General features: G+C 39.8%; 1 protein-coding gene across 2 annotated transcripts; it reads left to right on the top strand.

The window, feature by feature from the left end:
• The first annotated feature begins 2,342 nt into the window (after positions 1-2,342).
• On the top strand, positions 2,343-42,923 carry palm3 (paralemmin 3). Of its 2 annotated transcripts, none has more exons than XM_022193841.2 (8): positions 2,343-2,925; positions 26,077-26,129; positions 26,685-26,765; positions 32,564-32,691; positions 33,286-33,358; positions 35,775-35,802; positions 36,377-36,424; positions 37,502-42,923. In XM_022193841.2, exons 2-8 carry the CDS (start codon positions 26,085-26,087, stop codon positions 38,485-38,487), a joined length of 1,389 nt encoding a protein of 462 aa, XP_022049533.2. In that variant the 5' UTR covers positions 2,343-2,925; positions 26,077-26,084; the 3' UTR covers positions 38,488-42,923. The 2 variants fall into 2 exon arrangements, with proteins under 2 accessions (XP_022049533.2, XP_022049532.2); XM_022193840.2 differs by having other exon boundaries at positions 2,344-2,925; positions 35,772-35,802.
• Positions 42,924-52,881: the final 9,958 nt, after the last annotated feature.

The raw sequence follows: 52,881 nt of genomic DNA, 5'->3' as shown, positions 1-52,881 counted from the left end.
GATCTTTAAAGTATAACTAACACTCCACAAAAACCTAACATGACACGTAACTGAAAAATGGCACCGGAAACTTTGGAATTTGCTTCTTTGAAGTCAACAGCAGCTGCCAACTTACATTTACAATCGTTCCACTGGATTCCCAAAGTAGTCCTGTTTTACAGTGAAAAAAAATATGAAAATACCCTCAAGTTGTATGCATGAATATGCCAAATTATCACACTCAAGAGCAGGTCGTATAATGGCTCAAAAGTTGGACTCCATAAGCTAACCGCTGAGGGCTGCACTGTGAGCAAGGGTTGACATAGCCAGGTTTTATTTGTATTAGCTGGCTAAACAAAACCTAAAATGTAAGCAGAGATAATATGCATCACCATCATGGTTATCAATTTTCTTTGTTAAAGCTGTTTTTTGTATCAGGCTTTGTACTCACTCACACAGAAGGCATAGTGAACTGATGGCGTGTCGCCCACTTCAGTCAAGACAAACAGGTTGTAATAATGGAGAGCTTTGAGGAACAGAAATGAAGGATACTTGGAAATCACAAAAAGTGAATAGTACTGATCCGTATTCTCTGTGAAATAAAAACCAATAGGCTGATTCATTTTCTAATCTGAGTTCTATTAGCTATGATACTAGTGGTACAGAACAAAATGACCAGAAAATCAGGTGCTGAATGTATGTAGGTTCCCCCAGCAACACAACACATACAGTAGCTGCACAGCTTTGTTTAGAAGCACTACTCATTTTCAGCTGAACAGACTAGTAGCTGAGAATCTACATCGGTCATAAAGAATCTAATCAGGAAAAGAGTTGATGAAATGGTGCCGCATCTGACAGGCAATGTAAATCCTGGCTGGTTGGTTAGTTGTGCAGCAACAGTTACCATGGTGTTCTAGCCACCTTTGCAACATTGAAAACGTTTTAGGTTCAGCATACCTCAGTATCCCACTTCATAGGAGGCCCCTCAGGTAGCTAGATGGCTTGCTTCAACTCCAAGAGTCAACCCCTGGCTTCCACCTAGCATAAAGAAATACACTCATTAATGCAGCTATGGGCAGCTATAATCTACATTACAGTCACCTGTGAAGGCTATCCAATATATAACACTCATTTGTTAGCCTAATAGGTCCACCTGAAGCTAAGACTTATATAAATGTTGTGGTAAAAAAATAATACAAACACCTGACAATACCAGCATACAGTTCTACAGCAACACAGCCTCGAAGATAATCATCAAGCTGAATTAAAGGCATCTAACCTATGCATCAGTTGGCCAGTATTACCAACAATCATTGGCCTTTCACACATATGTTGGTATTGGTACTTATGTTGTCAAATACGCGCCACTCTGTTTTACTGAACATAATACAGAGAAAGATTCTTGTGCAGCTCTGACTCCACAGTTTGCAATACAACTTACAATAAAACCTACATCTTACGATGTGCAGCACATGTAGCAGAGCAGAGAGTGGTGTGGAGTCGAGCTTTATCTTCATGTCAACTACTTTGTGAATTACTTTACTGAAAAGTAAATAAACAATAGCTTCATAAGTTTGCTTTTCAAAATAACACAATACCAGTTGATACACAGACACAATGCTGGAACTTCTACATTCTAAAACTGGTATATGCCCCCCAAAAAATCCATTATTGTTTAGGCTCTACTACTAACCTGGACTTGCTGTAGTTTCACTGCACTGTCCTCTAAAGAGTGGTCTTTGTTTTTCAGCTTTTATATTAGTTTAATACTCCATTTTCCATGAAAAAATATAAAAGGTGACCTTATTATTCTTGCCATTGAGTAAAATGATTATTTTTAAGAGAGCAAACCAGAACAAAACATGACCGTATCATCAAAAATGGAGTTCAGTCTTTTTACACCCATAGTCTAAAGCTGACAGACAGGATGTGGAATCCAACATTTGGGCTGGAAGGGATTTTACACTTTCCAGGCAGCCCTTTCATACAGAGAAACATTTTACATCGCACATTATACTTTTACGCATTAAAATAGTTAAGACTTTCATTTATTGAGAAGTACCTTTTCTTTTTGCACAGATGCCTCATTTAATCAGAATCTGATAAAATGACATGGCCTTGAGCACTTGCAGGAAACAAAGACATTAAAATGAAATGTAATGCTTTAGTGATCATCAAATCATTTCTACATGGGACTTGCTTGAGCACATTAGACTGCGATGATATCATTATTAGAATAATACGATTTTTAAATGCAAAAAACGCGCTGGATCTTTTCAGCTGTGTGTGTGTGTGTGTGTGTGTGTGGGGGGGGGGGGTTGACTGTGTTCCAATGACTGTTAATTTCCAATGTGGCTGCAGATAGCTGGTGGTATCAGTAGTTAGAAGGAAGCAGAAAGCATCTCAACCTGTTGCTTTTGAGGAAAGCTGTTTATGTGCTCTGCAGCCATCCAGAGAGACAATAACAGGAAACATGAGGCTTCTGCTGCTGCTGCTGCTGCTGCTGTTGTGTGGAGGGCTGGCCTCACCGTAATGACTGGAGTCAGGTAACCACCGGACAGACCGACTCTATTCCTCCTCTCAGACGGGGTTTCAGACGCGAAGGGGAGGCGGGGAGACGCAGGACTGCTTCACCTTTTTTCCACCGATGCTGCCACTTTCAGTTTGCAGCAAAGTTTGTACAGCTTGAAAAAGTTTGATCGGTTCGGCGACGCGTCGTCTGCCGTTCATGCGACGACCGAGTCTTTTTGGACTCAACTCGGCGCGCAGGAGACTCAGGTGTTCCGTGTGCGTCGTGTGTTACTCCTCGTGCCATAGAAGTAACTGAGCTGGAAAGAGGACTGCTCTTTTTTCGCTTTTTGTGTGTCACTTGTCCTTTCTTTTTCAAACTTTTTATTTATTTTTACTCCTTCGCTTTATTGGACTTTATTGGCCAAGTTTGAGCAGGTAAGAGCATTTTGGATCATTACGCGCGACATTTTCTGCTTGAATTTGAGCACAAGTTTGGCTTACGTGGTGGGTTGACACCTTTTGAGTCTGGGCCAAGAGGTGGAAATGAGCCCAGCCAGAGCTGGACAGCCCCAGCAGCTGTTGACTTGTCTGACCTCTTTAAAGCATTGCAAACTAATGAGTTATACATTCATTAGAGCCTCTTTAAATATTATTTGGCTGTTCAAAAGTCACTTTAGTTACTATATAACCACCTTTGCTTCCTTAAACCCAGGCAAAAATTCACAGGGAATAAATTTTGCACTTAGACAAGAACTTAAAAGGCACAATGTGTGAACCTTATCATAGAGCTGCCATATTGTGTGTATAGTAATCTAAGTGTTTTAGGTTTTTCTTCTCTTGCAGAATATAATACTAACATTTTCTGTTTTCTCCAATTTTTCTGTCTGCCTGTGACTTTTATGAGTAATTAAGTCCAAAAGCCTGAACTCTTCAAAGTATTTACAGCAATTTTCTGGTGCAGTGGTTTCAGATAGTGGCTCTGTCCTCTGACACTTCTGTAGCTTCTGTTGCAGCTGCATCTAACCTCCAGCACACATAAACATCCCACACACACCAAGAGCACATCAAGATTTCGAGTCATGCCTATCAGATCAACCACACGTCTGTTTCTCTCACTCCCATGTATGACTCACCTACGTACTGCAAAACGTACGGCTGCTTTATCACTTTTTAGCCACAGTCACGCTAGATCTGTGTTGCTTTAAAAAGAAGCCAGTTTCGAACTTGCGACCCATCACACAAGCACTGCTTAGCATGCAGCTGAGCATACTGACTACAAGCAGAGATCCCAGCAGGGGCTCCTGACATGGTTCATCTTCTGTCAGGCTGAAGAACTGAGGGCCTCCAGGCCATATCCAGCGGGTGTTACTCACCCCTGGCTTAATTTGGCTGTCTGGGAAGAGTTATTTTCTTGAAGGTTTTGTTAACAAGCGTGCTTACGGCTTAGGTTTCAAAGAGAAGTTGCACATTAAAGATGTCTGTACGGGATATACAGAAATGTAGGTGTCACCTCAGGCAAAGAAACCAGCTGATTAGGGATCAGCACTGCTGTTTTATGGCACGGTAAAAAAGGAATCCTGATTTAGACAATTTCTGCTTTGGGAAATAGTGAATTTAACTTTAGCTTGTGTCTCCCTCTTTCAGACCTTCCTATTACAGGATGTTTAACACTTAACAGTGCTGCCATGACACACTAATATGCTGCAAATCATCTGCGCTTCTGCAATTGATCTGGACAGTTTTATCGGAAGATTTATTCTTGATGTCTGAACGTGCCTGGTGTTGTTAAAGCAGAACTAGATTTAGACTAAAATGTCAGCAAGACCAAGTTTCACTCTGTTATGTTGCTGTCATATTTCCAGCCGTGTGTTGTTCACTTCTTGTATATTTACACTTGTCTGTTCTAATTACCAGAATCGCTAATGTCTTCTTTGATTTGCCAGATAGCACATCTGTCTGCTGTAGACTTTTATCTTCCAGCTGTTTCACAATGTGTGATCAGACGGTATATAAAGCAAACATGAAATGCATTTTTGACTTCAGCCTTTGGCAGTTGTGTTGAACTATTTGTGGCATTTTGGCTGTCACTGAAGAATGCCATGAAGTATAACGTGTAGCTTTGTGGTCACGATTCCTCTTGTGCAGTAATCATACAAAATAGTCCATGTGTATACAAAGTCTCTATTTCTTTGTGAACGGGAAACAAATGGAAGTTCTGTGTGACTAAAAGTGATTTCCTCTGGTAGCCTGTTTGTTAGTGTTCAGCTGAAAAGTTTTTTGTCTTTGAGGCAGAAAAAAATAAAGCGTGGAGCCCAGGTCGATGGGCTTGTCTCTTGCAAAGCAGTTTAGTTTTGACAAGAATCTGCAGAAATCTACCCAAATGTATAAAGAAGGAGATAGAGGGGTAGAGTGGGCGAGACAGCAGCTAAAGACAGATAAAAGGGCAGCAGAAACTGTGTGGTCGTCAGCACCACCAATCAGCGGGAGTTTTATCTTTTCAAATCGTGTTGAAAAGAGCAGGAGAGAGTCAGACTCTGACAAGGCAGAGGGAGATTAAAAAACAGAAAGATAAAGGGGAGGAGACAAAAGAGTAGCTGGGAGTGATGAAACCCACCATTTCTTTGCTTGGCAAACTGGGTGATGGATGAATTTTCAACAGGAGGGAAATTCCTCACTGTCATATTGCCTAAAGCATATATCTGTCTGTCTGTCTGTCTGTCCTCAGTTTAAGTGGTAGTGGGTTTATACAGCTCTTTGCCCCTTACTGTAGTACTGTAATGAAGAAATATTTTCAGATTTCGACCGAGCATTTTACAAGGGTTTTGGTTTTCCCATTTAATGGTCTGTTCCAACTGCAGGTGTCACGAAGAATCAGATGAATAATGTCTCCTCACAGTTGTAGCGCTCTGACATTTTTCACGCTGAAGGTGTTGCATAAAAACACAGTTTGATTAAGTCATTTTCAGTCGCACAAAAACCTGATTAAAATGGACAGTTCAGCCACAATCAGCACCACCTCCAGCGATAATGAAGTTTTAGGTGGCAAAAAAGCTCCAGTTGTTGTTCTGCTGTATACTGAGTTTAGATTCTGGCATCATGATGACGTTACTGCTTTATCACCGAGAAGTGTCATTAAATTTCATGTTGTTAACAAAGAGGACAAATCCCAGATTTTGATGTTACAAGTTACACGTGTCCAACAGGAACCGTCTCAGTGGTTGCTTCAGTGTTTGATGTGCCCATGTTTATACTTGACCTTAAAGTGCTTATTGTGGAGCATTTCTGATTACAGATCCCCGCCTGCACATTGCGCTATAATATCAGACTTCTACCTTCCACTCTCTGTCTTAATGTGATGTTGCCACTGCTCTGTCTGTGTCTGTGCACAGAATGAACAAACACAACGCTCTTCACACTGTTATTATTATGGCTAAACAGAAAATTAGACTCAGATGGGCGGGTATGCACAAAGATGATTCACCTGGAAACAACAAATCAGTACACCGCTGACCACGTAAAGTTATATTTCTTTCTCTTATAAAGGTAGAGAGACCTCATCATTCATGTTTGTTTCCAAGGAAACGAATGCTGAGGAGAATTCCAATCATTATCCTTGGTAATGCATCTAAAATTGCAAAGTCCTGCAGCTCTGCTCTGCCTGTTCCCTTGATGACTTTCTTCTGGCATCGTCATTAGAGGGGATCCTACTTAAAATGCAGTTTCAATACTCTTCCAATTAAGTGTTGTACTTGTGAAGGGAGATTTATAAAACTGCTTAACATACATCATTGGCAGAAACATCCTGACTTTCACTCCATAGCTTGTTTCAAGCTTCAAAAATATACTTAATATCTGCTTTCATTAGATCCTCCCTGCTTGGTAAATGCCCACACTTTTCAAACCTGGCTCTAACACTGGCTTTCTGTTAAACAAAAGTCTGAGGACAACCGTCGTGGGTTCCCTGAAGTATTTTTTCTGACTATTAAAAGCTTCACTGAAGTCACTAAAGAAATTATTACAAGAGTTTCCCCTCCTCATCTTGAGGAAGCCAATATAGCGAGATGTGTAAAATGGGAGGAGTGTGTTTTTTAAGCAGGTTAATCTCAAAGTGTTACAGTTGGTGTTAGAATAATGTGTGTTGGGCTGATTTTCTATGTTAGGAGATACAGAAATAGAGACATGAGCTAAATTGGTCCCCAGTGAGCTCATTTAACCTTCGGCATGTTTCTGCATTATGTCACCGTGTCAGTCCAGACATGCCGGAGATACCGGCCACGCCCTGAAATTCAACTGTGAACTATAGTATGGATTTCACCTTTTTACCTTGTAGGTACAGAAGGCAGTTTTCAGACGTTTGAATCATTCTTCTGATGTGTCTGTGTGTGTGGTATTGCTTTCTTTTGAATTAATCTGTTGATTTAATGTTTGAAAGTCTTAGCTGACACTTGGTAAGGATAGAGAAACCTTTTCTATCTTTAGTTTGTTCTATTTGCACATTACACAATCTGTCTTTTGTCACCATCAACAATGTATTAATCAAGCGGACGAGGATTAGACGGTTAAGTAATGTGTTGTGTTTGTAAAGGTAATGGTCTGAGGAGATAACTTTAAAAAGACCTGAGCCGTCTGACAGGATAATATTTTAGCTTCTTAACTTCCAAGCATTCGTGAGCATCCTCCTCAATCATTTCTTTTTAAAGTCTAGTCTAAGATTGCATTAAGCTGTTCCATGTTCATTAGTCCTTTTTAAATATTACATGCCAAAAGTTAAAGAAAACTTGATTAAAAGGGTTATAATTTATACATCCTATATATTATACAAAACACATTTTAGAAAATCATCATAACGTAGTCTGGCTTTTCTGATGGAAGTCCAGCAGAAATGATTAATCAGCAACAAAATAGTCTGCTGCTTCTGCTAAACTATTAATCATTTAATAAGTACATTTCCATGCCTTCTCTGATTCCAGTTTCTCAGTTGTGAAGATTTGCTTCTTTTAATGTATTTATGTCACAGTAAGCCAAGGAACAAAACGAGCTATTGAAAGCTGAAAACTGGGCTTTTTAATATTGTGAGGGGCAATAAGCACCATTTTCTGACTTTTATTAGACCAAATCTAACACTAAATTGAAAACAATAATATAGTGGCATTAAGCGATAGTGAAAGCAATCTTTAGCTGCAGTCAGAATGCAGAAACTAGGATGCTTTGGTGTTTCTTTTTATGTGCAAATTAAACACTTGATAAATAATGCAGCGTCAAGATGTCAAGGAAAACCATATATGCATGGCTGTGGTTACTAGGTTACACTGTCAGTGGTAGAAGAATCTCACTGCTATATACTATCAGTAGCAAGTACCCCCAAAGATGTTTAAGTGAAGTGTGGGTATGTGTGCTTCACTAGAAAATCACAGGCACGTATTTAGTATTGGGAGATGTTTTAGGTTACACGCACAGAACTGAATGAACACAACGAAGCATTAATGGACACAGAACAAGGCCTACATTTTTTTTGTTTGGTGTGGGTGAAATTGAAGCTTTCTCACAGTTTAGCGATGCCAACAAGCTGTCTAATGTTGCACTTCCTTCCAAAGCTGCAGCTAATGTGTGATGTTGTTGTCTCATCTCTTATTTGATAAAATGCGCCTCGTGGCTGCCAATTCACAACAAATTTGGAAAAACCCACACCTGTTGCTACATCGCACAAAATGCCCATGGCAGATCTACTGTACGTCCCACACTCGGATGAAAATGACTTTCCAAGCTTTTTTTTTTTTTTTTTTAGAGTTTTGGTGCCTGTGGTTTCGTTCTGTGTCCTGGCACAAGTGCATGCCACATATACACTAGAAATATTGCTTTTCATCAGCGGAGGAGGCTTTGCATTTCCTGGTTTGCTGCTTTCAGGCGTACTTTTGTTGTGCGCGCAATTAAACTAAATATTCCTCCTTTTGTTGCAGTTTTTAATACTAGCTCTGTCAGTCCCACTTCCTAATTAATGAATTTGCCGACCAGACGGTAAAGGCAGGAAAGAGCAGTGGTCAACATGTGGAAACCTTTCCATCTTACAATGTGTCAGACTAACTGAGGATTGCAGGATTTCACACTAATTAAGGAACAGCATGATGTTTTAAGTTGCCATCACCCCGTTTTTCTACGTTTAACATTGTCCCTGACATATTGGAGTTTTTTTATGAACCATTTTTGTAGGTTTGTGCATCATTCTTACGGTTTTCTTGACGTGTGTTCTGTTTAATATTTGTATTGCCACTTTTTTCCCCTATGAATAAGGATAACTAAGCATACAGTTTGTGCCACAGACTTTTAACTATCTCTCCACCAGAGAATTAGTCTTGATGTCAGAGTGATTCTGCATATGTGATGAAGCAAAACCTCCTTTTTTTCCTAACCTTTTTCAATGGTGGGCAGCTCATATTATTTGCCTGCTCAGGACAAGAGTTACACACGTGGACAAAATTGTTGGTACCCCTCAGTTAAAGAAGGAAAAACCCACAATTCTCACTGAAATCACTTGAAACTCACAAAAGTAACAATAAATAAAAATTTATTGAAAATTAAATAATCAAAAACAGCCATTACTTTTGAATTGTTGATTAACATAATTATTAAAAAAAAACAAACTAATGAAACAGGCCTGGACAAAAATGATGGTACCTCTATAAAAGATTGAAAACTATTTGACCAGAGTGACATGATTAACTCAGGTGTGTCATTTAATTGACATCACAGGTGTTTCCAAACTCATAATCAGTCAGTCTGCCTATTTAAAGGGAGACAAGTAGTCACCCTGCTGTTTGGTGAAAAGGTGTGTACCACACTGAACATGGACAACAGAAAGCGAAGGAGAGAATTGTCCCAGGACATCCGAAAAAAAATTATAGACAAACATCTTAAAGGTAAAGGCTATAAGACCATCTCTAAACAGCTTGAAGTTCCTGTGACAACAGTGGCTCATATTATTCAGAAGTTCAAGACCCACGGGACAGTAGCCAACCTCCCTGGACGTGGCCGCAAGAGGAAAATTGATGACAAATTGAAGAGACGGATCGTTGGAATTGTATCCAAAGAGCCCAGAGCAACCTCCAAAGAAATTAAAGGTGAACTCCAAGGCCAAGGTACATCAGTGTCAGATCGCACCATTCGTCGTTGTTTGAGCCAAAGTGGACTTCATGGGAGACGACCAAGGAGGACACCACTGCTGAAAAAAACTCATAAAAAAGCCAGACTGGAATTTGCAAAAATGCATGTTGACAAGCCACAAAGCTTCTGGGAGAATGTCCTTTGGACAGATGAGACCAAACTGGAGCTTTTTGGTAAGGCACATCAACTCTATGTTCATAGACTCAAAAACCAAGCATACGAAGAAAAGAACACTGTCCCTACGGTGAAACATGGAGGAGGCTCAGTAATGTTTTGGGGCTGCTTTGCTGCATCTGGCACAGGGTGTCTTGAAAGTGTGCAAGGTACGATGAAATCTGAAGACTATCAAGGCATTCTGGAGAGAAATGTGCTGCCTAGTGTCAGAAAGCTTGGTCTCAGTCGCAGGTCATGGGTCTTCCAACAGGACAACGATCCAAAACACACAGCCAAAAACACCCAAGAATGGCTGAGAGAAAAGCGTTGGACTATTCTAAAGTGGCCTTCTATGAGCCCAGATCTGAATCCCATTGAACATATGTGGAAGGAGCTGAAACATGCCATTTGGAGAAGACACCCATCAAACCTGAGACAACTGGAGCTGTTTGCTCATGAAGAGTGGGCCAAAATACCTGTTGACAGCTGCAGAACGCTCATTGACAAATACAGAAATCGTTTAATTGCAGTGATTGCCTCAAAAGGTTGTGCAACAAAATATTAAGTTATGGGTACCATCATTTTTGTCCAGCCCTATTTCATTAGTTTGTTTTTTTTAAATAATTATGTTAATCAACAATTCAAAAGTGATGGCTGATTTTGATTATTTAATTTTCAATAAATTTTTATTTATTGTTACTTTTGTGAGTTTCAAGTGATTTCAGTGAGAATTGTGGGTTTTTCCTTCTTTAACTGAGGGGTACCAACAATTTTGTCCACGTGTGTATGACGTTGGTGTGTGGACTGACACGCACAGAACACAATATGTTGCCGTAGAGAGAGGAGGCATTCCACTGCACCAGCCTGTTGATCCACGGTTCAGACTGTGGCGGTAGGTGAAGTGCTGTTGACAGAGTTGTTATTGAAATATACACACGTGGACAAAATTGTTGGTACCCCTCAGTTAAAGAAGGAAAAACCCACAATTCTCACTGAAATCACTTGAAACTCACAAAAGTAACAATAAATAAAAATTTATTGAAAATTAAATAATCAAAATCAGCCATCACTTTTGAATTGTTGATTAACATAATTATTTAAAAAAACAAACTAATGAAATAGGGCTGGACAAAAATGATGGTACCCATAACTTAATATTTTGTTGCACAACCTTTTGAGGCAATCACTGCAATTAAACGATTTCTGTATTTGTCAATGAGCGTTCTGCAGCTGTCAACAGGTATTTTGGCCCACTCCTCATGAGCAAACAGCTCCAGTTGTCTCAGGTTTGATGGGTGTCTTCTCCAAATGGCATGTTTCAGCTCCTTCCACATATGTTCAATGGGATTCAGATCTGGGCTCATAGAAGGCCACTTTAGAATAGTCCAACGCTTTTCTCTCAGCCATTCTTGGGTGTTTTTGGCTGTGTGTTTTGGATCGTTGTCCTGTTGGAAGACCCATGACCTGCGACTGAGACCAAGCTTTCTGACACTAGGCAGCACATTTCTCTCCAGAATGCCTTGATAGTCTTCAGATTTCATCGTACCTTGCACACTTTCAAGACACCCTGTGCCAGATGCAGCAAAGCAGCCCCAAAACATTACTGAGCCTCCTCCATGTTTCACCGTAGGGACAGTGTTCTTTTCTTCCTATGCTTGGTTTTTGAGTCTATGAACATAGAGTTGATGTGCCTTACCAAAAAGCTCCAGTTTGGTCTCATCTGTCCAAAGGACATTCTCCCAGAAGCTTTGTGGCTTGTCAACATGCATTTTTGCAAATTCCAGTCTGGCTTTTTTATGAGTTTTTTTCAGCAGTGGTGTCCTCCTTGGTCGTCTCCCATGAAGTCCACTTTGGCTCAAACAACGACGAATGGTGCGATCTGACACTGATGTACCTTGGCCTTGGAGTTCACCTTTAATTTCTTTGGAGGTTGCTCTGGGCTCTTTGGATACAATTCCAACGATCCGTCTCTTCAATTTGTCATCAATTTTCCTCTTGCGGCCACGTCCAGGGAGGTTGGCTACTGTCCCGTGGGTCTTGAACTTCTGAATAATATGAGCCACTGTTGTCACAGGAACTTCAAGCTGTTTAGAGATGGTCTTATAGCCTTTACCTTTAAGATGTTTGTCTATAATTTTTTTTCGGATGTCCTGGGACAATTCTCTCCTTCGCTTTCTGTTGTCCATGTTCAGTGTGGTACACACCTTTTCACCAAACAGCAGGGTGACTACTTGTCTCCCTTTAAATAGGCAGACTGACTGATTATGAGTTTGGAAACACCTGTGATGTCAATTAAATGACACACCTGAGTTAATCATGTCACTCTGGTCAAATAGTTTTCAATCTTTTATAGAGGTACCATCATTTTTGTCCAGGCCTGTTTCATTAGTTTGTTTTTTTTTAATAATTATGTTAATCAACAATTCAAAAGTAATGGCTGTTTTTGATTATTTAATTTTCAATAAATTTTTATTTATTGTTACTTTTGTGAGTTTCAAGTGATTTCAGTGAGAATTGTGGGTTTTTCCTTCTTTAACTGAGGGGTACCAACAATTTTGTCCACGTGTGTACCTATATTCAAAGTTGCCAGATACTAAACATACTAAACAGAATTTTCAGCTCTCATTGATTTTTCTGAAGCCTTGGGGATTTTAAGTAGAAAACAGTTTAATTTGTTTATATGGCACTTTTTAAAATCAGGAGTACTCAACAGTTTCCTGATTTAACCTCCATGTGGAGACTGTTTCATAATCTAGAAGTAAGGACAGAAAATATTTGGTCGCTATTAATCTTGAACTTTGATCAAGGCATATCCAGGAGTCCTCCTTCTGATGACCTTGGTGGTCTAGTGCGCCTATCAAGGTTCAGCAACTCACTGGTATATAGTGGTGGTAAATTGTATAAAACTGTGAAAGTGATAAGAAGGGTGAAATAAAGCCCAGCACTGGAGTGATATGAGCAAACTACTGAGTTTTTGTTAGTAAAAGTGCAGTGACATTTTGGTCTAGTTTTAAACCTGTTAGAGCATCTCCTCGTGAAGACACAAAGTGATAGAACAGACTAAGAGGATGATTTCTTCTAGCTGTTTGATAAAGTGGGATGTAGTTTGGCTATGTTTCTTCTGCAAAATAGTTGGAATAACTGACTAAAAATTACTTAGAAATTTCTGGGCGCAAACATTCAAAAACTGTGTGCTTTTAGAAAAGACTTAAGGACTGGTCCCAGGATAGATCCTTGAGGAACTCCGGAGGTTGATGACGAGGTGAATCCAGCATTTGTGTGTCAATAAATACAAGAAATTCCTTTTTGTTTAATAGGAGAAGAACTATTTGAGTTGCGTGTTGGATATCCCAACCCACTTCTTCAATGTGGTAAAATAACAGTGCTGACATCAAGCCAGCTGAGACTGCATCTGATTATACCGATATTATGTTGGTATGAATAAGGCATTGATTGTGGCAAGTAAGTTACCAATTTACTGCAAATTATCTGCACAAAAAACTGGTGCAATTAGTATTTCTTTCATTTATGTTTTACAAATCCTTTGATGTGGCTTCTTCCTTCGTCATGTTGAAATCTGTAACTTCAGAGAGTGTTGACAGCTCTGTTGTCTTTAATGATTGATTGGAATTTTGTTTGTTCACAATGATAATGAGTAAGGAGGGAAGTTAAACATTACGTTGCATGGATCTAGACAGTTGCAAGGTGACTGAACGCCCTTGCAGACTAGATTTAAACAAACAGTGTAGTTTGACATTGCAAGGTCAGCTGGACAGCTGGTAGTGAATAAGTTGTTGTTTCTCAAAGTTAAGACAGAGCAGAATAAAAAAATAGGTGTAAAGAGAATCTGTTGAGACTTGGTTTTACTGCACATGCAGATAGTTTTTTGTGATGGTGTAATGTGGTGTCCCCGTGTTGTTTAAATATGATTTAGGCTGCAGTGTGTGAGAATGTGTGTATAATCGTGACTGAGCTGTGGGGCCCAGCGACACACAGGCCTACAGGCTTTTGACTCCATGACAATAGTGAAAATGAACCAAGACCGGATTACACCAGTCCTGCATTCCTCTCCAAACCTGTTTGACACACATACACACACTAATCCTGCACACACACACAGATCATTGAAGCAGGCCAGTACATGTCTTACACACTCTTGTTTCAAGTGTGAAGACAACATGTGCCAACAAGAACAGCGTCTGCATGTGTGCATATGGAGAGTCATAAAATGCATTTGTAGAAAATTCTAAAATAACGCTTAACAGAAAGAGGCCACATCATTAGTGAGTCATAATAGGAGTGACTTTCACTCTGGTTCATCAGTTCAGCTGCAGCACTATTGTGTGGTAACTTGTGATTAAATGAAGCTGTGAGGCATTCTGCCAAACAACACGGTTTTAAATTGATTGGTATTTAATCCAGATTCAGCTCACAGCTTTTACTTATTGTATTCCGTTGCACTGTGGGAATGTCACCTGTCAAAACCTGCTTTCCATTAACACAGTTGAACGTCCTCCTAATGCGCAGTGTGGTGAGTGTTCAAACCGCAGAGCAAACGGATAACCTGTAGCCGGCAGTATTAATGAAGATCCACACTGACAGCGTGCATCAGAGAGCAGAGGAGGCAGGGCCAGTTTGTTTGGGTTAAAAAAAGGTCATTCTGCCTTTATTTTGGTGGTGCTTTGTCAGTGCACAGATTTGCTGATGCCTCCCTGTCACACTGGCCCTGCGGCGAGCAAATGATTTGTCAGTTGTTTTTGTGCTTAATCAATGAATGAGCCCCACAGAAAATGTTAAATATCTTTGTTTAATTACTTGAATTACTCAGTCTTCAAATCTGTCAATTTTCTGTTGATTGAATCCTTTAGAGGTGAATAATTTAAGCATGGCAAAAAGACAACATTACATATGCATTTTTAAAGTTAACTAATTTAAACCAGTCTTTATTTTAACCAGTTTTTTAGTACAGTAATTACTATAATGAACTTGACATGATTCTGAATTCCCGAAATGTGAAAATCATTGTTTTTCTGTTAGAAAAAGTGTTCCAATTTTCTTGCAGGTGCACTACGGCAGATACAGTTACTGTCATACATCTGTGCATGTGTCTGCACATGTCCTGAGACTTGGTTTTGACAAAATGTCGAGGGAACCATTGAAAGGTGTGCCACTGTGAGCTTGATGTGTGCAGGTAGAATGTCTGTAGTGTCACAGCCTCGAGTGTCTTGTCAGGATTTGTCAGAACACGTCTCAAACTCTGATCCCTGTCTTCACATCACTTCCTTGAGTTCCTGTTCTTTCACTGATTTTAAACTCTCTGGTTCCCTGACAGATTTTCATTTATATTATGTCTGTGTCTTGTTCATATCTTTCATTGTGTCCTTTCATTTTTGATTGATGAGGCTGTCACCCTGCTTCTCATGATTTGTTAACTGTGAAGTAGATAAGACAGATTAAGAGGACTGAGATATTTTAAAATTACAGGTTCACGCACACAGCTTGAGGCGTTTTATATGATATAGTACTGGAGTATACACCAATCAGTCACAAAATGAAAACCACTAAAGACACCTGCCTGTGGTATGTAGATCTCCTTCGTGCCACCAAAACACAGCACTTCTGAGTGTCGTGGTGGAGTACCTGGCACTACAATATTGGACGCTGATTCTTTGGCTTTTGTGGGATGCGACCTCCATGGATCAAACTTGTTCTGGCTCATCCTTTTGATGCCTCATATGATCAGGGGAGTTTGCGACCTGGATCACTGTCTTGGGTTCTTGGTCGTGTTTCTCGAACTGTTCCTGAGTGGTTTTCTGCATTGTGAAGGGATGCATTGTACTGCTCCTAGAAGGAGGCTGCTGCCCGTGCTGTTGCCATGGAGGATGTGCTTGGTTTGCAGCGGTGTTGTACCGGCCAAAGTAACATCCACATGAATGCCAGGACCCAAGATTTCAGAGGAGAACATTGCATTGTAATGAGATGGTCAATGTTCTACACTAAACCTGTCAGTGGTTTAATGTTGTGCATGTATTAAACAACACTGACACTGTGCACCAAATTCAAATATGCTGTTAAACATTCAGAAGCTTTTGCTACCCTATAGTCTTCACTCATCTGCAGAGTGTCGTGTCACAAAATCCTCATGGGTTAAAAACTGACGTTTCCCCTCTGATCTCCTGAACATGAGCACTAATATATGCCTCAGCTGTCTGTCTGCACAATGTTTTAGGAGATAAAGCTGTAGATGGAAGGAATCTGTGAATACCAAAACACTGAAAGGACAGTGATTAACTGACTTAAGGTGTAAGGGCAACAGTTGATAAGCCATTGTCTCCTGTGCTGTAGTTATGCAAGGTCATGACTGAGTGTACAAGTAAACACAAGAGAGAGCAGTAAACCAGCTATTAGCTGGTGCTTTCATGGTGGTAGGTTGTAATGTACAAGCATTCTCCACATGCTTTTAAGAGATTTCACAGAGGTCTGTGAAATATGGTTGATATATATAAGTTCAAAGTAATTTTCAAGCTACCTTGTTATATTAATTATATTAAATCAAGCTATTTATATGTGTAAAGTGAGAGCTTTAACAGCCAGCTATGATTAATTTTAATTGCAGCTAAATCGCAGACCTGAATGTGATTATAATCAATGACTGAAAATGATAAATGATGTGATGTGATATAATGAAAATCTTGAAGATTAGAACTTATATAGGACTGTGGAAAGCAAATTTGTAGAATAATAAATGCTGACATTGGAGCATATCATGACGGTATGATTTTGTTCAACTGCACCTTCCCCTTAGAAATGTAAAATATAACTCTTCAGAAGATTATATGTAAGAATGTAATAAGTCATTGGTTTTAGTTTACAAAGCCCAAAGTGATAGATTAGTCTCTGATGTCTGTGAAATCAATATAACATACAACATCATCTATTCTTATTCATTCTCATTCATATCCACACTGACTGTGTGTATTTGCATAGAATATGTGTGAACATACTAAATACATTTATTCATCTCTTGTTTAATTTTATTTTTCTTTAATATTCCAGCTTGGTGCATATAAACCTTTGGAACAACTTAACTGATCTCAAAGCTGTTATGCCTCAGCTGATTATCACTTTTAAAACTGAACCGTTCTGTGTACAGCTGGACCAGTGTAACAATCTGACTTCTTCACTTTGGGATTAAACAGATAATCCTGCATGTTAATCACACACAGCGAGCCAAGATGACTCACCAGAGCTGCATAGCGCGTTATTCCTCATCCTCACCATGCATATGTATGCTCCAGATGACCGTGTTAATCTCTGCCACCCCTCTGATGATTTGATGAGTGGATGACAAGGTTTTTACAAAAGCTTCCCCATGCTTTTGCTTTTGATCTGTTGCTCAGCTTAATGGTGGTGGAACTAATTTTCTTAACCCAAATCCTTCCAGACTTAATATTTAAAATGTGTGTGGCAGATGGTGATTTTGACATGACGGGCAATCAGAAGCTCGCCTATATTGGGAGCCACTTGGAGGGCAATGCCATGCAGTATATGCAGCCATATACAGTAATTCGACTTATTTCAGACATCTGTGTGTTCGGCTGGAGACATAATGGCTGCGCAAACTGTGGTTGACAGCATAGAAAATGTCAGTATGCACCGTAAGGCAAATTTGGTAGATAATTATGAAAGATACAAAGGAAAATGTGTTTCCACTTCAGTCCAGTTGCAGGTTTGACTAGAAATGTCCATAATCAGTAACTGCCGCCCTTTCCGAGCTTTTGTGCCACGAGTGGAGAAAAACACATTGTTGGTGAATGCAGCCTGACTTTTGTGGACCCATGTAACAAGGACGTTGGATGACAGTCGGATAAACTGACCAGTGTTATCTGTCAGTCCATGCGCCCTAATGTTTGCAGCTTTTGGTTTTGGATTGTCTGTAATTTTAGCAGAGTGAATACAAATCTGGAAAATAACCAAGCATAGCCAAACTGTCTGCCTGGGTTCAGACTGAATGAACCGAACTGCAGGTTGGCAAAAGAAAATCCCTAAAGACTCTAGCTAAACCTAGAAACATCCACGCCACATTACTTTCTGGATCTGCCCAAACAGAGATCAGATGGAGTGCTACGGGTGCGTATTTTGTGCATTAAGTATTCCTGCAGTTGAAAACTGTGGGCAGAGCAAGTGAAGGCAAAGACCAGCCTACCTCCTGCTGAACAGAGACTCTATTGTGTATACGTGTGTGCGTGTGCGTGCATGTGTGTACGTGCGGTACCTGACAGAACACCATTGATCCCCCTCAATCCTTTTTTTGGCTGTATGACTTAAGAGACAAAATGAGAGCAAAGAGAATTTGCTCCTTTGAGGTGGTATTGTTTCATCGTTGTCTTCTTCCTCAGCTCTGTTTAGTCAGATTGTCAGTGCATTAAACTTGCTTTAGTCTAACCACTGAACACCGGGACCGTTGGAAGATTTCTTTTGATTTTCCCTTGCAGTGATGCCTTTGATGCTTTCAAGCGAATGTGCTCCCTTGTGATCATTTGTGCGTACATAGCTGCAAAGTTAATACACTGATAAATATGGGACTGGTAGGTTGATGACTTCTGCTGTGCTATTAAGTGCACACATTATTTGAGCCTCTGCGTTACTTAGATGTGAGGCGGCGGTCGGACTGTTGTGAGCGGGGTTAAAAGCTTCAAGGTAACTCTGTGATGCATGTCGTTGATTTTGACAATCCTCGGATCCAAAGTCTATTACACTGTTAGCTCTGTGACGTAGAGACACACACAGATCGCACATTAACCTTCCTTTTTTTTCTCTCAGATGCACACACACACACACACACAGCAGTGGAATGCAGTGTTTTCATTCTCCTGACCTGGACTGTCAATCAAAGGAATTTGGCTGTGTGCTGTTGCAGGAGCACCATCCAAGCTACACAGATTCCACCCATACCACCCACACATGTACAGTACACACACGCGCACAGACACGTGCACGTAGACATTACGCACGGTACACACACAAACGCACCCTGCCATCGTGTGTCAGTTTTATTTCTGTCGAGATACGCTGTATATCCATCTCCAATAATGCAATTTCTGCTGCAGAGTCTGTAAAGCAGCTGAAAATCAATAGCTGATGAAAAAGCACTTTACAACAATTCCCTCTGTCCATCTCTCAACCTGGAGAGTGATTGCCTCTTTGATTGCCCCGTCTCTGATTGAAGTTCAATCTAGGAATTTGTCTTAGAGTTAGTTTGCTGAGTGTTTAGGTCGGGCTCTTCCTGAGCAAGGGCCGGTGACGAGAGCAGAGGATGTGCAGGTTCAGAGGTCAGGGTCGGTGCGATTGCGTGTTCTGATGCTAATCGTCTGGAGGAAGGTGTTTGTGCTCTTCCTGTCCCTAAACACAAAGGTGGAAGGATATTTCCAGCTTGCAGTGGCCTTGGAGTACTTTCTCTCTGTCTCTGTCAATGTTTTCACACTAGAGAATAAATGTGAAACCATCCAGATTGGACTTTTAAAACCTTTAGTCTCGGTCTAAATAGCATGCATTTTTGGAAAAAAAAAAAGCTTCTATCTTCTTTGACTCTATTCAGTTCTGCGGCTTAAATGCTACTCTCAACTGCTCCATTCCCTGAGACTAAAAAGAACTCCAGCAATTTTGAACAGAAGCAACCAGAAGTGGCGCGTAGAAGCAACATTGTAAATGAGCCTGAAGCAGATGAACTACAGATGAACAGAGCTGATTCCAGTGTAGCATCACTAATACAGGTATTGTAAATTAATAAAGCTATTAATGTTGGTACTCAGATGTGCTTACAGTGTGTAATCCAGAGCACACAATCTGATAGTATAACACTACCTGCTTCTCACTCTCACCTCCGTCACCTTCATCCCTCCCATTTCTCCAACAAATGGAGCAGAATCCTCGGTGTGCAGAGAAGTCGGGTGGCCAGCGGTCTAACAGCAGCATAATTGCATCTTCACACGAAAACAAAATGTCACCGGGTGGCCTTTTGGTGACTCCTTCTGCTCCTCCTCCAGCGCCTTCATACCTTGAGGTTATTTTAGCAGCTTACCATGCGATGTTTATTCAGCGGCCAGTCTGTTACTTGTAGAACACTTTGCATGTCTTCCTGATGTAAAGAACATCTTAGTTTTTTAGTCAAAGCCATGCCGCATTCTAGCCATGTGTCTTTTGTCGTAGATCTTTTATTCTGTTATATTTATGTGATGACTACAATGTTTAAGTCATCAGAGAAGTGTGGTTAATATTTTATCTCAGTCTAGTGAGGACAAAGAGCTGCCCCGTGTCACAGTCTTGTTAGAGTCCCATGACCCAACGTTCAGTTTTCATGCTCCACTGCAGCTCATGTCCATCCCTGTGAAGTCCCAGTCAGTGACCCTGTACTCTCACCTGTCTGCCACATCCATGTTTTAGTCAAATATTATGCTTGAATAGGCAAGTTTCAAACCCTGAAAACACGTGCATGAGCAGCTTATCTACATTACATCTCTTGGATCTACTGTGCGCCACCACTGACCCTACATACTGCAAGCAAGTCGACAGAGAGCAGCAGGAGACATCAGAGGAATGTAAGTGCTGCCTATCAGCGAGCACTGATTGTGCTGATTGTCTCTCCTGCAGTCTATTCAGCGAACCTTCTTTTTAGACCCTCGGAAAATTAAATGCTAATGCTTCGGCTTTTGTGGTGTTTGCTCAGACTGAGAATAATGATGACTTTTCTTTACATATGCGCTGTGATTTGGATTCAGCTGAACACAAAATAGTTTCTGAAAGAAGTTCTTCCGGCCTTCTGATTAAAAAAAACACAGCAACGTCTTGTCTTGTGGAAATGGCAACACAGCTTAAGTTCCTAATTTTGCATTCATTTATGCAGTCAATTGTGCACTGCCTATGAGTGTATGTCAGAGAAAGCCGTGAGATGTGATAATAAACGATTCTTAGGGTTTTCATTCCAGACACCCTACTGTGTTTCCATCTGTTCCCACAGAGCTAATGTCGCTACACCAGCGCTTGGCATATAGACTCCATGACACCCCACTAGGCAAATATACATTGTTATATAAACATGCACACATACGCTGAAGGTAAATATACACCACATTCTTTTGCACCATGCCTGGAGGAAAGAAAGAAAGCCTGGTGGTGGTTTGCAGTTAGACTGAGTGACTGAGAGGCAGCTGGACTTCTTGGCCTTCCAGTTAAAGGTCAATAATCCCTAAAAGCAACAGGGATGGTAGTTATTATTTTTACTTAATGTAGTATTTTTTGTGATCCTCAACTTTAACACTGAACTAGTTAATCAAATAATTACTAGTAATTAGTGAATCAACTGAAAATGAATTGGCAGTTATTTTAATAGTTTGAGTAATTTATCAAACAACAATGCAACTTTAAGGGTTAGCTGATTTTCACTATGGAATTTTAAACTAAATTTACATTTTTTTGAAGAACTACAGATCTACAGCGTGTCACATCTGCAGATAAAACCACTGATGGAATAACCAAGTCATCTCAAGTCACTCTTATTTTTTTTAAATTATCTTGATCCTCCTGCTTTTCCAATAGAGAATATAGACCAACTTTACAGATTAGCTTTGCAAGTTTAAATATTGCAATTTAGACTTCGGATATCTCAATCTCAGATCATGACAAATTTGAACCGATCGATGTTCACATAAGCCTAAATCTGATCATTTACTACCACTATATGATGCAGGCTCAAGGGCTGCTGATTCATATGTCACTGGGATGTCGAAATGTCAGCCTAAGAGATCACAAGTTCACATAATGTGTGCTTCATGCTCGTTAAATGTCACACAAGACTTTGTCATGTTGCCCTTTATGAGATAAACTCCCACTATGCTCTCTGCTGGCCACCACACTACTGCTTACCTCCTCTGGTTGCTACAGTACTGAGCACTAACTGGTGGAACAACCAGACACTACAACTAATATACAATACTGTGTAAGTCTGTATTATCAAAGAAAATAGCATTGGATCTCGGACAATACTAAAATGAAATGGATTAGATTAGGGGGGAAAACTTGATTGGGCCATTCTTAGTTAATCTGACAATATTAAATATAATACAAATTTATTTGGTCAGCTTACTTTGGTAACCTTAAGAAGCTACAGTGTTATTATTACTATTCAAAATTATACAGAAAACCCAAATCCAAATATTCCCTTTTGAACAAACACTTTGCCACATCATTGCTGAATTAAAAATGATTAGTTAGTAATGAGAGTATTTGTTGATTTCAATCACAAATCAGATTATGGGGGCGGCATGGCTCAGTGGGTAGAGTGGCCGTCTTGCAACCGGAGGATTGCCGGTTCGATCCTTGGCCCGTTGTGCTCATGTCGAGGTGTCCCTGAGCAAGACACCTAACCCCTAATTGCTCCTGATGGGTCGTGGTCAGCACCTTGCATGGCAGCTTCCGCCATCAGTGTGTGAATGTGTGTGTGAATGGGTGAATGTGACATATCTTGTAAAGCGCTTTGGGTACCTTGCAGGTATAGTAAAGCGCTATATAAATACAGACCATTTACCATAAATCAAATGATTAAGCTCTGAAATGGCTGAAAAAGCCCATCATTCCTGAAGGCCAAAGTGACTGTTGTTACTCGAATAAAAATTGAAAGAGTTCCAGTTTCTTCTCTCTTTACAATGGCAGAATGTCACTGATGTTCTCATATTGTGCAAGCGGACTCTGTCACACCACCATCGTTTATTGGGACACTTTATGAAAGTGAGAGGCATGGCAACAAGTTTAGAACCATCTGTGTGTGTGTTTTTTTTTTTTTACTATGACAAATCAAAAATGTCAACCGTGCAAATGGCATTTTGAGTAATCAGTAAATTAACTGACCGCTGTAGTACTAATGTCCAGCAGAGCTTTCCACAAGTGCCAAACAGCCACCTACTGGTTTAAGTACAGCCAAATATTTATTATATTCATTTTTAATTTTACTAAAATGCTTTTGAACAAGGTGCAGTTCACTTGGTGTGTACATTTACAACCATTAGCCTCTGCTTCAAAACAGTGCTCACTCCCACATGCCCCAGTTAGAATCAGTGTAGTGACATTAAAATGTGCCAGAGGACAATTCGAACTTCTATGCCCATTTTTTATGCTTTGGGTGGGTGTGTGTCTGTGAAGCCCCCCTAGCTGGCTGCTCTTTCCCGCTGACTGACTCCTCCACATCCTTGTGGAAAGCTCAGATAAAATGTGCTTCTTTCCTCCATCTGGACTACCATTCCTGTAGCCTCAGCTCTTTTGTGTCTTTCGCTGTTTTGCCATCGGTCCATTTTGTGACAAAGTGTGAATGAGGTATTTGGAGGGTAAGAGAGGCCAACTGGGAGATGTAAAGTGGCAGAGACTGTGTGGGGGGGTCATGCCGCTGAGATCAGGCAGCCTACATGCTCAACTGGCAACCATTTGCAGAGAACCCAAATTGCTGCCTTCAAACCAGACTGCTTTTATTGGAACTGATCCTCGCTGGTCTCCAACAGGTGTTTCAAGTGAATCTGTTATTAAATAAAGTAGCAGCTGAGCTATGTTCATGCTCATGTGCCATGCTGGGTTTTAACTACTGCGGTTGAGATATATTAGATATAGTGTGAATTTACAGAGGCAAAGGTGCAGTGCAGATTTTGAGTCGCACAGCACATTTGTGCGTTGCTGTGCTTTCTAAATACAACAAGATGATTGTGGGAGTTGTGTGAAAATTCACAGTTGAGGTGCAAAGATTTGTGTTTAAAATACATATTTCACATTACTAAAACATCAAATTAGTTTTCAAAGGGTGGACACTGGCCAATAAAGAATATACATTATTTATAGGGAATCTTGAATGATTTATAGTATCTACAAAGCTCTCATCCTGATTTTCAAATAATGTCATTTTATGTTATGCACATCGATTACATTTCTCTCCTCTTTTATCGGCCACATTACATAGGTGTTTGGAGGGAGTTTCTTCTGAATTCAGGACATATATTGTGTACAGTAGTGGTTTGTGGTTTGGGGCTGCATTAATGAAATGATCTGTAGAGCTGCAGTATAGTGTCACAGGTCATTCACACTTCGTTGATATTAGGAGGTCTGAATCCCAAACCAGTCGCTGCAACTCATGTCACCTTGTCCCCTCTCAATTTATTTTTCTGCCTGTCTCCGTTCCAAACATCTTGACTTTCTCTGTCTCTCAACTTTTTGACTTTGTCAGCCTTCCCTTCTCCACCCTTCTGTATCGTGTCTAATTATCGAAGTCAGTGTGTGTCTATAGGGAGCTCCTCAGTACCTCCTCATCAAAGCCTCTGTTTGTGTTTGCTTGTTTATCTCTAGCTGCTATTCTAGGCGCTCTCCTGGAGCCCTGATGAGACACAAGCCTCTGCTCCCTACGGAGGCTTATACTGTAAGCTGTCACTGCACCTCCAGTCATTCAAAACCCTGCAACAATATGATTTTGTCTCTGTCTACCTCTGTTGCTCTTGAAGGGTGCATTCTCTCTTGTCTTTCAATCTCTCTATATATTATTTATATATATTCTCATACCTCTTTCTGTTAAAGCTTCCTCTGTGTCTCCTTGAGTTTTTTTTTTAAAGATCTACAGTGGAATGAAAGGCATGCTAGAGGTTGTTTCCCCATCAGAATGTTTTCCCTTCACTCTTCCTCTTTCATCCTCGTCTGTTTTCCCCTCCATACAAAGTGCACCTGCATTTTCTCATATTGTTTCATATGGGACTTTTTCCCCTGTGACCCCCCAAGAGCGACCCCACACCTGAAGCGTGCCAAAAGGAATCCCTCAGGTGTTGGTAAGATAAAGTTTCTCGCTATGATAACTGAGAACCCCTTAAAGCTTTAAAAGATCTACTATATTGGTGGAGCAACGATAGCATAAGCTCTACCGAGTTGCCTTCTGGGGAGAAATGAGAGCTCTCATTTGTAGAGCGTGCCTGTCAGCATGTGGAGGGTGTTTTTTTTGGGAGAGGTAATGTGGCCGAGGGTAGATATGTTTAAGCGTATTCAGGAAGTTTATTATATTTTATTGAATTGTAAGTGTTAGTGTCTAGTTTTACCCTGAAATCTAGCGTCACCATTTAAATTTTATGTTGCTTTCAGCGTCCTGAGGAATTTTCTGTTCGGGAGGTTTTGCAGGTTATCGTCTGGAAAGTGTTTTGTGTGTGCATGGTGGCACATATTTTGCGCTTCAAAGCCCTGTGATGGCGATTAGCGACAATAGCTGTGACAGCGTGGCATTTGGAACAGAAATGGGGCCCTGTATTACTCAGATCTCTCCCAGTGTGACATCTCGGTTGCTGTGATGGATAAATGCTTTTTGGTGTAGGACAGAAGTCTTTATACATCACACAGGATTGTTGGTGATTGGAAGATTGTTGCTGCAAAAACTCCCATCTTCTGTAACACTATAATTATTTTTCTATCATTTGAAGCCTTTTTTTTAAACAAAACCCACCTAGTGCAGAATGACATGGGCCAAAAATAGGTGTTGTTTTCTCCTGAGAAGTTTACTTGTATTTTTAAGATGGAAGGTTTGCCTCTAAAAGCAGAGGTATGGCTTGTGATAGCAGGAACTCACTAATGACTGAGTTGCCATGAGCTGGTTGCTATGTATGGCTCTGCTCTATGCTCTGTCATGTTCTGTGTTTTGGGAGCTCAAATATTGTCCCATTTAATGTCAGCTGCAGGGAAAAACAAATATTGCCAATGCTTATTTTCTTAGAGATGCCTGAGGTTGTGTCATGACAAACCCAAAAAGCAGAGTGGAGGTATAGGAGAGACATTTTTGTGAGGATTGTGGGTCATTGTGGCTTTGAAGATGATGCCACTTGCTAAATTGCAAAGGCTGTCTGTGATCTTATTACCACTCATCAGCTGCCTCTATGCTCTCTGATGTAGCAGAGATGAGACTCCTGGAGTTTGACACAGAAATGCTGTTTGATTCTCTGCTTGGTACACCCGTTCGACCCCAGACAGCTTTTGCACCTGCAAGGACAAAATAACAGACTAAAAAGGACCCAAAATGGACAACTCAGCAACAGATAGATTTAATAGGAATTTTAACAAAGTCCAGAGAGTCCATCTGAAATAATAGCTTGAGCATCTTCCATCAAACCAGTGAACACGACAAACTCTGGGAATAAATGAACCCAGCTGACTTGTCTCGTTTTTGTTTAACCTGTGATCTCCAACCTTCGATCCTGTCTTGTTGTGTCACAGGTGCCGAGATGGATGAGGCGGAGAAGTACAAACAGCGACTGGAGGCCATTGCTGTGAGTCTACACACACACACACACACACACACACACACACACACACACACACACACACACACACACACACACACACACACACACACACACAGAGAGAGAGACGTTTATCTGTATACACAGAGAAAGAGAGGGTGAAGAGACTAAGCTGTGCTCTTGGAGCGGTCCATAGCTCTTAAATAATTTATTGAGTGTGCAGTGTGGTGAGCCAGGGTGTCCCTGGTCCCACGAAAACAACACCAGTTTGCCATGAGGACAGCTGCTTTGAGCATTTTGGGAAATAGAGTAGAGCTAATGTCTATGGTGGCAGTGTCCTTATGGCAGATGGCTGACCAGGTGTCCTAATTTTACTTATTCACAGTCATGTCTTATTCTCTGATGTCTCTTCACTTTCTTTGTTACTGTTTATCTACCTCAGCCCGTTCACATGTTCTTTGGTCTGCCTTTTCTCTTTATTTGAATAAATTACTCCTCCAGCTCCCACTCCCTGTCTACTAAACTCTCAATACATCTATGTTCACTGTCTTTGTTTGCACTTGCTTCTCTTTCCTTTTCCAGGAGAAGCGTCGCCTGCAGGAAGAGCAGGACAAAGCCAGAAGAGAGATGGAGGATGAGAAGCTCAGACTACAGCAGCTCAAGGTCTGACACATATTCGAGAGGATCTAACCTGTCTCATTCATTTACACGCATCCTCACTCACGCACACATGCAGCCTTAATTTCACTCAGCTAAAATCCTCTGTAGACTCATTCTGGCTTGTTAGCAAGCAGATTGAATCCAAATTTATTTCCTTTTAGCACACAGTCACACACACACACACACATATACACAGTTGAACTGTAAGTACAGCCTTCCACATTTCCTGGTTCTGCCAGTTTCTCACAAGGTTAGAGGCGAGCCTTCCTTTGCTGAAATCAGATTTTATGTGAGTGTTTACACGCTCTGCAAGTCACAGAGCTGCTCTATTGTTTTCACATCATTTCCAGACTGGCGTTCCCACTTCCTACTCCACTGTGTTATGCAGTCCCTGAGGCACATTCCTCAAATTGTGTGAAATTTGTGCAGCAAAGGTTTCAGTGCATACTGGTATGCATGCATGTGTCAGTGTGGTCATGCAAGAGAATGGTTTGCATGTGAGTTTGTGCGCAGCTGTCCAAACATGAGTCGCATTTTTGAGTGCAAAATCAATTTGCCACAGGCTTCACAGATTAATCTTAAATGGTTATTCTGATACTTGCTCTCTCATGAGGAAAAAATCATCTCAGCTTTTATATATTCATTAGCTTTGACATTGACTTTAACCCCGGGGTAGATTCAAGGATGTGATAGCACGGAGCGGCAGCTTATACGCACCTCCTGACCTGCAGGGAAGTTTAGAGAGGGCTGAGTCCAGCTAGCTACAGGCAACGAGAGGGAACAGAGCCAGGCTTGTTCTGCACTGTGTTAGGAAACAGAGGTGGTATTGTGACGCTTATAGTTAAGTAGGTAGCTGCTGGCTAACAGTTGCCAAATTTTGGAAACATTAGCCCATAAGCTGGAAGGGAGCATTATATTTGATGTTTATATACATCGTTTTACTTTATACAGTAGAAAGAAAGTGTAGCTGTTGTGAGTTCGTGGTACTGGACTTTATGCATTGGACAGATATGATTAATTTTTTTTTTTACTGCAATCAATCAATCAATCTTTATTTATAAAGCCCTTTTCATGCCAGGGAGCAGCTCAAAGTGCTTTACATAAAAACAATACAACAATTAAAAGCACTTAATACAAGAGATATAAAAACAAACATAGGCACACACATACACCTACACATAAACACACACTCGCACAAACTCGGGAATTAAGAACACTTGAGGAAACGCTATCTCACACAGTGGGGAAACAACAGAGAATGAGGTATAGATTAAAATAGAAAAAATAGGATTTAGAAATAAAAGCAATAAAAAATTAAGATAACTAGGTAAAAGGATATATAAATAAAAATAAATAGGATATATAAATAAAAGCAATAAGAGCAATAAAAAAATTAAGATAAATAAATACAAGGAATATAAGACTTCAGACCGGACTGAAGCTGACGTAAAAAATAAAAATAAAAACACAATAAATAATAAAATAACACAAGTAGCTAAAACCAGACTAATAATAAACAAATAAATAAATATAATTTAATCAAAAGCCAAGCTAAAAGGTAGGTCTTGAGTTTGCTTTAAAAAATGTCCAAATTCTCTGTTTTCCTCAGGTCCTCAGGCAGACTGTTCCACAAACGTGGGCCGTAATGGCAGAAAGAGGCCTCACCATATGTTTTAGTTAAAACTTGAGGAACAGTTAGAAGAGCGCTGCCTGAAGACCTGAGGGTTCTAAAAGGCACATATTTCAAAAGCAGATCAGATAAATAATTTGGACCAAGACCATTAAGAGCTTTAAAAACCATTAAAAGAATCTTAAAGTCGATTCTGAAGCAGACGGGTAACCAGTGCAGAGACTTTAAAATTGGTGTAATGTGTGCTCTCTTTCTGGTCAGCTGAGTTCTGAAGATGCTGTAGTGGGATAATACTTTTTTTTAGAGAGACCAGAAAGAACAGCGTTACAGTAATCTATTCTGCAGGTAATAAAAGCATGCATTAGTGCTTCAGTGTTGGCTTGAGATAAAAATGGCCGTACCCTGGAAATGTTCTTGAGATGATAAAAACCGCTCCTAACTATGCTTTTAATGTGAGCATTAAAATTTAATTTAAAATCTAGAATAACGCCAAGGTTTATTACTCGATCAGATGTGTTAAAATCCAGGGCTTTGAGTCGTAAGTTAAGCTTTTCCCTGTGTGCTTCAGGACCGATAACAAGTACTTCTGTTTTGTTCTGGTTGAGCTGTAAGAAGTTACCTGCCATCCATAACTTAATATCTGAAATACAATTTAAAAGTGCATCTATTGGCCTGGTGCATTTAATTCAGTAAGAGTTCCCTGAAAATTTTTTCCCCTCGTCAGGGTCAGCTCCAGACCAGCTAAGGTGTAGAGTTTACTGTCTGGCTCTGGGGGACTTTACCAGCACAGATGCTTGCTGATACAAGCACTTCAACCAAGGTCATTTAGTTGCAACACGGCTGTCATACCGACTAAGTAACCCTGCAGCCACTCTTTTTAGTCCTGACATTCAACCACAATTTGAAAAGCAAAATTCTGAGCACATATTACTGTGTCAGTGTAGCATAGCTGAAAACATTACAATTTGTTAAGTGACGGTTTTTATTAGTCTTGAAGAGGTTCTAAACAAAGAAAGAAATTAAACTGCATTCGTGGAATAAATGGTTGCTCGCTTGGTTTGATAACCCTGACAAATACTGTTACCACAATTATCTTAGCAGATTGTGCAGTGATATTTCACCATATTTGTTTGTTTTGACATGTGGATGAAGCAGAAAATCTCTCCATCTTTAGCTGATATCAAAACTTTTGACTTTCAAACTTTTCACGTGAGATTTTTTTAAAATACTAGGAAATAGATTTACTTACAACAAAGTTTACAAAAGTCTGTATAAAATATGTTATGTGCTTGAAACAAAAGCTTTCAACAGGTGGTGATTTAAGGGTGCTGTATACCATTATGAAGTCTCTGATAGCAGTATTTACAGTACCTTACAGCACATTTGACATCCCTAGATTGTACATATTGTTTTACTTGTTCAGCTCAAAGCTAAATAACTATGTCAGTGACGACTGCATTCTTGAAGGGGCAGGGTTATGTCACATCCATATAACTATTACTTATTAGTACAGGTTTATAGAATCATTTTTTTTCATTAATTTGAAATGTAAAGTAGCTTTTGTAGTCTGGGATGGACTGTCAGGCGTTGCAATGGAAAATGACGCTCTGTGTACAGTTGTGTGGGATGTTTCTGTCATAAAGTGCAAACACACCTACAGCATTTAAAGGGTGACAGATGTAAAGTCAGTGGCTAGAACACCAGTGTGAGTTTTAGTGTTGCATGTGTGAATAGCAGCAGTGGAAATAGCACATTATAGAGAGTATTAGACCTAAATGAGTGACATGTTTGTGTTTTTTTCTAACACTGGTAAGGACTTGCTTAGAATTTGATGTTCAGACAGTAGTCAACTCGACAGACTACTGAGATTTGGGCTCTTGTTTCTGTAAAACGTGAAAGTAGTTGGTTTGGTTCTGGTGAGTAGCCTCGGGCAGCTTTCGTTCTCTGGGTCGAGTCTCTTCACTGGAGAGAAATGCAGTATTTAGACAAAAATAAAAGTTTCACACAAATGCTTAAATTCATGCTTGTGTCCTCTGCTGGATGGTGGAGAGGAAAGCGGCTGAAAGGAACTCACAGGGGTTTCAGTGTCTCAGCTTTTCTCTCATCCTCACCTCTGTCTTCCCCATTTGAACTTCTTCCTTTGACCATGACACTGATTTATTTATCTTACTTGTCCTCCTTTTTCAGGCCTCACGATTTTGCTTTAAGCTCTGTCTAAAATCCAAACCCTCATTTACTCATCTGTGCATAAACTATTTGTAAATTACTCTATAGCAAGTGCTACCGTGAGATTTCAGACACTTTTGAGGCCTCATCATCCTCTGTAAGACAAAAATGTGTTGTTTTTTTGTGAGACTGTTAGCAAGCATGTTAAGTACCCTCAACACAGTCAGCATACATACTACAAAGCCTTAAATTTTTCAGCGCACTGTTGTCAAGGGTCCCACAATGCGAAGTACAAAGAAAACATTGAAACCAAACATGGCAGTTGATGAAACAGCTCCAGGAATATCTCTGAAAACAAACAAGAGCTATATAATAGGTATACTGTTTAAGAAAATATCACTTTGTACCTGAACGGGCAACACTAAGTCACTGTAGTGTCCAACGTGCCCTCAGTCCAATGTTTTTGCCTGTCATTATTATCCAACGTAAAATACACAAGTTTCCTTTCAAAACAGGGGTTACAAAGGGCTTCAGAATGCAATAAAATACACAAAGCATTAGATAGAACAGTAAAAGAAATAAAACTTAAAAAAATACTGTAACCTTAAAAAGACTGATAACTAAGTACAAAATATACATAATACATAAAAATCTGGCTGTTTCCAATGTCTCTTTGGTGTCTTTGCTTATCTTTTCTGAAGGTGGCATGCCTCTGTAATGAATGAGGTAAAAAGAGCATTTATTCAAAATACACAACACACAAGCTGAGTGAATAACGATTATGTATAAGGTGTTGTTTTTCCTAATTAAATAATAATGTGGAGGAAGACAAGCTGGTTTGGACTAGTGGGAGTAAGAGGGATCGCCAATCACAGACTCACTCCACTTTAGTTCAGTTTGCATTGACGTCCAATAGCGCAAGTACGGTATTTTTTTTTTTAAGAAATACCAAAATTGTTTTATAAAGTACACTGATGTACTAGCAACATGAAGTGTGTATTTGAGGCTCAGTATCACAGTGCTATAGTTATGGAAACAGTTTTTTTAGAGGACTGTTTTGACTGTTTTTAAGGAAATTTATATGAAATAATAATTCTAAAAAATTATGTATACACACATATACTCATTAAAATGGTGGAGAGTATATACAGTGGTATGTATTTAGGAATTATTACACAGTCTTTTTTATCTCACTGTGCTGCTGCCGGCAGCAGTTAGTTTCAGTTGAACATTCTCTTGCTAGTAGCAACAGCTTCATGAAGAAGCTAACAACAGACAGCGTTAGCTAACTTACATCTACCATCAGTCTATGCTACCAACCTGTGAGCAAATATATACTGCCTGCTATTGCTAACTAAGCTAGTTGCAGTATATGAGCTAGCTGGGCTTTGCTAGTTTATTGTTGGCCTGTTTATGCTTATGCTTTATTTCCTTTGTGAACCGAGTTAATTGGCAACACTTTCTGGCATGTTTCACTAATGTTTGAAAGATATTTAAGTATTTTGACCATTATTGTTAAACAAGAAATTCATAGCAGATGAAATTGCAGTTGAATTTTACTTGATAATGGGATTACTGCCGGCATATCTGTGAACAATGCGCAGTTCTGTGGGTCTGTTCGGGGTTTTTTTATGCTTTGAAATAGCAATATTATCTGTCACAAAAACTGGTCAGGCTGTCATTGAATTTGCTGCATTTATCAAATTGCTGTTTTCACTTTCACAAAAAACAGACACTGAAAAGGCCACCCACACTACAGCTGTGTGGCCTGTTTAAATCAGTTTTAGGATATTAGTAGGGATACTTTGTCAGATCTATACAAATCACAATACAGTCAAATTAAACAAAAAATTCAAAATAACCTAAATGTCTGTCTGTTTTTTGGCTAATTCACTAATTGAAGTACCTCACAACTTGCATACCATAGCACAATCAGATTACTGAAATACAGTAGTAAGAAAAGTTGACTCCTCCTATCCCCTGTCCTCCTTCCTTCTCTCTCCAGAGGAAGTCTTTGAGGGACCAGTGGTTGATGGAAGGAGCTCCCTTGTCGCCGACCTCCCTGGACGCCCAGATCCCTCGCTCCCCTCTGTGGGGCACACAGGCCCAGGAAATGGAAAAGCACATTGACAAGTACATCCACAGTGTGTTTGTGTTTGTTTGTGTGTGTGCAAGTTAGGGTTAGACAATGAGACAGCGCATAAGAGAATTGTCACATTTTTGTTGTGTTTATACAGCTGAAACTTCATGTGTAATTGATAGTCACTGCATTCCCTTTTCTATTTTTGTTTTCTTGTAATTCTTGCTGTTGTTGTACATTATGTATGCTCTGGCAAAGCTGAATTTGAAATCTGCCAGTATTGAACTTGCGAACAGAGAGTGAGAGTGTGATCCAGCCTGCACACTTGCCCGACAGCTCGACTTTTCTTTATTGCAGTCGACAGTGTAGTGAAGCCCCTGAAGACTGCGTTCTTAAGATCCCAATCTAATTATTCCAAAGGTCCACAGCTCTTCCTGAGTTTTCAACAAGACTCCTTGCCCATGGCCTTTTGGGGGAATTTAAGCTTAGCAATTAGGAAAAAAAGTGCTTATAGTAGTGTTACATTCTGTCATTAAAATATGTATATGTGTGTATATATATATATATATATATATATATATATATATATATATATCTTTGACGTGTTTGTTTTTGTGTGTATGTGTGTACATGATTGTGTCTCTCAGGTTGCAGTCAGAGAGTCAGCGGTTGGCAGAGGAGCAAGAGAAGCTGGAGGAACAGACGGCGGATGGCCAAACGGTGCAGAACATGCACACACACACACACACACACACACACTCACCCACTCACTCTTTGGACACAAAGGGGGTTGAAATGTGTGTTGAACAAGCTTGCTCCATCATCTTCCATTAGGCAGAAATTTTCCCACAACTTCTGTCCGTAGCTTTTTGCCTTGCATAATGCATTACCTCTCTTAATGCACCTTTGATGTAGCACTTCTTGTTCAGAAGCAGGAACTTTATGAATACAAGCAGCCCTGTTACATAAACAATACAGCACTTGATCCCCTCTGGAGTTGTTGTTTCACCTCAAGCCAAGCGCAAATATGTTTACTGCGCCTCGATGAATGTCTTTTATAGTGGGGACAAAAGAGCCGTCCGACCTCTTCTCCTGTTGGCTCCAGGATTTTTTCATAAACTTTGCCACCGTTATATATACTCATCTTAACCTTGGCTTCTGGAGTATGGCTTAAATCAGCTGTAGACATAAACAGAGGGCTCTGTTTTTAATAGCTTTTACAGCCGATTAGCCGCGCTGGCTGTGACAGAGGAAACTTTGAATGTGCGACACTGTCCTTGATGTGAACACTGGAAACATCCACAGACAATAAATCTTTGGTTTACTGGGCAGACTGAAAGTGAGTGACAGCTAATATCTGGCGAATCAAACATGCACATGATTTTTTTTTCTGTTTTTGTCTGCATAAGGCTCTCTGATGAGCCAAGGAGTATGATGACATGTTGAGGTTCCTGAATCTGCACAGACATACTGTACAGTGCATGTGATTGCCGTCAATCATATTTATCATTATAGAGCTGATGCTGTTTTAAATCAACTTTTCATTGGTTAAAGAAAGACTATGCAGTTTTTACTGAGCTGCAGGGATCATATTTATGTTCCCAGGGTCCTGTGTCCCCCACTTCTGGATTTAGTTACCACACATTAAAGCGCCTATTGTGTTCAGGTCAAATTTGGTGCATTTAAAATTTTGTTTGTTTTTTTTTCATTGGAACAAACCCTGACTTCTCACCAGTGCTGGGAAACAGACCACCCGGTTTACAAGTTTTTACATTCCAGTTCCGAGGGCTCAACAGCGCTGAAACACACTTTTTTTAATCACTCATGCAACAAATACCAAATAATTATCTCAATGAAAACCAACAGTCACCCTGTCCAGAAGTGTCAAGTCAGCATCGAAATAATGGGATTACTATGGCTGAAAACATCTGAGCCCACATCCGTTGTGTATTAAGTGTAGTTGCTAGAAGCTATAGCTTTACATTGGCTGCGTAAATTGGGAAAGGTCTTTCAGGGGTGACCACTCAAGCCTGGGGGAGAGGTGTTAGGTTCTTTCCCGCTGTCGCCAACTGCTTTTCTCATAGGGAAGCCAAAGACAACTTTTCATAAGACCTTCACCGTGCTATGTGAAGTGCTATGAGATGATATATGTTGTGAATTTGCTCTATATAAATATAGAACTCGATTTAATTGAATAAATGAAAGAAAGCAATTAGGAAAGCAACATTTCACCCTTCATTTTCTTTCTTTTTTTATGTGTTTACGACGTCCATGTTACTCGGGCAATATTGTTAACCTAATATTCATAAAGCATATTAATTGAATTTAATTAAAAGTGGGATGAATCTGGCAGTAAATGTGGCCGCTTTACGACAAAAATAAACCCAGTGAAGCGAGACTGCAAGTTACAGTGGTTCACTAGTTTGTCCAACAAAATGTTACATTGCTGGAATAGAAAAATAAAACTCTGATATCTTTGTTGCACTCACCCACCTAACATTAACATGCTGACGGAAAAATATTCCCACACCAAAGTGCCACTTCTGTACAGCAACCAATGCACAGTAGAAGCCAGTTTTAGAAGTTATGTTCCCTGTTGACTAAAGCAGATGCCAGTTAAGAAAGAGCTCCTGTTTCACTGCTTTTCATCATGTTATTGTTGGACCAAGGATTGTGTAGTATGTTATTTTTTCTGCATAAAAATCTTGCTTTTTATGAGAAAAAAATTGTCCTTTATTACTTTTAGAAGTTACACTTTAAGTGGAACTTTTCGGAACTTTACTCACTCCCCCTTGTGACCGTCTATACAGCTCGGTCGCTTTTTAGTCAAAGTCACCCATCAGATAGTCAGCCAATGGACAGATCAGTTTAGTCTCCGTTTGTCTGAGCTTTGAAGGAGAGACATTTTGACAATTTTAGACAACACGAGGAAATATATTTCTTAGAATTTACTCTGGATTGTGTCTGTTTCCTCAAAGCTTGTGTGATGTTCCAGTATTTGCGTTTCATTTGTTGTCTCTTGTGTTGATATGCCTTTCAAAATACACTGGAGGTTCAGGCAACACATCACAAACAGTTTGACTGTTTGAGGCACAGTAAATTAAATTTCTTCCCTGTCCCTTTTACCCGGCAGAAGGCTGTAGAACTGGCAGATGCTGCAGCAGGTAAGCGGGATCAGATGAACCTTCTGGTACAAAGAAATGTTAAAATTACAGTGGACATTTTAGAAAGTTAGATTTCATGAGCTTTTTAGTCTTTCAGAGAGTGATACATTTATTAAAACTTTGCACTGTAGAATACTTACCTGGAGAATTTTCAGGGTGTTTGACAAGCTCTGACATTCTGAATATGTAGCAGAGTGCAGAGTGTAGCGTTGCTGTCATCCATCTGCCTACATCTTTCAACACTCACATGATATTCTGTCCAATTCCTCCTAACACGTGCAGACACACTTCCCTAGCTGCCACCACCTGCTAGTCAACAGCTGAGTTTCTAATGTTGCTCTTACTTAATTACAGCAGTCCATATTGATAAGATTTTATTTGTTAAATGCTTGAAATTCTTTCCATTTTTCTTTGTTTGCATGCAGTAAAATGGAAAATGGGTACTATCTACCATCTTTAGCAGTGTTCTAATGTTGTCCTTGTATGTCATTCTATGATTAATCAACACTTTATTGTGTAGCAATTCCTTTCATAGAACAATACGGTCATTAATCACAAATTATTTTGTCCTCAGAAATGATGAAAGATGTTGTCCAGAATGGAGAAAACAAGGCAAGATCAGGTGGGTGTAAAGTTGAAATATTTTACAAAACCCTGATATGCTCCTCAACATCCTAAACACATCGCACCACATCACGTTAGGATGCTCATATCAGCATCTTTGTCATCACCTTGAGCCTGAACATCACCGTTTTTCCTCTTGGGATTTCTTGTCTAATCATCATTTCATGTCAACCCCTGAAAGACCATCACATCCCCTACAGAAGCCTACATGCATTGTATATACTGAACTTAAGAAATTAGCATTATAAAGGAGGGAACAGCACAGCCATACCTGTACTCCACAAAAAGTTCATACATGCTGTGATGAATATTCACACATGTTGAATAAGGGTTTGAATTTAAATGTATGCTCACGAGCAATGAAGTGCATAACTTGCATTTTTAGAGGGCAGCAGGTTCATGGACATGTCAGCTGGGATGCTGCTCAAGCTGTTGAAGACAAAAGAATTCTTAAAATGAAACTAACTCATGTATTTGTATTTAAATCATCTAGAGTCTATGACTTTCTTGTCCAGACTGCAAAATCTAAATTTGCATCTAAATCAAGTTGTAGTTTAACTGCTGTTCACTTTCTTTCTATGCATGTAACTGTTTAATAAGCCAGTGATTCTTTTTTGTGTTTGTCTGTAGCTTGTTTCTCCACTAATGGCACAACAAATATCCACTGAAAATGGTTGTTAAATTTTGCTGTTTGACAAATAAAGGCTTTTATTCATTAGTCTACAGTGTGTTGCCTGTTGTTAAAACTGTATAATCCTTTATCAGCTTCTGCATTTTCTAACTGAGTAGAGGTGAGTGAGTCCTCCATGTAATGCATTAAAATTCATAGACGGCAGAACATTTTAACAGCAGTACAATACACAAATTGGTTGTTCTGAGTACTGATGTATTTGTGGCAAAACAGCCTCTAATTGTTATCAAGTAACGCTACACCAACCACACTAGAAGGGAATCATCAGTATTCATCACTTTGTGGGATATTCATTGCAAAGTCACTTAAATTTAATGAATGAATAGAACTAACTTTTCAATATAGCGCTTTTGTTGAGAGTAATATTTCTGCTTTTTTGTTCAGAAACAACTGAGGATGAAGCAGAGGTAAACCAAAGTCCAGTTCTAGATAAAACTACAGCCATCCTAACCAATGGTGTGGAAGCCAGTGCTGATCACAGCGCTTCAGAACAGAATGATCAGTCAACCACAAATGGACCAACTGAAGACACCGAGGCTACATTGGGTGTTTCTGAGGCAGAGACTGGTCAGCTTTCAAATGTCAGCATTGAGGAGGAGGAGGAGGAGGAGGAGGAAGAAGGGACTTTGGTGATGAGAGCAGAATGTGTGATCATCACAGATGAAGGGGATGATGTACCCGAGGAGCATACATCCCAAGAACATCAGCAGGAATTTAACACCCCTCTGTCAAATCCAGAAGCAGGCGAAGAGGAATGGGAGTTTGTGGAGGAGGTAGAAACAGAAACGGCTCCAGAAACTTTCTCAGAATCAGTGAAGAGTGAGGCAACTGAAGTCACTATAGGGACACAACCAGCAACCGGAGATGGAGACATGGAGGGTAGCATAAAGACAACAGAAAATGGAGCTGAAGAGACAAATGCTGAAGGCCTGCCCAAAGAATTGGAACATCCAGTCTCTGTGGATGTGCAGTCCCCTGCCAATGCTCTAGAGGGCACTATGGTGGCTCCTGTGCCTGTCTATTCTGAAGCACAACCCTCCACTGTGAGTCCTGAGCTAGAGGCTGAGGGCGAAGCTTCAGCGGCACCAGAGGAGGATGAGGCAGCTTTAAAAGCCCACGAACCGGCCTGTCCACTTGGTCAGTTCCAGGAGATTCCCTTGGCCGATCTTCAGGAGAACCAAAGGACAGAGGCGGGACCTGGGGAGCAGGAACCCCTTCTGATGAATGTCAAAGCCCCCAACAACAAGGCAGAGCCAGCAGGAGCTAACAGCCCAGCCAGCACAGAGACACAGAACCCAACCAGAGCCAGCCAGAGAGAGGAGACTGAGGCACCCAAACGCAAATGCTGCCAGTGCTGCTCTGTCATGTAAATGCCCTCTCTGTACATTCATCTCCTCTCAGCCTCTTCAGTCTGTGTCTCTGCTGTCCCGTCGTCACTTTGTTCTATGCATCCATCCATTTTTGAATCGGTATTTTCACAAGCTGTTTCCCTTTCCTCCACTAACCTCTGCCAACATTCCTTGTATTCATCTCGAAATTTCCTCATCCTCAGTCTCGAGCTTTGATACTGCAACAGGAAGCAAGCCCTGTCCGACATGAAGAGAGGGGTCTCATGGACTGTAGTTTTCAAGTGCCTTAAGAAGCTCACTGCCTGTGACTTTGCTTTTAAATTCTCCTTACATAACACTGACCAAAACCTGAGGTGTTTTTTTTTTTACACTGTTTGAGTTTGATATGATTTTCCTGGTTAGCAGATGAGTCAGCTATATGACATAAAACTCACATTTTAGATGCAGTTAAGCGAAAAGCAGACTTAATATGTATATTTTAATTTGTTGTAACTACATGTGTAATTCATTAAACTATCAAAATCTAAGTATGACATGTAACTGGAAAAGTGCAAAGATCTGGAGAGGTCTGGGGAGCATATTAGTCTAATTTATCAACTTTAGAACTGAATTATTTTATTGATTTTGGACTTTTGGTAGATTGATTAATGAATCTAGGTAAAGTATAGGGCAAGAATATTTTTATTTACTCTATAATTCAGGTTATGAGAATACATAAACTAATAGTATGCAATGAAATGGCCTCATTTATAAACAGTGTGCACCATTGAATACTTTGTGGGCCATTGTCAATTTTAGGAGAAATTATTTTAAAGTACCTGAATGTTGTATTTTTACCACATGTGCTTTAGCAGAGAGGAACCAGAGCTACTGACATAGCTCTGTATATGGATGTACATACTGTATACAGAGAGCATGTGCTACTTTTGAGTTTTGAAACGATTGGTGAACGGTGTAATGATTAAACTGACATTACTATGCGCTCTTGGTGTTTATCCAGCATTTCTGTTCCTCAAACACTGGACTTGTCCCAAAACCACAACATTGCTTAATGCAAACTGAATAATGTTCAACTTTTTGTTTCGTGATTTTTTTATTCCAGTGGAAACAGAGCAAACGTCTGTTCTCATTTCTTACTATAATATGAAACGTGTGTACCAAACCCACATAAGCAACTATTTTAACCAGGAAATAAGTGCTCTCAAAGTTCTTCATGGTTTCTGTCCACTTATGTATTCTTCATGTATGCACACTCTTTAGGAGGCACAGATGGAGCTTTATTGTTCTCGAACAATTTAAGCGAAGGTTTAGAGAACGATATTATCCCACCACCAGTGCTCCAAAAAACTGAAAATCATTTGAGTATTATCATTTCATTTAGATGTCGATATAGTTTTGCTGTTCCTGTAAAATATTCTGCCTCCTGCATACACTGATTAGAACAGGCTGTGTTAAAAAGTGAAGTCTTTTTATAATTACACCAACATTGTAAGAGCACACAGCTCCAAACTTTGAATCAAAGGAACTGTAGAAGGGAACTAATGATGACCTTCTATAACATTTTACCGACAGGGTGGTTTAGAGAGCACATGAGTCCGTACCTGGTGCTCCCTGCAATATGTCTAAAAAATCTTCCACTTATGCAAGTTTGAGGAGCTCACCAAAGTTGACTGAGATCACTGCTGGGTCCATTCTTGTGCTAAGTTCTATGGCTAACTGTGAAAGAAGCGCTGCATGAGGAGCCAGTCCCTCTAAGCTAGATACAAGGTGGAGAGTGGTCAGCCTGCTCCAGGAATAAGAAAGTCAGCGAGTACAATTCATACAGTTGTTATTCTAATTTGCTGTGCTCTGTCCACAATAACAGTTTGTTTGTCATAAAGGTGACATATAATGGAAAATGCTTCTTTTTTCTGGCTTCTAAATGCAAATATGTGTCCCCAATTTCACCCACAGACAGATGACCCATGACACAGATCTTGAGCCTGATTGACAGTTTCTCGGTTGTGTAACTATCAGCATTGGCAATATGCAGCAACCTAAAAAAAATTCTAATTTACACAACATAATGCAGAAAAGAATGTCTTATCAAAGCATCTCTGACTGATTTTATTTAGAATACTCAGCATTCCCTGCAGCACATTCAAGAGAGTGAACATCACAGCTGAGCAGACTGGTGCAGAGTCAACCAGTGTCTCCACAGTAACTAGTTTGTGAAATACAGCACTGAAAGTTAAGAAAAATGTCCCCATCATTTTCCCTTTTCATTGTAATTCTAACATATATGTACACTTCCCATCAAAAGTTTGGACACGCTTTTTCATTCAATGTTTTTATTAAATTATTTTCTACATTGTAAATTAATACTGAAGACATCAGAGCTATAAAAGAATACATATGGAACTAGAAAAGCACTCGGAGAGCGCATACCTCCGCCATGCCGTTTGTCTGTCTGTCCGTCTGTGTGTCCGTCTGCTCTCTGTCCAATTGAGAGATGGCCTGGCGGCCATCTCTCAATTGTCCTTCGACCTTCAAAAAATTCCTGGATCCAGACGGTGATTCAGATCACCTCGAAAATCTAATCGATTCTTACTCTTGCTCTTCCGGACATCCTGTAAAAATTTGGTGAAAATCCGTCCATGACTTTTTGAGTTATGCTGTTAACAGACAAACAGACAGACAGACAGACTCCGGTGATTACATAACCTCCTGGCGGAGGTAATAAATAAAGAGCGTCATTTTCTTTACTCCCTGAAATCAATATGTCAGAAAAAATCCAGTTCAAGTGAGGCTCTTGAAGGATCCTCACTTTTTTGCGTGTCTTTTAATTTCACAGTCTGTGGATCCAAACTATGTCACCCGTGTGACGTCGTTCAGTTTGCAGTCTGTTATTGTTCGGGCATAGAAACGCTTATTTGCAACTCTGGCAGGGAGAAAAAAATACATTGCTTTACTCTCAGATGAGTTGAAGATAGATCTCTGCCATGTAAGCTTCATTTACCCTCTCTGGCAGAAAGTTACCTGCTGGGTATTGGAGCACGTGTCACTAACTGTGTGCTGCTGTGACTAAAATACACCACAACAACCCAGTTTGCAAAGGTGTAAATGCGAGAAGCTTTATTTATTTTTGTCAGTGACAAGTTAAGGAAACCTAAAGCTTTGCCATTTTAAAAATACATTATTGCAGGTTTGAATCATTTATATACTAAAGCAAATCAAGGTCAGGGCTTAATGTACAAGAGAGCTTCCAAGTGTTTTCATTCCTTCTCAAATTGAAACGTATTCATTACACCAAACTGAAATGGCAGTGTGTACAGATAGCAGCCGCAGATAATTTATTCTTTAAATGTGGCATTTTATGTTCCAGTAGAAACACTGAACATTAAACACACTACATTTCTCAGCACAACTGTGTGTTTTCTCTTTTTATTACATAATATTTGACTAATTGTGAACACACATTACCACAAGGCCAGTAAACATTCAGTGTAAACAACATGTAATCTTCATTTCCACATGAGTGTCTTACCTGGAATTTTCAGTATTGCAAAACAGTGGTTTGCTAAAAAAACAAAAACAAAAAAAAAAGACTATAAAAAAAGGAAAGCCTCTGTACCAGACACATTTTCGGTGAGACACCACCGTACAACTGAGATTAATATCCCAATAGCGACACAACAGACATACAGAGCCATGTTTGCTGTATTTGTCACTCTTCTCTGTTTGATGTCAGTGGGCCATTCAGCTCCTCTGGTCTGTGAAAAGTTAGTGAAGCCTTTGGATCAGCTTGATCATCAGCATTTGATGGGAAAATGGGCTGTTATCGCGGGCAGTCTGAAAAATTCTGACTCTGCACGTGGTTTCAACACTTCAGAGAGTGTAACTGTGGACATCCACAACTCCTCATACATTCTAGCCAGTCGTGTAGATGGCGAATGCCAGCATCGGACCCACTACTTCCAAGGAAAGGGCTTGTTGATGCTGAGAGAGGAAAATTTTAATTTAACTGGAACTCTCTTAAATACGTCCTGCTCAGACTGCCTGGTGATGACTTTGGACATGGAGACTCACAATTATAAGTCAATGGACGTCTACTTTCTCAGCAAGAGGAGACAGCTGGAGCCGAAGGAGATGGAGGAGTTCAGAGCTCAGGTAGAGTGTCTGAGCATGCCTCCACCTATTGTGCTGGATCCTACAAAGGAGCTCTGTCCCACTGAGGTCACTGCGCAACCTGAAGAGAATCCAGAGGACCAGAAGGGTTAAAACACAGTGAACCACCTTATTGTGTTGAACGCATATCTATCAAAAAGTACAGAAACACTGTTCAATTGTTTTTCTCTGTATGTTTCTGAGCAGACATACCCCAAAATGAAAATTCATGTATTGTAAACCATTACACTTGTAATTTGTATCTTTTTAATTATTCTGTAACTACAAATAAATTTGCTTTTAAGATGCAACTTTCTGAAGAGAGTTTATTTTTCAGCTCATTCCAAGATACTTTGCTACTTTTGACTCCTGCCTGATGCATAATGTCAGTAACTGAGCTTATTCATGCTGTACTGTACAAAAGTGAGTGACCCAAAGGGATAGTGCTGCAAAGATTGCATCCTTTATTGAGAAAGTTTACAGGACAGAAAAAAGGGAATAGCAAACTGAAAACCTGCTTGGAAAGAGTTTGGTGCCTTCTGGTGTGGGAAGGAAAGGCAACGGAGAGGCCTAAGCAATTCAGCAGGGTCGCCATGGCAACTTGATGTGATCGTGTTAAAAGCGGGTTGTAAGCACTTTCATGTCAACTGACCAAAGGTTTTTTTGTAAGTTATACGTGAGGGCATCATAATGTGGGCATGCTTCACAGCAGCAGGGCCTGCAAGGCTTGTTATAGGTCGTGGGTCAAATAAAAGCAGAGCATTTTAGAAAAACCCTGGAGGACAGCTTGATGCTGTCTGCATGAGCACTGCAACTTGGGAGAAGATTTGTTTTACAGCAAGACAATGACCAGAAGCATACAGCCAAAGATACACAGAAATGGTTTGAAAACAGCAAGCTCAATGTTCTGAGTGGCCAACTCACAGCCCAGACCTCAATCCGACTGAGAATTTGTTCCTGGACTTGAAAAGCACATTTCACTTATGATCACTGTGCAACCTGACAGAGCTTGAGCAGTTTTACAAAGAAGAAAGGGATAAAATTGTGTCCAGTGTCCAGATGTGCATGGCTGATAAAGACCTATCCACACAGACTCAATGCTGTAATTGTAACCAGAGGTGCATCTACTAAATACTGACTTGGAGAAGATGAACACTTACGTAGTTGCTCATTTTACATAATTTAAGTAACTGCCATTACTTTGTAGTTATGTTTTACTTTGATGAGAAATAGTCTTTTTCAATAAAGCCTGTTTTTTTAAAGTTATTTTTTGACCTTTTATTGGCTTTATTTGACAGGCAAAGTTGAGAGGCAGACAGGAAAGCAGGGAGAAGAATGGGGGGAAGACATGCAGTAAAGGCCGTGAACCAGGCTGCTGCATACATGGGTCTCTTGCTCAACCAACTGAGCAATCGGGGTGACATAATAAAGTCTTTTAAATGTGTGTGTGTATATATATATATATATATATATATATATATATATATATATATATAGACCATTATTCAGTGTTAAAAAGCAATACAAGAGGACATGCTTCTTATAGGAACTATATACAAAACCAGTTTTGATTAGCTCATAATTTTTAGCTTTCTCTGACTCACTAAACTAATTTAAAATATGTGCAAACAAGTATGTGCAGTTCTTCATTTACTGATTGTACTTGCCTGTGCTTGTTTTCTTGAAATACATTAATGATTAATGAGTGACCTGCACTAGACGGACACAGTGTACCTACCCTTTGCCCACAGGTAGCTGAGGAGCAACTGGTAGAAGTCCAGTTTAAACAATGAAAAGTCACTGCACTCAAAATATTCCTTTATTTCATAATCACAGAATAGACGAAAAAGAGACTCTGCTCTCTGATATTTTAATTATTGCCAAACTACGTGTTTTTAAACAACTATATAACCAGAAAACCAAGCTTATTAGTGAGGTACCAGAGTGTAACTGAGACCTGATACAATCATTTCAGCAATTGCCTGCCAGCGATATGATTTCAACATACAGAGTCATGTTAGCTGCGTGTGCCGTTTTTCTCCTCTGCTGGGTGTCTGTGAGCCGTTCAGCCCCTCTGGCCTGTGAAGACTTGGTCCGACCTTCAAATCAACCTGATCTCCATCATGTGGAGGGCAGATGGGTTTTTGTAGCAGGCAGTCTGAGCTACCTCCCATTTATAGAGCGATTAAGACAAAGAGACAGTTCTGCTGTTCGCTTCTCCACCAACGGCAACAAAACCGACATCCTCTTCAGTCGAAGCATGCGCTCAGAAAACAAGTGCTACTACACATCCACCAACATCTCTCTGGAGGGCAGCAGCTTCATCTATGACAATGGCAGCGTTAACATAACCTTCATGCATACATCCTGTCACGACTGCATACTGCTGAGCTGCGATGTGGACTCTGGGACGCGGCAGCATTTTTACCTGTTTAGCAAGAGGAGACAGCTGGAGGAGAAGGAGATGGAGGAGTTCAGAGCTCAGGTTGAGTGTCTGAACATGCCTCCACCAGTCGTGATGGATCCTACCAAGCAGCTTTGTCCCGAAGAGACGGCCGACGATCAAACTGAAGAGAAAATAGGTGAACAAAATAGCTGAGCGACAATGAAAAGACAATGAGCCCCAGAGTTGGCAAATAAATTGTATGTCTATCAGTGGATGTTTGTGGAGATGCTGAATAGATTTCTTTTGTACTTTCCATCAATCTTAACATCAATATGTGTACCCTACAACATCATTAGAAAGTGCCACAAGAATTATTTTTAGCCATTTTCTTTGTTATGCCATTAAGCAGACATATCCTTAAGTGTAATTTGGGGAACATTTTACATTTGAACTTGTCTGTAATGAGCAATTAAGTCATTTCAAAGATTAAACTTTATGTTTGTTCTATTTTTTTCAGCTCATTTGAGCCCATTTTCGTTTGAGTAACACAAAACGATAGCGTTAAAATATCTTTCATTAGAGAAATAAAAGCAAAAGCAGAGTACAGAAGTTAACATCTATGTGTCTATTTGAATTTGGATATTTCATACAACATTGATTTTCTAAGGGTCATGTTGGTATAACAATTTGAAATTACCAAATTTTGATAGAAGCTGCATTGAAAGCTTGATTTGGGAACAATGCACATTAAAAACTCTTTCAGATTTATGTCTTTGAATTCTAGCACTTAGCATCTTGGAACTCATGTAGCCTGAGTGTATTTAAGGGCACCGCATTCTCCAAAACTGCACAGAATGCGACTGCCACAGTTTCCATTTAGCCTGACGTTATCAACAGCTTGGAAATAAAGCGTCTGCTTCACTTTAGAATTAATTGAAACAGAAGCAGACACATTGCAATTTGCAAAAAGCAGATGTACCATCCCGAGACCGGATGCTTTCCACATCTCGGTTTCACCTGGAATTCAGTCAATCAAAGTTTATTTGTATAGCCCTTCACAACAGTCCAAAGGGTGACCAAAGTGCTTCATTCTTGAAACATTACATTTGTTTGACACTCTTTACCTAATGAACAAACAATACCACAGTACACAATAACAGAGAGGCATCTATAGTTAATAATAAACAGTGTCAATCCTTAAAACACACTTTCATTGCACAATCACTGATAAAACAGGACGAAAAGAAGACTCTGTTCCTCAAAATATGACGAAAGAACTACCGCTTTTTAAAACAACTATAAAATCAGCCAGGTGGCTTCAGAAGCCTCATTTTCAGGCACACACTACAGTGTGACAGAGTTTGTATAAACATCTGAACATTATCTGCAGACAGTACAATAGCATTTTTCAGAAAACCAAGACATGCTTGCTGTGTATATCGTCACTCTCCTCTGCTGGATGTCTGTGAGCCATTCAGCTCCTCTGGACTGTGAAAACTTGCTCCGGCCTTCGGATTAAGTGGCTCTTCCCCATTTAGAGGGTAGATGGATTTTGATAGCACGCAGCGTGAACGATTCAGCACAACTGGAAAAATTCAAGAGCAGAGACAGTGCCAGCATTACCTTTGCCAATCACAGTGATGCTTCCAAAGTTTCCTTCAAGCGCATCTTCAGTTTCGGTGACAGTTGTGAATATATGAATTCCAACATCACACTCCAAGGCAGCGGATGAGCTCAGCCTCACTATCATTGTCCTCCAAACGTCTTGTCAAGACTGTGCAGTGATGCGGATCGACGAACAGTCAAAGAAACCTGTTCAATTTCACCTGTTGAGCAGGAAGAGGAAGGTGGAGCAGAAGGACTTGAAAGAGTTCAAGGCCCAGGCAGAGTGTCTGGAGATGCCCGAACCCTTTATGATGGATCCCACCAAGGAACTTTGTCCAGGGGAGATTTCTGTTGATAAAAATGCTCAAACTGAAGAGAAGACAGAGGGACAACAGGCATAAGACACTCCTGCTCACAGCACATTCTCACGTAGGGTAAATGGATGTGAATGAATGAACAGCAGCGAATCCTAATTTGGGCTGTCTGTTTGTAAAAGATGTTCAGTTAATGATGGATGTGCAGTGAATAACAGTCAGTAGAAGATGATGTTCTTAAATAAACTTTCAAGTGAAACACATGGCTGAGCTGGGTTGATTTAGGTAAAGCATTCCATGTCTTTATGCTTATTTAAGCAGACCATATTCTTGATATTATTTAAAAATAGTTAAGCCTGCTTAATATTGGAGATAAGAGATGTTTTACTCATATAAGTTTTGATAAACATTATTGATGAATTTAATTGATGTTGTAGCCCTATACACTGCAGTCAATTCGGCCTGAAATTTCTACTGAAGTTCGCTAATATCCATCCATCCATTCTCTATACACCGCTTTATCCTCACTAGGGTTGCAGGGGGTGCTGGAGCCTATCTCAAATATGGGACGCGCAGCGCGAGGTGCACGTTCACGAAAACTAGCTATTTGTGGATTGTTTACTGATTTCAAGACATGTTTTGGACAAAATATTTTACTGGCTTGTTTTGTCAGGATGTCCAAGGTTGGATTATGGCCGTTTTTTGTGGAATATTTTCATCTGTGACTAGTTATGAGCCTTCAAAGGTGAGTTGTGCTGTTTACGTTATTTGTTGTTTGTTGGAGAAATGTGTCCGCTGTGGTAATCACATCTGAAAGTGGTTTATACCAGTGGATTCATGAGAATCTAAGCTTTCCATGGGTGTATAGTGTTTGTATAATCGCGTTTGCAGCTTCAGACATTTAAGGAAATGCTTATGCAGATCTCAAAGCGTCCCGCGGGCGGGCCGGTGAAGCGCAACGGGTTGTAGAATGTACATGATAATACATTATGTGTGATCAGATATGTAAATTTAAAACAACAGATATGAACTTGGCTCACGCTGTCATCATTTAATTTGTTTTGTAAGTGTTTAATTAACTGATAAACAGAGTTGTTTGTGCAGATTTCACTCAGAAATAAATACAAATGCTTCTGTGTTTTGTGTCCTCATTTTTCACTCATTTGATTCTACAAATCGTTTTTTCATGAAGTCTATTGTTTGACTTTCTGTCACACCACAATGACTGACTTGTATTTCTTCTCAGCCTCATTTCTACAATATTTACTGTATACAACTTTAAGGTGTCATTATAGCAAACACACTGTAGTGGATGAAACCACAACTCCTGATTTTTTGTTCAGTGAATCAGAACATTCATATTTGCAATTTCTGCTGGACTTATCTTCCTAGCAGTTTTAAAATGTCCATTCTTTTGTAAGTTGTGTTTGATTTTAAGACAAAACAATGAAATTCAGTTGCCAAATTGACAGAGTGGATTTAAAAAACAAGGTATCATTATATATCGAGTTGTTTTCTGTGCTATGTGAGCAGAGCAGGACAATGTAGTTGACAGCTCAAGTTTATAGTTATTTTTGTGACATTTTCCAGCACTGATAGAAAATGACTTTGGATAATTGATGTTTTGGATCCCTTATTTTTCACCTTTGTTTAGATGTAATGCACATTATGAAGAATGTATCTGCATGTTTGAAGTCTGCTTTTCATTCCAGGACACAGTAAATGACTGGTTGAGATTTTACTACTAATCAGGGGAATGAAGAAGAGGTTCTGGGTTACTTTTATTATCATATGTCTTTTAATTAATTTAAAAGAAAATAGCTGATAAATGACAGGAAAGTTCTAAGCAAATGCTAACTCTGGGCCCTTTAAATAATATGAGATCAGCAGCAGTGGAGACTTTGAACATGGCCCAAGTCGAACTTCAAGACCACAACCTCAACACAAACATGCAAGAATGTCTTCTGGTGGTGGGTTGAACACCTCAGTCATGTTCTCAGTTCACACTCACTTTATGTTTCTGTTTACCTCCTCTGCTACCTGATCTAACTCATTACCAATCACCAGCTGGCGATCAGGTCACAGCTCTATTCTTGTCTTTTCCAGAGTGGCCAAGACATACAGCCGTTTGACCCAAGACCTCAGGTGTTCTGCCACCAGGTACACTTAAATATTCCCCCAGCAGAACTGTTGAGTCCTCAAGCTATGCCCTCTCCAGAACCATACCCTGAGACTCTGAAGAGACTGAAGGCTTTGAACTACATTTTATAACATGAGACAACAGACACTCTCCAGAGAAAACACAGAAGGCTCATAAGTAACCCCACACCCAACCAGTAAATTTCACCTCGCACGACTATATAGAAGAGAGAGAAAGTCCACAAGTCCTTTGCCTCAGCTAAAAGAGAGCCAGAGACAGCAAGTAGAGCTTTTGTTTACACAATCAGAAATCACAGCACTCATTCATCATTTCATTATTACACAAACCATGAGTGGAAAAGTGGACTCTACTCTCTGTTAGCCTCTTCTCCGAATTGTGAAGTTGAAGGTTTCTGAGAAAGCATATAACCAGAAAACTAACAGCATTACTTGGAAACCTAGATGTAATGTACATACAGAATGTATGTGTGTGTGTGTGTGTGTGTGTGTGTGTGTGTGTGTGTGTGTTTGTGGGTGTGTGGGTGGGTGGGTGGGTTAATTATAGGGGTTGTGGGGACCTAATGTCCTCACAACCATAGGAAAATCAAAAGAAATGTCATTTGTGGGGACCTCATTTGGGTCCCCATGAGGGGAAACACTGTTTTCTTGGTCATGTTGTTGTTACTGAAAAAGTAAAAGTGCAAACACGTTTCTTTAGGGTTAGGCATTGTTTTGGTGAAGGTTAAGGTTAGGGTTAGGGTAGGGGTTAGGGGTTAGATATGAATGGGAGTCAATGATGGGTTCCTACAAGGATAGGAATACACAGTGTGTGAAAATAAGTTTGTTGGAGCTTTGAAACATGCATGACTTGAGTTTTAGCATTTAGTGAGTTCAACTTGAGTGACTGATACAACTATCAGGCAAAAAGGGAGGATATATAGCATAATTATGCACCTTCCATACATAGTCTTTATTTAGCCACACTTTTCATTCCCTTCTGTACGTCATTATTCTCATTTGATAAAGAAATTCAAAAGATCCTTTAATTTAACCAGTGACAAACTGTAAAAAGCCTCTGATTATATGGCCTCATTAGTTGATTATCACCTGGTTCAGAGGTACAGCTTGATGAGTACATGTTTATAGAGCCTTCTTTGCTCAGCTTTGTGTTGGCAGTTGAGTAAAATGTGCTTTAGTCTGTTGTGCCCACAGACAATTTCCTGAGAGTTCAGTTTAATGGAAACCAAAATGGATTTAAATGAGAAGAAGGAAACTTGCCACAAAGAGTTTTAAGCTAAATATTGTAAGTTTAAGTGTGCACAGAATCTAGCTTAGAAGCCATCTTTTTTTCATTTTTTTGCATTGACATTATTTGTCTTTATTAGCTCCATTATTTTGAGCTATTGGTTGCTGTAAACTCATCACTGTACATGCTTTGAGTATGCAAACAGACTTAATCAAGACTTCTTTTTTTGTATTTCTCAAGTTTGAAAGGTTTCATCAAAGGTATTACTTAAAATACCACAAGAAATTGAGAACACTGAGCGCAAAAAGATTTGTGTGCAAATCAGTCAGCAGAATGTAGGTTACGGTCTGTTTTATATTTTAATCTTAAAGCATTACGTTTGTTTAACACTCTGCACCTATCAATGAACCAATAATACCACAGTAAAGAGTGGCATCTATAGTTAATAATAAACAGTCTCAGTCCTTAAAACACACTTTCATTGCACAATCTCTAAACAAACAGGCAGAAAAGGGGACTCTGCTCCTCAAAACATTATGAAACCTGAGACTTTTAAAACAACTATAAAATCAGCCAGGTGGCTTCAGAAGCCTCATTTTCAGCCTGACACTACAGTGTGACAGAGTTTATATAAACATCTGAACATTATCTGCAGACAGTAAAATCACATTTTTCAGAAAACGAAGACATGCTTGCTGTGTATATCGTCACACTCCTCTGCTGGATGTCTGTGAGCCATTCAGCTCCTCTGGACTGTGAAAACTTGCTCCGGCCTTCAGATCAAGTGGATCTTCCCCATTTAGAGGGTAGATGGATTTTGATAGGAGGCAGCGTGAGGGATCCAGCGCATCTGGAAAAATTCAAGAGCAGAGACAGTGCCAGCATTACCTTTGCCAATCACAGTGACGCTTCCAAAGTTTCCTTCAAGCGCATCTTCAGTGTCGGTGACAGTTGTGAATATATGAATTCCAACATCACACTCCAAGGCAGCGGCTACACCTTTGATCAGTCCAACGCCACTGTGACTGTCATCCAAACGTCTTGTCAAGACTGTGCAGTGATGAAGTTCGATGACCAGTCAAAGAAACCTGTTCGCTTTTACCTGTTCAGCAGGAAGAGGGAGGTGGAGCAGAAGGACTTGGAGGAGTTCAAGACCCAGGCAGAGTGTCTGGGGTTGTCTGAACCCTTTATGATGGATCCCACCAAGGAACTTTGTCCAGAGGAGATTTCTGTTGATAAAAATGCTCAAACTGAAGAGAAGACAGAGGGACAACAGGCATAAGACACTCCTGCTCACAACACATTCTCACGTAGGGTAAATGGATGTGAATGAATGAACAGCAGGTGCTTTATGCGAATCCTAATTTGGGCTGTCTGTTTGTAAAAGATGTTCAGTTAATGATGGATGTGCAGTGAATAACAGTCAGTAGAAGATGATGTTCTTAAATAAACTTTCAAGTGAAACACATGGCTGAACTGGGTTGATTTAGGTAAAGCATTCCATGTCTTTATGCTTATTTAAGCAGACCATATTATTGATATTATTTAAAAATAGTTAAGCCTGCTTAATACTAGAGATAAGAGGTGTTTTACTCATATAAGTTTTGATAAACATTATTGATGAATTTAATTGATGTTTTAAAGTAGAATGTACATGATACAACATTGTGTGTGATCAGATATGTAAATTTAAAACAACAAATATGAACTTGGCTTACGCTGTCATCATTTAATTTGTTTTGTAAGTGTTTAATTAACTGATAAACAGAGTTGTTTGTGCAGATTTCACTCAGAAATAAATACAAATGCTTCTGTGTTTTGTGTCCTCATTTTTCACTCATTTGATTCTACAAATCGTTTTTTCATGAAGTCTATTGTTTGACTTTCTGTCACACCACAATGACTGACTTGTATTTCTTCTCAGCCTCATTTCTACAATATTTATACAACTTTAAGGTGTCATTATAGCAAACACACTGTAGTGGATGAAACCACAACTCCTGATTTCTTTGATCAGTGAATCAGAACATTTATATTTGCAATTTCTGCTGGATTTTCCCTCCTAGCAGTTTTAAAATGTCTATTCTTTTATAAGCCAAGTTTGGTTTGAAGACAAAATTAATTAAATAAACTTGTCAAATTGACAGAGTGGATTAGAAAAATCAGAGTATCATTATATATCAAGTTGTTGCATGTACTGTGTGAGCAGAGCAGGACAATGTAGTTGACAACTCAAATTTATAGTTATTTTTGTGACATTTTCCAGCATTGATAGAAAATGACTTTGTATAATTGGTGTTTTGGATCCATTATTTTTCCACCTTTGTTTAGATCTAATGCACATTATGAAGAATTTATCTGCATGTTTAAAGTCTGCTTTTCATTCCAGGACACAAGGGTGTAGGTTTGCATAGGGACGGTAGGGACATAACACTACCAACTTTTCAAGAGGGTCAAATTGTCCCCACCAACTTTTAAGCAACCTTATTTGCATTATATAATGACTTCAGTTATACAGGTAATTTTGATTGTCTTCCCATATGTTGTAAGGATAGAAGTGACCCTACCATTATTAAGTG

This window comes from Acanthochromis polyacanthus, chromosome 3, assembly GCF_021347895.1.
Source record: "Acanthochromis polyacanthus isolate Apoly-LR-REF ecotype Palm Island chromosome 3, KAUST_Apoly_ChrSc, whole genome shotgun sequence".
Taxonomy (NCBI): domain Eukaryota; kingdom Metazoa; phylum Chordata; class Actinopteri; family Pomacentridae; genus Acanthochromis; species Acanthochromis polyacanthus.
Note: the sequence above shows the minus strand (reverse complement) of the source record. Positions and strands in the feature narration are given on the sequence as shown.

Excerpts from the sequence above, each read along its gene's own strand:
- palm3 (XM_022193840.2), top strand. The coding sequence starts at position 26,085 with ATGGATGAGGCGGAGAAGTACAAACAGCGACTGGAGGCCATTGCT. Across the intron at positions 26,766-32,563 it reads TCAGACTACAGCAGCTCAAG|AGGAAGTCTTTGAGGGACCA; the intron begins GTCTGACACATA and ends TTCTCTCTCCAG. Across the intron at positions 32,692-33,285 it reads ATGGAAAAGCACATTGACAA|GTTGCAGTCAGAGAGTCAGC; the intron begins GTACATCCACAG and ends TGTGTCTCTCAG.